General features: G+C 42.7%; 1 protein-coding gene across 1 annotated transcript; it reads left to right on the top strand.

Annotated features, from left to right (window-relative positions):
- Positions 1-6,219: 6,219 nt before the first annotated feature.
- Positions 6,220-58,315, top strand: LOC138681274 (mucin-like protein). Its single transcript, XM_069768642.1, has 20 exons — positions 6,220-6,243; positions 8,773-8,940; positions 12,864-13,043; positions 14,916-15,522; positions 17,338-17,448; positions 17,969-18,183; positions 19,915-19,990; positions 21,061-21,348; positions 24,504-24,749; positions 26,701-26,853; positions 30,724-30,899; positions 31,478-31,670; positions 32,483-32,602; positions 42,022-42,138; positions 47,867-47,887; positions 48,525-48,604; positions 50,665-50,848; positions 52,679-52,804; positions 56,087-56,243; positions 57,999-58,315. The coding sequence occupies exons 1-20, from the start codon at positions 6,232-6,234 to the stop codon at positions 58,132-58,134; spliced, it is 3,366 nt and encodes a 1,121-aa protein (XP_069624743.1). The 5' UTR covers positions 6,220-6,231; the 3' UTR covers positions 58,135-58,315.
- Positions 58,316-62,061: the final 3,746 nt, after the last annotated feature.

Here is a 62,061-nt window from a genome sequence, read left to right as displayed (position 1 = left end):
CAGATATTAACGAATGCATGTTGGCCAATGGTGGCTGCCATCTAAATGCTGTTTGCAAAAACACTGTTGGAAATTTTACTTGTAAATGCAAACCTGGATTTCGTGGTAAAGGACAAACTTGTGAAGATATTAATGAATGTGGTGTTTCTGATGTTTGCGGGGAAAAGCCATCATGTATCAACCTCCCAGGATCATATGAGTGCAAATGTCAAAGCAGCAGCTGTCTGAACAGTATAAACAACGGTGTGTACTTCAGATTTAACCTACGTAATAGGAACCTATGATGTGGCCCATGGCGTCCGACCTGCAGGCAGGACGAGCTGAGCTAAATTAAATATAGTTTGGGGGAAAAGAATCAAAATAACTCACAATTTTGGCTTATGGAATGCAGTGGGTAGTTCTCATCAGGGACTGATAGATATTGCTGTATGCACAGTGAGATAGACCACCCACAGGACTTCTAACCATAGAAAAAGCATGGATTTAAAGGGAACCAGACAGCAGTTATTTAAGGGAGGGACCAGTGGCAGTAATGTATAAGATTTAATATCGTCTCAATATATTGCTTCATTGCAGAAAAATTCATACTTTTAGCAATATGTAAATTAGACTGCAAGTGTATGGTATGTTGAAAGTGCACTTGCAGTCCAATCCTCCCCTCCTGGTGCTGATTGTTTGGCAGTGGAGACAGAGGCTGCTGTGTATGACAATGTCTACAGACAACAGTCTCTGTCTCTACTATCAAACAAGCATCATAAGGCAGAGAGAAATGAAGGGGAAGCTGTGGACTGCAAGTGCACTTGCAACACAATGCACTTGCAGTCTAAATTCAACTATACATAAAAGGACAGATTTATCCTCAATGAAGAAATGGATTGTAACAATCTAGCTATTATTTTAATTGTTAAACACTGACCTATACTTTACCACCCCTTGTTGCCACCCTAAAAGCTGCTGACAGGCTCTCTTTAAATGAATAAAAGGAAAAAATGAAACTGAAAATTTCTCAGCTCATCGTGCTTTATAATATAGTGAATATAAATTGTATAGCGTGTTTGCACTTTGAATCTATTGTAAGAAAAACGCAATATAAGATGACAAGTTTGCTTTAAAAAATTGGGATTAAGGTCTTAGGTATTCACAATTTTACATAATATCTGTACCTAAATATTCTTTACCGGAACAAACCTTATTCCAACAAATTCTAAATCATTGACCTTTTTAAAGAATTCTGCATTAACAGCTGTGGTCCCCTATTCAGCACTCTCAGGAGTGCTTCTCTCTCTGGAGGACTCAGCATATATATGCATTACACATGCAGCACAATGGATTACATGAGCACTGTGTAATACTTCTTTTCTCCTGTTGGAGTGCTGCAGGGAAGTTAAATATTTCCTGGCAGATTGCTGGGAGTTCCAACTGCAAAAAAAAAAACCAGTGAACAACTTATCTTAAGGAGAACATTGTAAGCAAAAGGATTATGTTCATTTGAGGGATAAGAAGTGGTTTGTATGGGGGGAAGGTAGCAAAAAAGTACAAATGTGAGGACGTTAGTAGATAACAATGATGGCCTAATAACTAGAGATGAGAAAATAAATTCGTAGGACCCTGATCCAATTGTCAGGTCAATATTTCATGGTGGCCCGATGGGAAACATGAAGTTCTCAAGACTCCCATCCTGCCGACGTGGAGTACTGACCTCTCCGGTAGACCGAGTCCCGCAAAAAAGAATAGCTCATCCCTACTAACAAAAACTCAGTTCTGTTATATAATGCCTTAAATATTTCGTACAATGTGTTCTTGAGAGATTTTTTATAAAGAATATTAGGGACGGGCCAATAATATTTCAAAGGAGCATTTCAAATCAGTAACGTTTAGAGAAGCTCTCCATCTATTTTCACATATTCTATCAGATATGTAGCAAAAGGGGTTGTCAAGTAAAAAAATGTTTACAAAAAAAGTAGAAGGAGTGTAATACCTTGCCATTCTCCTGCCACTGTCATGCCGATGCTTCCCTGGTCCTCCATTGGGCTTCAGAGATGATGTTGTGTGTTACTGTCAACGCATACCCAACGTAACCAGTCATTGGTTGTATCTGTTGCTTGATAGTGCCTTGTTCCAGCAGTCCGATATTGTGCTTTCATTTCATCACTACAGTCAGGCAACACAAGACTGGTGGGGGACAAGGAAAGTGATGGTACTGGAGCAGTAGGAGATGTGTGACTTTAGTACTTCCTAACCCCTAGGTAAGGTTCCAGCTGATAGACTGATTGGTTACTATGGACGTGCTGCCTGTCAACCATGTAAGAGGTTGTAGTTCTTAGGAAGTCTAGATTTAGAAACCAGACTTCTCAAATTCAAAAATAATATTTAGAAACCTTACAAAAGCCAGATGACATAGGTTCTATGGGTTTAGTGACAGTGGGTGTGCTTTCAGGAGGAACTTGTTACTTCTGACCCACAACATCAGTCCACACGTACACTCGGGAGTGTTTTGATTTCCCTGAAGAACATTTATTTTCCAGATAAAGAAAAAGTAGTTTAGCAAAGTTTTGAGATAAGACGCTTCATCAGTCATCAGCTACTTGCAGTTACGTAAAAGACCTACATTACAATAAGAATCAGAGGTGGTTTGCCGTCAAGACCCTCAACTACCCGAAGTGACGCATGTGGCCCTCATTGCACCTGACCCTACTGTGCTTTGACCTTTACTTTTTTATACATGAAAGCGTTTAGCTAAAGCCTGATGAAGGGTCTAAACCTGAAACATTGCTAAACTACTATACAAGCACCTGTGATGTTTTTGGAACTGGAAAATAAATTCACTTTAAAGGGAAGCTGTCATCACAATTTAGTTTGTTAAAATAAAGTTATGGCCATAATGGCACTGTTATACTGATTTAATAGATACCTGTAGGAAAGAAATCTGCATCCTGGTTCTTGTTTAATTCATGTAAGAAGTTTTGGTGCGATATCCTTTTCATGCATTGGGACGCGACTGTGGAGCGGGACTGTGGGTAGGTTTGACGACTCTACAGTGGCCTCTCTGCGTTTATACAAGCAAAGTGGTATTCAGCAAAATGGTGCCGATTGTCGTACATGCGCAGATTCAGACCTCAGCTTAATTATGAGCCAAGACCTCAATTTGCATTGCCATTTTGCTGAAGACCATCGGATGTCAATCTCCGCATGTACCGTCACCTTCTTGCTGAAGACCCACAGATGTCAATCTGCGCATGCGCTGCCACCGGCGCCATTTTGCTGAAGACCGCCTAGAGATGAATGTGCGCAAGCACCATCTGCGGCAAGGGCGGCACTAGCATAAACATTAAAAAATGAGGCTCATACAAATTCAGAGGGGCCATGGCAGAGCTGAAAACCCTACTTACAGTCCCACCTCAATGCACTAAAAGGATATTGCACCAAAACTTCTAATGTGAATTACACAAGAACAAGGAAACAGATTTCTTCCCTACGGGTATCTATTAAATCAGTATAACAGTACCATTATGGCCATACCTTTATACCATATTGTGATGACTGGTTGCTTTTATACCAGGAATGTCGGAGTGTTGATTATTGTGTTCTGGTCAGATGTGGCACAGTGCTGAAAGAAGAAAGGTAAAAGAAACACAGAAGCAAAAAAGCCACATAATTTTCCATTTCAGCTCTTGTGATTGAAAGGGTGGCCTAAACCAAATCAACCCTTTTTACATCAGAGCATCAGTTCTTCCTCCTAAGATACATCTAAAATATACAGCTGTACTACTAGATTTATTAGTAAAATCTTCAAAACAGGTTCTCTTTAAAGGACTCCCCTTGGGTTTTTATCCATGAAGAGCACCACTGTGGTCCACAGGCCATGCCAAGTACTGCAGTCTTCACTTAAAGGGAATCTGTCACCTCATTTTTTGCATGTAAGCTGCGGCCACCGCCATTAGGGGCTTATCTACAGCATTCTGAAATGCTGTAGATAAGCCCCAATGTAACCTGAAAGATAAGAAAAACAAGTTAGATTATACTCACCCAGGGGCGGTCCGGTCCAGGACCGATGGGCGTCACAGGTCCGGGTCCGGCACCTCCCATCTTTATGCGATGACGTCCTCTTCCTTGCTTCTGTTGCGGCTCATGTGCAGGCGTACTTTATTTGTCCTGTTGAGGGCAGATCAAAGTACTGCAGTGCGCAGGCACCGGAAAAGCTCAGAGAGGCCCAGCGCCTGCGCACTGCAGTACTTTACTCTGCCCTCAACAGGGCAAATCAGTACACCTGTGCAGGAGCCGAAACACGAAGCAAGGAGGATGACGACATCATATGAAGATGGGAGGCGCCGGACCCGGACCTGTGACTCCCATCGGTCCCGCACGGGGACCGCCCCTGGGTGGGTATAATCTAACTTGTTTTTCTCATCTTTCAGGATACATCGGGGGGCTTATCTACAGCATTACAGAATGCTGTAGATAAGCCCCTAATGGCGGTTGCCTTAGCTTATAGGCCAAAAATGAGGTGACAGATTCCCTTTAAATGGGACTGAGCTGCAATACAAATCACAACCTACGAACAAGAATGGAAAAACACTCATCTCAGACCGATTGAGCCCTTTATAAGCCATGTTTTACGTTTTATCTTTTTTTATTTTCATTTTTTTTCAACAGAAATGTTACTATATCCATTTGGAAGTGAAGTGGGTGACAAAAAGGTTGTTGCAATCGGCAAAGATGTGAATTCTCCATACATCACCCCATCTATGGGATTCCCCTTTCTTGGACAGACATATAACAAAATCTATGTAAGTACCATTAATTTATACTGGTATACAATGCTATAAATGCTCTCACTACAAGGCCACGTTCACACGTTCAGTATTTTACACCAGTATTTCTAAGTCAAAATCAGGAGAGGAAAAGTATAATAGAAACGCGTCAGCACTTCTGTATTTTTCACCCAGTTCTGGTTTTGGCTTACAAATACTGATGTGAAATACTGACCAAATACTGACCATGTGAACGTGGGCTAAGTTTTTAAATTGTTAAGCTGTGAAATGGAATAATTACTAAAAATGTTCTCGAATTTGTAATTACGGTATTTCCTTATCATTTCCAATTTCTTACCTAAGTAATGGTGCCTCCACGTGCTTTGACAAGTCGTACAATTCTTCTAATTTTGGTAGTCAATTTATAATTGTCTTAAAGAGCATGTCCAACTGTTTAATTAAGGTTTTTATATTACTTTTTTTTTTTTATACATTCTTTATTTAGAAAATGTAAATGATATAACAGGAAAGGAAAAAAAAGGGTAAATAAGGGTAAATATTTTGGTATTTTTTATTTTAATTGTTCATATCTGTATTAAAATGTATATGAAAATATTGCAATTTTCACATTGACAATTGAGACTAATCTTGACCTGTTCTTTCTGCAAATCCACATGTATATTAGCAATTATTAGAAATATATCTTGTCATCTAATGAGCATGAACGAAAATAATTGTGAAAAGAGCAGGAGCAGGGGCAACTGTGACATCAACTATTGTGATTGATGTATCTTGTGTTATTAGCTATGTACAGAAATATTGCCTGTCGTAATCCTGCCTGTGATGATAATGAGACTTCTGAAAAGTCTTTTGTGAAGAACAAAAAATGTGAGTCTTAAAAAAAAAAGCCTCAGTGGAAAATGTGAAGATTGCAAGATTTCAATTTTATTTCAAGATATCGTTACAGGAAAAAAATAAATTGCCAATTTTGCAAAAATAAAGAATGAAAAATAGATGCAAAAATTGAGCAATGTATGCAGTGAGCTCCCCCTAGTGGCAGCTGCAGATAAATAGAATTTTATTGTGAAGAGAAGCAGCAGGACCGATTCAGTGTTCATCATGGACCTACAATGTGCGGTCTATAATTTTCGGATCGTCCACTGTTCTTCACTCTATAAAAGCTGTAGGATTTGCTAGATATGGATATGGATATACCATGGGAACAAAATTGCGCCCTTTACCTTGCATATTTCTGATCTTAAAATAAACTGTAATATGAGGAAAAGGGAACGTAAGTAAGAAAATAATACAAAGTAATTCAACACTCATATGATACATATAAAAAAGCGACTGTTCCCTTAAGCCCTATATAACTAGTTGTACCACTTTTAGGAATTCCAGCCATAGACAGTCCCTGAGGCTCCGAGACCTAAGATACAACGATGAATTTAGTGGACAGAGGAGCTCTTATAAATCAACAATGAACAAAGAGGTATTCTCAAATTTGGAAGTTCCCGACTGCTGGGGGGCTGACCTCTGAGTCCCGCCCCCCCATCGATCCCAATAACCCAGGCTCCAAAAAGACCCCTGTGAATGGAGCTGCGGCCGATCATGCACACTGCACACATCGCACCATTCACAAAGGGACTCTAAAAGCCCCATGTTTTATGGATCGGTGGTGGTCCTAGTAGTCGGACCCCCAGCGATTGGGCAGTATGAAGAAGTGAAGATGCTTATGTTTATCAAAATATGCAGGACCAGTAGTCAGCTGATCAATGAATAAATCTTTGCACTGCAGTACCCAAGAATGGCCACTACACAGTGTGCGGCACTGTACTTTCTACAGCCATGGGAGCTAATCAATGGGGGTGATCGGTGCTGGACCCCACAAAGCTGATCCTTATCAATATCTTATTCCTAAAAAAAAAGCCTTTAAGTCATAAGTCCTGATCCCTTTAAGTGAATTAACATGGCAAAAAGTTCATGTTTGATAATAATTTGCCAGTCTAATTGGATTTTACCTCTTAATTCCATTACTGTTGTTTTCTAGTTCCATTTACTTCTTGGTTCTGTGCACTTAGCCTAATGGGGAAAAGATCTGCTCTTATGAATGCAGCTTTTATGTATTAAACTATTTAAATGATACAAAAACACCAAATTGGAGAAGATGAAATCTCTGGAAAGAGTTTTCATCATAGGAAAAATATCAATAGCAGATGATTAGAGGCGATTTAGTGAAGGTTGCAATATCAGAGTTAAGTAGCGTGTATTAGTGACATTATTGCCGTACTGCTAATGCGCTCTGTAATGGGTGGAAATGTGCTGAGAACTGCTCGCATTTCTTTCAGTATGTTTTATGGCTCAATAATGGACAGGATGGTGCATGTCCTGACAAGAGTAAGTGCAGAGCAACCTAAGAAAACTGCTCTTTACATGAGTGGAAATGTGCTGTATTGTGCAAATGGATAATTGTCAAAGATGAGCTAATCGATTCGATGCAAATCGAATTTGCGTAAAATTTTTAGGAATTTGATAATTCCTGCAAATTTATACGATTTACTGTTCTATTTCCAACCACCTGAAATGGTCACCACCATTTTGCATCAGTCAAAAAAGGCTCATATGACCTGGAACAGAAGCGTCAGAAACACTCGCTCCTGTGATAAAACAGGCAGGTATTTCTGTTCCCTGAGAAAGAAGCTGCTGTGAGCGCTGTATACTCACTAAGGCCACATTCGAATTATATTTTTGTAAGTCACAACTAGGAGAGGAACAATCAGAAGAAAAGAAACAAGTCACAACGTTTGCACTTTTTACCAACTCCTGGTTTTGGCTTAAAGATTCTGATGTAAAATACTGACCAAATACTGAATGTGTGAAAGTGTCTTTATCGTAAGTACCTTTTGCTTCTTTCCCCAATGGCCAGGAGATGTGGTATGTGCTGACCAAGAGCTGGAGCAGCTCTGCATGGTTGGACACAGCAAGTAACACAGTACACAGCAGGGAACATTTATAAGATTATTCAGCACAGGAACATTTTTTTTTTCTAACACATCCAATTGTGGAACTTATTATTACTGCAAGATCTGTTAATTATAATGTACTTTCTTTGTGGGGGAAACTCTATAAGGAGATCAAAACCATAGTATCCCATCTCCCATATGTGTTTTATCTTTCCTTGGTTTTGTCGACGTTGATGCTTTTATGCTGAGCATTTGGACATTATGTGAGAAATGATAACCACTGTTACATAGGTTGAAAAAATACACAGGTCCATCAAGTTCAACTTTTCACCACCAATTATACATTCTCTATTGATGGATTATTTATAGCCCACAATGCCATTTGTGCCATATTTGCCGTTATAGTGTCTGCCATTACCACTTCTTGTGGTCAGGCATTCCACAGTCTGACTGCTCTTACTGTAAAGAACCCTTTCCTATTTAGCCAAAAATTAGAGTGGCAGAAGGAAAAACACTGCATATAATATGGGCGTTTTTATTACGTTTTAATTGCATTTTCATGTGCGTTTTTGCAGCGTTTTACTTGTGAATTCATTTGAATGGGTGAAAAGGGCTGAAAAATTGCATCTTGGTAAAAATGCAGTAGGGTTCATAATACGCCTCGAAAAAAAAATGCAGAGCGTGCATGAGAATTCAGAAATCTCATTGATTGTGCTAGTGCTGTAAAATGCTACATGTTTTATGCCCCAAATTCGCTGTGAAAATATACACCAAAAATGCTGCCAAAATACCACGTCTATCCTTAAAGTTCCCTTTCCTTACCCTGAAGGACATTAGTAGGCTTTATACTCGGCTTACAGCAGCTTGTATTCTGTGAATGAAGTTTTTGGGTCACTGGCACTTTTGGGTAAATTCACCCTTAAAAATTCCATTGCTATCATTCTGTTATTTAGTAGAATGTTAGAAGAAAAAAACTATCATCAATAATTATTTTCATATAAATCAATAAAGTCAGAGAAAAGAAATTACTAAATAATTGTGAACCTGTTTTTCTCCAGTTTTCAGACAATGGATGGGTCCAGTTTCAGCCTGGGAACATCAATGAGAAATATTTGTTCCCCAATCCCTTTGAAAAGAGATTTCGAGGAGATGAGAAGGTGGCCATGCTCGCTGTCTTCTGGGATGATGCTGACCTCACACTGGGAAACGGGGCCCTGTGGTACCAGGTTTGGTACAACTTTTGTCTTTTAGCTTAGCTTACCCTGTTTAACTGTGGCTGCGTGGCAACTTTCGGCTATCAAATATCGCCAGAGGCTGCTGCTGAGACATCACAGCATACTGAAAAAGAACAGGGCAGCTTTGCGACCCACAAGGTACTGCGACAAAAAAATGATAAAAAGTTGCAAACAGTTGCAATTTTCTCATAGAAAAATGTATTCACACAGGCACAGTGCTATCCAAATCCAGGGCTGTGGAGTCGGTATGACAAACCAATGACTCCGACTCTGACTTCTCATTTTCTCCGTCTCACAAACTTCGACCCCACAGCACTGGTCACTACTGAGCATGTACATAAAGTGCAGCACAGATGCATCTCATCTACAACCCCACAGCACTGGTCACTACTGAGCATGTACATAAAGTGCAGCACAGATTCATTTCATCTACTACCCCACAGCACTGGTCACTACTGATCATGTGCATAAAGTGCAGCACAGATTCATCTCATCTACAACCCCGCAGCACTGGTCACTACTGAGCATGTACATAAAGTGCAGCACAGATTCATCTCATCTACGACCCCACAGCACTGGTCAGTACTGAGCATGTGCATAAAGTGCAGCTCAGATTCATCTCATCTACAACCCCGCAGCACTGGTCACTACTGAGCATGTACATAAAGTGCAGCACAGATTCATCTAATCTACAACCCCACAGCACTGGTCACTACTGATCATGTGCATAAAGTGCAGCACAGATTCATCTCATCTACAACCCCGCAGCACTGGTCACTACTGAGCATGTACATAAAGTGCAGCACAGATTCATCTCCTCTACAACCCCACAGCACTGGTCACTACTGATCATGTGCATAAAGTGCAGCACAGATTCATCTCATCTACAACCCCGCAGCACTGGTCACTACTGAGCATGTACATAAAGTGCAGCACAGATTCATCTCATCTACGACCCCACAGCACTGGTCAGTACTGAGCATGTGCATAAAGTGCAGCTCAGATTCATCTAATCTACAACCCCACAGCACTGGTCACTACTGAGCATGTACATAAAGTGCAGCACAGATTCATCTCATCTACGACCCCACAGCACTGGTCACTACTGAGCATGTACATAAAGTGCAGCACAGATTCATCTAATCTACAACCCCACAGCACTGGTCACTACTGAGCCTGTAAAGTGCAGCACAGATTCATCTCATCTACAACCCCACAGCACTGGTCACTACTGAGCATGTGCATAAAGTGCAGCACATTTTCATCTCATCTACGACCCCACAGCACTGGTCACTACTGAGCCTGTACATAAAGTGCAGCACAGATTCATCTAATCTACAACCCCACATCACTGGTCACTACTGAGCATGTACAAAAAGTGCAGCACAGATTCATCTCATCTACAACCCCACAGCACTGGTCACTACTGAGCCTGTACATAAAGTGCAGCACAGATTCATCTCAACTATGACCCCACAGCACTGGTCACTACTGAGCATGTACATAAAGTGCAGCACAGATTCATCTCATCTACAACGCCACAGCATTGGTCACTACTGATCATATACATAAAGTGCAGCACAGATTCATCTCATCTACAACCCCACAGCACTGGTCACTACTGAGCATGTCCATAAAGTGCAGCACAGATTCATCTCATCTACAGCCCCACAGCACTGGTCACTACTGAGCATGTACATAAAGAGCGGCACAGATTCATCTCATCTACGACTCCACAGCACTAGTCACTCACTACTGAGCATGTACATAAAGTGCAGCACAGATTCATCTCATCTACAACCCCACAGCACTGGTCACTACTGAGCATGTGCATAAAGTGCAGCACAGATTCATCTCAACTACAACCCCACAGCACTGGTCACTACTGATCATATACATAAAGTGCAGCACAGATTCATCTCATCTACAACCCCACAGCACTGGTCACTACTGAGCATGTCCATAAAGTGCAGCACAGATTCATCTCATCTACAGCCCCACAGCACTGGTCACTACTGAGCATGTACATAAAGAGCGGCACAGATTCATCTCATCTACGACTCCACAGCACTAGTCACTCACTACTGAGCATGTACATAAAGTGCAGCACAGATTCATCTCATCTACAACCCCACAGCACTGGTCACTACTGAGCATGTACATAATGTGCAGCACAGATTCATCTCATCTACAACCCCACAGCACTGGTCACTACTGAGCATGTACATAAAGAGCGGCACAGATTCATTTCATCTACGACTCCACAGCACTAGTCACTACTGAGCATGTACATAATGTGCAGCACAGATTCATCTCATCTACAACCCCACAGCACTGGTCACTACTGAGCATGTACATAATGTGCAGCACAGATTCATCTCATCTACAGCCCCACAGCACTGGTCACTACTGAGCATGTACATAAAGTGCAGCACAGATTCATCTCATCTACAACCCCACAGCACTGGTCACTACTGAGCATGTACATAAAGTGCAGCACAGATTCATCTTATCTACAACCCCACAGCACTGGTCACTACTGAGCATGTACATAATGTGCAGCACAGATTCATCTCATCTACATCCCCACAGCACTGGTCACTACTGAGCATGTACATAAAGTGCAGCACAGATTCATCTCATCTACAACCCCACAGCACTGGTCACTACTGAGCATGTACATAAAGTGCAGCACAGATTCATCTTATCTACAACCCCACAGCACTGGTCACTACTGAGCATGTACATAAAGTGCAGCACACATTCATCTCATCTACAGCCCCACAGCACTGGTCACTACTGAGCCTGTACATAAAGTGCAGCACAGATTCATCTTATCTACAACCCCACAGCACTGGTCACTACTGAGCATGTACATAAAGAGCGGCACAGATTCATCTCATCTACAACCCCACAGCACTGGTCACTACTGAGCATGTACATAAAGAGCGGCACAGATTCATATCATCTACGACTCCACAGCACTGGTCACTACTGAGCATGTACATAAAGTGCAGCACAGATTCATCTAATCTACAACCCCACAGCACTGGTCACTACTGAGCATGTGCATAAAGTGAAGCACAGATTCATCTCATCTCCTACTCCACAGCACTGGTCACTACTGAGCATGTACATAAAGTGCAGCACAGATTAATCTCAACTAAAAGCCCAGATCCTTAGATCAGGAACAGAACAGACATTTATAGGATATTTCATACCTTTCCCAAATTATTATGAAAACATTTACAGTACATCCTGCATTGTACTACTATACCCAATGTATCATATATGTTCATTTTATACTGACTCTAACTCTGACTCCACCAAAAATGGACACCATCTCCGACTCTATGACTCAGACTCCACAGCCCTGTCTCAATCAAGGCAGTTCTTTATTCTTATCTTGCAGCAAGTGGACAAGGCATTGGTCATAAGCGTTGTCTGACCTTTCATACACCTTCAGATCTTTTATACTCTTAGAATACAATCGAGTCACTCAGATATACTCATCTATTTCTTATTGGTCAATATCTACTTGCGGAATTAACTTGTTGGAATGTTAGTCATCATATACAAGATACTTGAAGAGACAACGCTGTCTTGAACTGTCTCCCCAAGTAGGCCAGGTTGTCTGTGGTGATGGGGGGGGGTGAGGGGGGGCATGTATGTCTTTATAGGATATAGAACTTTACGAGTGCCTATACATCTGACCAACTTGCAGGTTTGCTCCGGGGCCTATCATTCTCCAGTTATGCCACTGCAGTTCACCTTAACGTCTTAAATGTCCCATCCATCAGTGTGAAGAAAAAAGAGAAGAGGCTCATATCTACATGTTGTTATTTGGATAGGAGAGTGCTTAAATTATGCCATCAACAGCCCATTATATCACATTTAATTTCTTTTATACAAAGGTTTATTCTGAGGATAATCAGAAAGATTTCTACTCACAAATCGTATTTAACCGAACCAACGATGAAGTGAACAATTATTACAGGAAAAATCTTACTGCCAACTTTACATCAAAATGGATCCTGAAGATAACGTGGGATCAAGTGTTACCAGTGTCGTTCCAAAACATCGACTTTAACGAGGTAACGGTTTATAATTAGTTCAATGCACCTAAAATAATAAAAATGTAGCAACTCTGCAAATAGCCGTGATTAAAAATAGTTGTATAATTCTGTGTATGCAGCTCGTGTGCAGACTAATGTATCATGGCTACAATCTGCAAATACCCAGGCACTCTCGCTGCTGACGGATTTGTAACATTTTTGCAAATCACTCATCTAGATAAAGGACGCAGAACTCATTCGGAGCAGACGTCCGATGTTCTCGTACGAGTACTATCTGTTGTTTTCGCCGATAGCACTTGTGCCTGTGATAATTTATTAAGCCATTCACATATCCGTGACTTTCCGTGGACCGAGCAGTCAGTGGAAAATTGCGGAGACATACCGATTTTGATGCAAGTTTAGACCAAAATCGGCAATACAAGTCTCTAGGTCCGTGAAAAAATCAAACCGCACTCGGATGACATCTGACTACTGTCTGATTTTATAGAAAGGAGATGGAAGAGAAACTTTTTTTGTTCTCAGTTTACGAGTAAAACTGATGACACTTGGACCATACTCTGATCAAAGTCTGATAAAAATAATTGGTCAGTTTTTCTCGTAAAGGTACCGTCACATTTAGCGACGCTGCAGCGATCTAGACAACTATGCCGATCGCTGCAGCGTCGCTGTTTGGTCGCTGGAGGGCTGTCACACAGACAGCTCTCCAGGGACCAACGATCCCGAAGTCCCCGGGTAACCAGGGTAAACATCGGGTTACTAAGCGCAGGGCCGTGCTTAGTAACCCGATGTTTACCCTGGTTACCATTGTAAATGTAAAAAAAACAAACACTACATACTTACCTTCCGGTGTCTGGTCACGTCCCTCGCCTTCAGCTTCCCGCACTGACTGAGCGCCGGCCGTAAAGCACAGCAGTGACGTCACCGCTGTGCTCTTGCTTTACGGCCGGCCGGAGCTCAGTCAGTGTGGGAAGCTGACGGCGAGGGGACAGACACCGGAATGTAAGTATGTGGTGTTTTTTTTTTTTACATTTACAATGGTAACCAGGGTAAACATCGGGTTACTAAGCGCAGCCCTGCGCTTAGTAACCCGATGTTTACCCTGGTTACCAGTGAAGACATCGCTGGATCGGTGTCACACATGCCGATTCAGCGATGTCAGCGGGAGATCCAGCGACGAAATAAAGTCCTGGACTTTCCCCAGCGACCAACGATCTCCCAGCAGGGGCCTGATCGTTGGTCGCTGTCACACATAAAGATTTTGTTAACGATATCGTTGCTACGTCACAAAAAGTAACGATATCGTTAACGATATCGTTATGTGTGACGGTACCTTAAGAGAGAACAATATCTCTATGATATCTATCCTTTACAGACACTCTGCTACATCAACATTTTTAAAAAGCAAATGAACAGCAAAAAAAAATGTTGTGCAAAGGTGTGAGAAGCCTCTACTTCATTCATTGTCTATGGGACTGTTGGAGAAATCTGGGTACAGTCACATAGACAATGATTTGAGCACAGTTTGATCATGCACCAATCCGTTCCTTAACCTCATATTTGGCTTGCTGAAAGTGCCAGTGGTCAGAACTCCAACAATCTGTAATTCATTCCCTCTGCGTTTTTTGGGGAACAACCCTTTAAAAAAGTTTTCCATTACGGTAAGCCCTGTCCATATGCTCTATCACCAAGGTTTTCAGCTGCCTGCCTCACAGCAATTAGCTGATCGACAGTGGGTCCTAATTTACAACAGTTGTCCATATCTCTGAGATTTTCCTGTTACTGGTAAATTTGCAATTTAAAAAAATAGTGTTGCAAGTATATCCATATTTCTACTGTATTCTTGCTAATATTGCTAATTTGTGTCTTTTCTTAAACATATTGTCCTTGTAGACTAATACATTCCAGTGCGTGCTGACCACTGATGGGACATTGTCCTTCGCATTGATAAAATATTACAACATGTCCTGGGGTCCGGCACAAAGAGTGTATCACAGGGCATTGATCGGATACACCAATGGAGAAGGCATCTACTTCAATGATCCCCAGGCACTGAAGAACAATACTTACAGGTCAGGAGGGATATATCGTCCTCACAACGTTCTAGGAAACACAAATAAAACTGGCGTTTGGGCTTATTGGTTGGATACCCCGGCCAATGTCAGCACAACCAACTACCACAGCAAGTGCTGGAGTTGGTATTATTCAGAACCGGACAGTTCTTCCTGGGATGCCGGGATACCATCATGTCCATGCCTTAAATCCCAAGCTGCTAAAGATTACACATTTATTCCTGAGGTCCTTCCATCCAGCAGCAGTGACCTAGTCGTCACATTACGGAGATTGCAGAGTAACGGTACAGGATTTCAATCTACCCTACCCAATCAGTACGCCGCTGGCCGGAGGTGCGTGTACAGTGCAGATGGCTACCTGATAAGGGGCTTCACGGATCGTTACTTCATACATAACTCCTATGCTAATGGCATCCAAGAACACATAAGTAAGTTTGTGGTATATGAGCTCTTCAATTTATGTTATAGTATATCAGATAGCAAGATAGATCGATAGATCGATAGATATAGATAGATAGATAGATAGATAGATAGCAAGATAGATAGATAATAGATAGATAGATAATAGATAGATAATAGAGAGATAATAGATTGATAGATAGATATAGATAGATAGATAGATAGATAGATAGATAGATAGATAGATAGATAGCAAGATAGATAGATAATAGATAGATAGATAATAGATAGATAATAGAGAGATAATAGATAGATAGATAGATAGATAGATAGATAGATAGATAGATAGATAGATAGATAGCAAGATAGATAGATAATAGATAGATAGATAATAGATAGATAATAGAGAGATAATAGATATATTGATAGACAGATAGATAGATAGATAGATAGATAGATAGATAGATAGATAGATAGATAGATAGATAGATAGATAGAGTAAAAAAGCAGGTGATAAGTATTGTATGGGAGGCAGGTACAGACTGGGGCTGAAATTCAGCCCTGGCATGTGAAATCACACAGGCCCATGTTGTCCCCGTCCCCTTGAACCAGATGGGATATATTACTAATATTACCCTGGATGGAGGAAAGGAAGATTTTCTACAAGACCAATATGTCTAATGATACCCATGGGCTACTGGGGTAAGTGATGGAGTCATCAACTTTGTGCTCCATCACAACTCTTAACAGTATGGGTGTCTTGAGAACACCAATTCTGTTATCAATGTAACAGACAAGGCAGCCCATTACCAGACAGGCCCTTCTGGCATTTGCCAGAATTGCCAGATGGCCAGTCCGGCCCTGATGGGAGGTACGTGTCCCTGGGATGACTAGCCTTGGTCATGTAAGTCCTGAAAATGAGGTTTTAGCAACAGTAGGTCACTTAGAAGTTTTTAATGGGACTGGATTTTGGGTCCGGGTTTCAGGAATGACCAGAAGAGCCTGGGTGGGAATGGCCGCTCCCATATCTCCAGTCCTGGCTTTATAGGTGCTTTATAAGGCAGCTGAGCAGACTCAGAGCTGTTTGTGTGTGAGAGGAGAAAAGGACCTTGTTGTGTTAGTCAGTTTCTACCAATGGGGGAGAGAGTGGACTTTATTCTTAACGGATGAGCCCGTATCTACTATGTGAACTGTTTTGTTTATTTTGTCACACCTTTCTGCCGAGAAAAGGCTTTTTTAATTTGTAAGCTGTGATCGTTTATGGACTTTTAATAAACCGCTCACTGTTTGGACACAAGAACTGGATCCCTGTGTGTACTCTACCGGCTGCCAAAAAGCGTGAATCTCTGAATCTCTACAATAGATAGATAGATAGGTAGGTAGATAGATAGATAGATATAGAAAAAAAAAACAAAGAGCAGCACCAAAAGAAAACAAAGGGTGCAAAAAATCCTTCCAGGTATATACCAAACCTCATACTATAGTCCAAAAAATGAAGGCAGCACTCCAATAGGAAAAATGAAAGTGATTTATTGGCCCATGTGCGACGTTTCAGTCCAGGATGTGGACCTTTCTCAAGCCTGAAACGTCGCACATGGGCCAATAAATCACTTTCATTTTTCCTATTGGAGTGCTGCCTTCATTTTTTGGACTATAGATAGATAGATAGATAGATAGATAGATAGATAGATAGATAGATAGATAGATAGATAGATAGATAATACTGTAGATAGAGTAGATAGATAGATACATGAGTATAGTGGATAGCTAGACCGATATTACCCCATGTGTTTCTGTATTTTGTGCATCTTTGGTGTCTGATAAATGTCTTCCTGTCATTACAGATAGAGATCTGCGGCCTTTCTTCTGGTGTTGCAGTAAATCTCCTCTGTGCCATCTGTATTATAAGAGACGGCCTCTGGATACCTGCGCCGGGTATTCTTCTCCAGGACTTGGTGAGGCATTCCTCTGCTGACATTAAAGATAATCATCAGATTAACATGAGAGCTTTGGTGGCACCAGACCAGAATTCTGGGGTATTAGATTGTGGTCTCCTGGTCAAGATCCTCATCTCTTGGAGAGAATGAAGGGCAGGTTATAATGAGGATTCATCTTGTCTAGATTTACACACACAATTCTGACATGGGTTTTCAAAGGATGTACACCAGACTCGATAGGTCCACAGTGAAATAATGTACACAGTTTGAATTCTGACATTTAGGCCCAGATCCAATTTTGAGTGACCAAAAGCTTTGGCAGTAATCGTAGCGGCCAGTGCAGCGGAGACGGTGGAGGCACTTGTTTTTAGTATACAGAAGGGGGACAATTACTTCAGCATGAATCTGGTATGAGGACGATTGTCCGTCTACAACTTTCTTGGCTCTGCATTTGGCCATAAAATGGCTCTTTGCTCTACTTTCTGGATCACTTAATTTGCCATTTGTCATGTGTTTAATGTTCTTCATCCCACAACAGGCCTGGTGTATGGAACATTACATTTCTCCATGTTTGATGGACAAGAATATACATTTAAAGGTCTGGGAGAGTTTGTAATCGTCAGGCTGTCATCGATCATGGGAGCCAATGTTTTCACTCTTCAGGGTCAGACTGAGAGACTGCAAACAGAAAATGGAGCTGCTAATGGCACTGCCCTTGTCCGAGTGGCGGCATTCTACCAGGGCACCTTAAAGGTATACAGACAGAACAGATTGTATAAAGTTACTCGTGTCAGTAAATGGGGGGGTCCACTACTGTTTATTCATTTCAAAATGGACCCATGGTGGTCCTAACATGAAATAGACACAAACTAACTTACTGGACCCCACTGCTCCTTTCTACTGCTGCCAGCGTCCATCGCCAGTCTCCAAGATTCCTTTTTCTAGTAGTGGATTCAGGTGACCACTGCAGCCAATTAGTAGCCACTGATTAGTTGCAGTGGTCACGTTCTGCCTAAGCTGGAAGAACAGCCCCCTAGTTCTTTCTTTTGGCTCAAACGGAACGTGACCATGGCAGCTGTCAACAGGTAAGCAGATGTAACAGCACAGAAGATGAAGACTCAACGTTTTGTGTTATCTAATGTAGCAAACAATATTTCTACTGGTACCTTAGTCCATGGTATGTCAAAGTCCGTGTGGTGGTCATCACCGTCATCTCCTAAACACTAAGTCTGTCGTGGTAGTCACTGTAATGGGCCTCAACGGGAGTCAGCTCTATTTCTCCGTTAAGGCGCAAGTCTATTGCCATAGCGGACCTGTGAGTCACATCACCAACATGTCATTCCGGCTGCCTCCGTCTCCTAGAGAGCAGCCCAGGTCCTCTCCGTATTGTCACCTGGGTCTCCAGGCTTCAGCTCACCGGGTCGCCTGACTCTTCAACCGCTCACTGGATTGTCCATATCGCTTTAAGAAGGCTTCCTAAACATTTTGCTAACACAAACATCCCTTCAAAAAGGCTTCTGGCCCTTCTCACTAACACAATCGTCCTTTTAAGAAGGCTTCCTGCCGTTCACGCTAACACGACGTACCTATAAGAAGAACTCCTGCCGGTCACAAGATCATCCGTTCCTTTAAGTAGGCTTTCTGCCTTTACCCGGGTTTCTTCCAGTTCAGCTATCACTTCACGTCTGACCTGACACAGGTCCAGGCGATGACCCCTCCTCTGCCATGGCTTCAGAGACTTTTATATTTTCTAACTGCAACACAACTTGTCACATGACCTTGTCCCCCCTTGCTTCTTCGTCCTACCAGCAACACATATTCACTTCCCAGTTCCTGTCGCTTGCTTTTCCTTTCTCTTCTTATAGTTTCTGGCCACTACATGGTGGTGTTCCTTTACTTTAGGTTCACTTAGTTAGAAGTCTCCTACTTCCGTACACAGCCAATCAGAGGCCTCTGATTGGCTCTAGAAGTCACCTGTTATCTCCCTCTGGTAGAGAAAGCCAGAAGATCAGTGAAGGACATCACCAGCAGTATAAAGGAAAGGCAGTAATCCTGTAGATGAGTGTCTTTGTTTATTTTTTGTAAATGGTATAATGAATAAATTTATCCCACCAACTTGCTGATTGCTGATCTGACAATGAAGAACCCTAGTGATCCCAAGATCACGGCTCTAGAACCTCGAGAATGAGGTTCTGTAGCCTCATCTTGCAGATCAGAGCTGCGCATGCCTGACCTCCATTCATTGTCTACGAGACAGCCGAGCACTATAAACCGCTATCTACAGCCCGATTGACAACGAATGGAGCAAAGCCAAGCACTCCTCTCCATTTCATCCATGGCTTCAGAGCCTCGTTCTCAGGGATCCAGAGCCCCAATCTTGGGATCACTAGGGATGCCAGTCATCAGGCTCCCAGAAATCAGCAAATTATAATTTTTATTTTTGGGAGAATAACCCTTCAATACTTCTGTTTTATCTCCTTGTAGATACAATGGACAATATCGGACAATAGGAAAGATATAAATGTCCTTGTGGATGAAAAACTGGTTGAATTCCAGAAAGGTAAAATACAGAGTTGTGAAAAGTAAGAATATTCATGAGGTTATGACCTATAATCAGAAGTCAATTGCTGAGATTGCGACTCCCACACTGCGGCCACCCAACTTCTGCTTGAGCAGGAATGGATGTGTTCACCCTTAGCTTTTCTTCAATTTGGTTAAGCATTTCAATTTATCACAGTACAAATGTAATAAAATATTATCACATTATAGAAAAACCCCAGCAAATCCCACGATAGTCTGCAATTCACACCACAAGCACTGCATGACTCCAACCAAATATGTATAGAGGGCCTTACTCATCACAGCTCTTTCGTCCAGCTCTTACAAAGTGGGCGAAGCTGGGGCGGGACGGGGGTGCGGTGGCTGTCACTCATCAAATTCTTGACCGGCAGCATTCGCTATCCCCAAATCTTGTCTGGAGGGTCTAACTCCATTATGTCCCTCATCAAGATCGGCACGAATAACGCCATTCTAGATGAAACGGGCCCATACAGCGCATAGCAAAATCATATTTATTTTTTCAAAGTTGGTCATCTCGTGCCCCTTATCTTGGGTTATATTGAGTAACAGGGATTTCATCATCTTTCTTGCCGTTTTTTCAGGAGGGTTACACTCCTGATGATTGACAGTGTTGACTGGCGGCATAATGACAGCAGAGACAGCGCTTCTCTTGCAGCATTGGATGAGCACAGGGCCACAGTGACGTCATCTGGCCAGCTTTAGAGCAACGCTTACAAGTTTTATTGGATAGAACTTGTAAGCGCTGCGCCCCTCGCCTAGGAAGCTAACTGCTTTCAATAGACTGGAGTGGTGGCTGATAATTAAGGCAACGAGGTGCAATAGAATAAAAATCCTTTTGTCATTGAGAGCACAGAGGATTTTTCATAAGAGGCAAATTACAAAATGATTGTTTTTTTACAAGTACTTTGCAATGTGTGTGAATCCGCCATCAGACCGGTGAGTCCGCTCACACGGAGGGAAGAAATCCAGCCCGTATAATCTTGCTTGGCACATATGCCATGTATTATATTGATACAATGTGGTAAATAATCCTTCTCGCGTGTTTTGCAGACATAATGTACTTCGGCCAAAATAACTTTGCTGTACTGAAGCTGGAAGACAAGCGGATCTCCGCCGTGTACAGCTGTGGTCTGCAGGTGTCCGTGGCCATGGGTGAAGGTGCCATATTAGAAGTCCTGGTCAATGTACCGCAGACATTCCTGTACAAGACTCTGGGCCTTCTGGGACTATGGAGCACCAAGAAATCAGATGACTTTCCACAATCAAATGGCTATGCCTTGTATTACCAGGAGGGCAGCGAGCCAGCGGAAGAAATCCTGTACAATTTTGGCTTGTCTTGTAAGTTTTTGTGAATGATTTCTGGGTAACCAGTCTGCAGGGGGGCATTAGCGTAACTGTCAGCTGGTGGGATTCATCGGCCACTTCTTGTGTAAAAATATAATTATTAGGTAGGTGGGAAGATGCACCTAATTGTTTGGCCACTACAAGACAGCACAAAGTGCTTGTGCTAGGTTTGAGCAGTCACTTTCTGCCGTGGGGGTATGTGCACACAGACAGCGGCGTACCAGCATCGTTTTATAAGCAGAAGACGGTTCAGGAAATGCTGGCGGTGTTTCTTTGAAGTGTCATTTCTGAAATCTGGTTGGACACTTTTGCAGTGGTTTTGCTGCTGGCGTTTATTTTATTTTCCATATATAACATCGTGGTGGCTTGGAAGCAGAAGACTCCAGAAGAATGGACCGGACACTTCTTTTATTCTTTTGATGGCTTTCAAAGTCCGAAAAAGTTGAAAAAAACAGCAATAAAAGACAGAACATGTGCACAGCAATGCCGTTTTGACATTGCTGTGCAAATGTTTCTTCATTTTGGTGTTTTTTTTTCGCGTTTTGTCAAGCATGTTCCAGGCGGAATCTGTCTGTAAAAGGTGTGTGCACAAACCATAAAACTCCCTTAAATCAATTGGGCATGTGTCTGCACATTCTACGAGAACGATCCTTCGTAGAGGCCTCCTGTCGATCAAGAGTGAGGGGGTTTAGGAGGAAAACTGCCGATTACCTGCAAAAGTTTGCAGCTGTCACATATTGATATGAAAATCTTGCTAAACCGTAGTGGTGGGATGCTTGGGTACATCATGGACGCTATGTGAGGCCATGCCATAAAGCAGGGGTGTCAAACTGCCTTCCTCGAGGGCCTCAAACCATGCGTGTTTTCAAGATTTCCTTAGCATTGCACAAGGTGCTGGAATCATTCTCTGCAGGTGATTAAATTATCACCTGTGCAATGCAAGGAAATCCTGAAAACATGACCTGTTTGCGGCCCTCGAGGAATGCAGTTTGACACCCCTGCCATAAAGCGTTCTGCTCACACTGCAGCTCTCCGCAGCCAATAAATGCAGTAGACGATTTTAAAGGTAAGATCGTCATTTTCCTTCACAATTGTGCACCCAGAAGATACCCGGGTGAGCCTATTTTCAGACACAAACTGCATTGTGAAATCTTGGCCTCAAGGTTCTTGGAGTACTGGACTCGGCAAACTATGGACAGATCTTGGCGCAAGTGACGGATGGAATATGTGGTGTTAATCAAATATCTCCACAGACACAATGCGTTTCGGGTTTCAGAGGCCCCTTTACCAAGTGGCAGAGACAGATCTATAAAGCAGTTAGTTAGGATCGGTAGACTCGAAGTCAGGCTAAGATATGCAGCCAGGATTTAGATGGCAAAATGCACCAACATTATGGCCTCGGGGCGAGAATTACAGTGGCCAGGAGTCGGCCATTAAACAATAGTTTGATTTCACATGTTGATCATCTGTTCAACAAAACTGTATGGCTGATTGTCCAGTACCTGACCATTGGTCTTAATTGCCTTGTGCTGGTTGTTACTTATAGGGGGTGCGACCGAATTCTGCAGGAAATTGTATCCTCTCTGTCCTGCAAAGATTTGCTTCCCCAGCAGGTGATATATCAGGCGACTCTACCCCCCATTCCTCGCCTGAGCGTTGGTGCTTAGTCTGCTAATACCTGGTTCATTCGTACCTTTGTATTCTGTTTTCCGTTATCGACCCGGCCAGTTTACCCGCTTTGTTTGACATGTCCATTCCTGACTCCGGCTTTGTATAGTGAACCCGTGCTACCTGTCCCAACCTCAGACCGCCTGACCACGCTTCAATCTCGCCCTCCTGTACCTCATACTCACATTTCTGACCCTCCAATCAGCTGCTATAGTCCCAGGGACTGCCCTGGAGTGGTACCTGGTGTCTCCGTCAGCCCAGGCCATCCTTACCATCAGAGGCACTAGCGAAGACCCCGTAGACACTTAGTCACGCCACTCCAGGGTAAGCCCGGCATGTCCACACCCACCAGCATTACATACACTGTGCAGCCATTAAAGGGAATCTGTCACCAGATTTTTACTACCCCTTCTGAAAGAAACTTGATGTAGGGTAGATACCCTGTTTTCAGCAATGTGCCACTTACTGGGCAGTTTTATCTGCTGCAGATCTGTCAGTTCTCTGAATGTAGAGCTCTGTATAACCCCGCCCACAACCCCGATTGGCTGCTTTCTGTGAACACTATTCACTGGCAGAAAGCAGCCAATGAATGATGAGGGTGTGGTTGGACTACCTAGCAGAAAGTTTACTAGTCCTCTAGTGATAATCTCCTGCTGATAAAGCTGTGATTTTATTAAGATTAAAGCAAACAGCCCAGTAAGTGACACATCGCTGGAGTCAGGGTCTCTGTCTCTACATTATGCTGCTCTCAGATTAGGTGGCACAAACCTAGTGATAGATTCCCTTAAACAATTTGAAAACCATGTTAATTTTCAGTAAAACCACATGATGATCCCATGGCTGTATCATTGTCATTTCAAAAAACCTGATCTGCACATCCAAACATAGACACAGTGTGAACAGGTGCTGAACCCAGAGTCGCCAACTCGTATATATTTAAGTAAATAGGGCAGCACACTGCAGCGCCAAAACATGCAAACTTGAAAACACAAAATTTGAACTGCATTACTGCACTGAAAATATGAAAAATGAGAGCTTTTAGCGCATAAAAATGGCCAATTTTATGTGTACCTCGTAGCCACGATAAGGCATCTCTCTTATACGAGGCCCTACGCTTGACCTACCTCTCTGAGAATAAACGTCTCCATCTGAATGGGTACATGTGAAACCTCTCCTTGGACTCAAATTCTCTCTCACTGTGGAGGGGTATTGGACCTATTATAATTAAAACACCTGAAGCTAGGAGGCGGGGAGTGCACGATCAGAAGGCTAGAGAATACATTTCAAAAACCTGACCTGCACATCCAAACATTTTTATGCGCTAAAAGCTCTCATTTTTCATATTTTCAGTGCAGTAATGCAGTTCAAATTTTGTGTTTTCAAGTTTGCATGTTTTGGCGCTGCAGTGTATCATTGTCAGTTTATTTTGTCTGCAGTCTGAAAGTTGTAAAATGTTTGCATTTTTCTCGCTGTATTTGCAGGGATTGTACCGTCTCCAGAAAGTCTTTTTGGATCCAGACAAAGTGTGGATGTTTGGAGGGCATTTATACCGACCTTCACTTCAGCCTTAATGACCTCGGTGTCACAAACAATTCTACTTGCAGCTAACGAGACCTGTGCGGGGTTACTGCAGTGTGTGCACGACTACCTGCTGTCCAATAGCAGCGCTGTGGGACGCCAGACCCGAAAAGACTATAATGACTTTAAACAGTTAGTCACCCTGTATGGTAAGAAAAGTCACAGTTCACCTCCTCCCCCTCCTGTACAATAACCGGTTAACACTTCTATATACAGAGATAACACAGGATACAGGATTCACAATAGTTGATGTCACAGCTCACCTCCTTCCCCCTCCTGTTCAATGACACTGCTATATACAGTAGATAACACCAGATCCAAATTATAAAATAGGTAATGTCACAGATCACCTCCTCCCCCCCAGTACAATGATTGATAAAATATCTTTATAAATTAGATAACACTGGATCCACCTTTCACAATGGACAATTTCACAGCTCACCTCCTCCCCCTCTTCCTGTACAATAACCGGTTAACACTTCTATATACAGAGATAACACAGGATACAGGATTCACAATACTTGATGTCACAGCTCACCTCCTTCCCCCTCCTGTTCAATGACACTGCTATATACAGTAGAGAACATCAGATCCAAATTATAAAATAGGTAATGTCACAGATCACCTTCTCCCCCTCCAGTACAATGATTGATAAAACATCTTTATAAATTAGATAACACTGGATCCACCTTTCACAATGGACTATTTCACAGCTCACCTCCTCTTCCTTCTGTAAAATGACTGATACAACATCTATATACAGCAGATAACACAGGGTCCATCATAGGTGATGTCACACTGTGGCTCGCCTCCTCCTCTTCCTGTACAATGACTAATAACATATCTATATACAGTAGAGAACAGAGGATCCACCATTCACAATAGGCAATGTCACAGCTCACCTCCTCTTCCCCTTTTCTTCACAATGACCTTTGCTCGGATCAGAGCATGCTCAGAAAATCCTTCTATACAAGTCAATAGGGTCAGATACAGACTATTACTGCTTACGTCCATGTGGCTGCTCACAAGAACAGGAAGTTTGAGTGTATTAGAAGGAATAAGACTACTGGCCAGTGAGAAAATTGCAAGATTTAAATTGTTTTATTTGGTATTAAAGGGGTTGTTCAGTACCAGGATGACCCCTTCTCAATCTGAATATTTGTCTCCATTAAAATAAAAACTCCTATACTCACCTCCGCTGCTGATGAGGTTCTAGCGGTGTTAGCACTTGCGTTCCCAAGGCTCATGTAATGCTCCCAATCAGCTCTGCCATCACTGTCTGTGCCTTCAAACGTATAGAAAATCAACAGGAAGACAGAGGATGATAAAGTCCTTGATCCTAATTTTGCCTAAAAATGGGTGCTTTTTTGCTCTCACAGCTTTCCAAATGTGAGTGGAAAAGTGATCATGGTCAACTTTGCAAATAGGTCTAAGCAAGATGTATGAACTGTGAACTTTTAAAAAGATGGTAAAAAAAGGTGCAATTCTCTCTCCAATGGTGGAGCTCTAAAATAACATGTTTAAAGTTACACCAAATTTATCAAACCTTGTGCAATACTTTGATAAATTCGGGGCAAATATAATCATAACAGCCTCAAGAAAAACTGAAGATCTGTTACCAGATAAAAAGTCGCCAGTTTTGCTCTCATTTTATTCCCTCTGCTCCTCCGAGTGCTCCAGTTTTTTTTTTTTTTTTTAAATCCACCATATGGTTCCAGATATATGGGCCTTTTTATTTAGTTCTAATTTCCATGGTCTTTACCAATGGGGGCGTGGCTCTCAAGGTAATTATGCAGAGCAGCCTAAAGACACGCCCCCAAGGAATCCTTTGAGCCACACCTCCTTGATAAAGATTATACAATTTAACACTAAATAAAAAGACCCATAGCTCTGAAATTGTATGGCGGATTTTTAAAAAAAGAAAAACAACATGCACAGGGAAGCAGAGGGAATGAAGTAAGATTAAAAACTGACCATTTTTCACTTAGCGATAGTTAAAAAATTCCCCATCGTGATAAATCACTCCCCAACTCCAATATTTTTCTCTTGAACAGAACAATCTCTTTAGATATTTGTTTTTCTTTTTTTTTTTTCATGCAGGAAATGGTGCCCCACGATTGCTGGGACCGGTGGTTCTACAACTGAAAGTAAACACAACCTTCAAGGCTACATTTGAGGCAATTGATCCTAATAATGACACTATTTCTTTTTCCCTTGTGAAGCCGATTCCAGCAGGAGCCTTCATTACACTAAGTAAGTCGTCGATATACCGAGCACTGTCTAAAAAGAGAAAGGAAGATGCTGATTGAAATATAAAGAAGTTAATGTAGAGAAGCTGTAAAAAATGTGAAAAATATCATAATTCCGTCACTCTGAATTGATCATAGACTTCTGCTGCATACAGAAAGCAGCAAGATATTAATATCCCATTCTGATATTCATTTCTACATTTTTTTCATGTCAGTACATAAAGGTTGAACTTTTTGACAACAAAATCTCATCAGCACATTTACCCTACACTATTGCAATAATTGTTGATTTGTTTCCATTTTCACAATTTGACCGGTAATTTCCTTTTTTTAACTCCTAATTGTCTCTCTGAAGAGACAATTTGCATATTTCCCAGAGGAGCATTACGGCTTTAAGTCTCTTCATCTCGGCATGATTAGCATGTCAATCTCCGCAAGGAAACCCAATTTAAAGAGTAATTCTCACTGGGATCCCCTTGATCTGGAGAACAGGGCTCTGAAATGCCCTTTGGAGTGGAGCGTTGGCCACACTTGCTGGTCACCACCCTTTATGGGCCTGTTGGAGACAGAAGGGTAGAGCACTCGGCTAGCTTTGACAGTGCTATAGAAAATAAATGAAATGATGGCTCACAGACATGGCCAAAGCTTTATATCGACATGACATTTTAGAGCCACATTCTCGGGATCAGTCGATGATCTTGTGGTTGGACCACCACCAATTCAAAAGTTATTACCTAACCAGTGGTGAGAGAATAATATGTATTAATGGGAATAACCCTTTAGGCTACATTCCCATAAATATTTGGTGAGCTTTTGATGATGCAAATGTTGCAAATTTTCTGCACATAATTTGCCGACATCTCCTTAGGGTGCTGCAAGGTAATCACCGACCCACACAACAGCTGCCCAACAGTCCATGGGCATAGTCCAATCTCTTCAACCCAGTTTGGACATCGGATAGTCTATTTTTTCTCATGGATCCGCATGACCTTAGTCCCACTAATTTGGGCAACGACAAGGAGTGTCCGAGTACTTTTAATGAGAAGCCCATTGCCAAACACATCAACAGCTCCAGCAATACAGGAGCACAGTCCATAAAGTCTTGATCCGGCTGGATCATTGGGTCATCCGTTTCCTCCCCTCCCTGTTTTGGGAACAACAGTCTCTTTAATTGCACAATGTCCATGTGTCAGGCTCACAGTCCCTTAGTGGAAAGTTAATGGAAAACATGAGGCAGAGTCCATGAGGTAAGGTTCACAGTCCATAGGGACAGAAATAGTTTGGGGCCCTATAACAGTTCACAGTCCCTTAATGCAGCAGTGGGAAAGCAAAACAGGGTGGGGGAACACCAACATTCAGGGTCACTGCTGGGTCTTCCGCTCACAGGAACTCAAAATAGTCTTTCACTGACTACATTTTCTTCATGTTACAAGCACAACAGAGCTTCCAGGGCGGACCCTTCACTTCCGCCACCATGCTTTATACTGCAGCCACGCTTACACCCAGGTCTCTTTACTGTGAGTCTTCCCTTCAATGGCTACCGCCACCCACTTGGCCTTGATGGGGTCCGTAACTGGAGTCTCCTCCTCCATACATCTGCGGCTGAAGTATTGGGGCTGCTTCCTGGATCGGCACCTCCTTAGGGTGCTGCGAGGTATTCACTGGCCAGGATGCCATTAGAGCCTCCAACCGCTCCACCATGCCGCGGGGCCTCGGCCACACTGACACCACCACCTCCTCCTTGGACTCAGACTGGGACTTGGGCCCCCCAATGTCATCAGCCCACCAGGCCACTTTTCCTCCGACTGCCACGCAAGCTGCCACTTCCATTTGGACTCTCCTGGTCCCCCATGGAGTGCTACACCATACCGTTGGCCATCTCTCTTGATAGGGAAACCATAGCGCTCCATCACGACATGCTCACTGTTCACATTGTTCACCAACAATGGTGCCAGCCTGCTCTGCCATGAGTATATTCGTTGTCGCTCCGCTGCTTCCTGGGCAGAGCTACTTCCAGTTCACCTGGCCATTTTCTGCAAGTGCTCGTCCGTTCTCCCATGGATTGCTGCAATGGGCGTCATTTCTTTTCCTTCTGTTGCACCCAGCAAGGGTGGGCACTGCTCACCACCAACTTCTCGAGACAGGCCCTTTTCCAGACCACATGGATTTTTGAATCTTTCTGACCTGCCAACACCCAAGATGGGCAGGGTTTCCTAGGCCTCGTGCGCTACTGTCCACCATCTTGCATCTGGCTGCGGTCGACATTTTCACAATTATCTTTCCCGCGTTCGTGAAGTCTCCCTGATGCATGATTCGATCCTGCCAACTATGCCAAACGTAAAGTGACCGAGGATGGTAACCGTGGATGAGCTGCTGCTCCATAACACCTTGGCACTTTACAGGAAAATCGTGTCCCAGTCCCAATGTGCTGTCTAGTGTGGTGTGCATCACACTCACTTATAGGCCGCAGGCCTCCATCCTCAGGAGCCGCTGCACATAACTCAGGGGAAACCCAGTTCATTGTAACAAGCAAACGTTTACTGGACAGTTCAAGTTCATCAGATTGTGGCAAGCAGTATTGGGCACAACACTTCTTATTCCATGTTTCCTTAGTCCTGTATGTTTCCAGCTATACTATCTGCTCCTCCTGGGCTATCCCCGAGTTTACTGGTTCTTTCACTCCCAGGGATTTCCTGTCCAGTCCCACAGTGCACTCTGGATCCCTTACGATCTCTTAACGTGGTTCCACTTCCAACTTCCTCTGTACGCCAGAGGATAAGGCACTCTCTGTAGTCCAAAAGAGATTCTAGAAAGGCTTCCCACTGCATTGAATGATAGCTGCTCCCCCACTGCAACTTGAACTTGACCTTGGTTACTGTACTTCCGCATCTGACTATCAGGAAGTACAGGAAAGATATATATCTTGGTACCATGTTAGCCAGTAGATAGAAAAATATTTAGAATTGAGAGTCCTCAGTGGTTGATACCTTTTAATGGCTAACTGAAAAGATGGTAACAAATTGCAAGCTTTCGAGACTACACAGGTCTCTTCATCAGGCAAAGACTAAAACAAATTCTGAAGAATCACATATTTATGCACAACATAGCACAGAGAAAAAAAAAGGGGGAAGTATCAGGAAGTAGTCCTCTTTTACTACTAATGTTGCCTCCCACAATGGGCTCGTCCCAAACACGAACTGTATCTTGCCCTAATGTCTTACTTTACGCAGTCCTTGTATGTTAGTCCTAAGCACTTTACTAAGTCTAACCCTGTGATTACCATATACCCTGCTCACATTAATTCTTTACAATATGCATTACCCTAACAAATAATTCACATCATATCACATACTGCACATGCCACCACATATCCATATATAAAAACACATGTCACAGTTCACATTAGTGATTGTTGTTTTCAGGACCAAGAACACGACAGTACAGTCCACACCCTTACACCTATACTCTATATAGATAACTTGCTGATTGGTGGGAGTCCGTCAGATGAGACCCACACTAATCTGCAGAGCAGGGTATCTTAATCCCTGATGGGGCACTTTTACCTCCGTTACAAAAGGAAGTGGCAGGTTGGATGACTTATCGCTGCTCCATTCATTCTCTTTGGGGCTGCTGGAAAAAGTTGAGAACAGCGCTTGGCATCCCCATATAGAATGAATGGTACGGCAGTCGATCATGCGCACCTGCACTCTATTCTACCTGAGATAAAGATACCCTGTCCTGACAATCAGTGCAGATTCCAGCAGATGGACCCCAATCTTTTCCTTTTAACTTCTCCAGGTTATGGTTCTTCGCATTGTTCAAGTGAAGCATGTAGTAAAGTACATTAGGTAATACTCTAATGTTCTACCAACAGATGGTCAGTTTACATGGACTGTCCAGGATGGTGGTCCTATGCCGCTGATACTACAAGTGAATGATCAGCTCTCTGGTTCCATATTTATCCCAATGCTGCAAGTCTGCAAATGTGCTAATGGTGGAACATGTGATAATAGCGTCATCATTGAAAGCTATTCTGAAAGCAAATATCAGGTACAAATATCATCACTGGAATAAGTCTGCCTATAGTGAGCTGGTCATATGCTATTCAGGAGAAATGCCACTACATATAATATATATAGTGGCCTGATAGCATAAAGTACACATTATATAATATACCACAACTACTGTTAAAAATATTGAAGGTAGGTAGAAAAATATTCCTATTCCTATCAAAGAATATTGAAGCAACTACAATATCTCACCATAGTTGGAGTAGAAATAACTAACTAAGCTTCATATAAATATTTGTAATTGATATGCCATTGCCTTATTTCTTCTGGAACTTTCAGTGGGCGGCAGTTTCTCTGCTGCCTGTGACATGCATGCTGCTGCACAGTGACAGTGCACAGTTCTGTTGCCTTTCTCCAAGGTCTTCATTTCTCCAATATTCTACTCACAGTTTATAATGACCTATGTGACCATAGCTTCTGATGTGATTCTTCTCTGGTAGGTGGAATGATTTCTTATGACTACTAGAATTTTATAGCGAAAATAGAAAATCTCAAACATACACTAATTAAACATAGTTAATTCTCTGACAGAAAAGCTAAAATATATTCTCCGTTCAGGTCGTTGGTTGTATATGTCCTGACGGCTTCTCAGGACCATTTTGCTTGAATCGGTCAAAACCATGTCAAGGGCAACCGTGCTTTCCGAATGTGGCTTGCCTAAATCAAAACACAGGACCCCAATATGTGTGTAGTGCATGCCCAGCTGCAACCGTCGCCAATGGTATAGATGGAGAGAAGTGCTTCCTATATGGTATATGTTTTTATGCGTATATCTATCTATCTATCTATCTATTAATCTATCTATTTATCTATCATGTATCTATCTATCTATCTATCATCTATCTATTTATCTATTATATATTATCTATTATCTATCAATCTATTATCTATCTATCATCTATCTATTATCTACTGTACCTATCTATTATATATTATCTATCTATTATCTATCTATCATCTATCTATTATCTATTATCTATCTATCTATCATCTATCTATCTATTATCTAATTGCAAAAAGTGAGAGCAGCACAGAAAAAAAACTAATTCAGAGTGCAAAGCCCCTCAGGCATGTACCAAACCTTATAATAAGAGTCCAAGCTTGAGAAAGGCTCTCCATGAGCTGAAATGTCGCCATGATGGGCTATTAAAACCTGAACACTTTTTGAAACTTATTTGCAATGGTGTGCTGCCTCTGACTTTTTGGATTCTTATCTATTATCTATCTATTATCAATCTATCTATCTATCTATCTGTCTATTATATATAATCTATTATCTATCTATATCTATCTATCTATTATATATTATCTATCTATCTATCATCTATCTATTATCTATCTACCTATCTATTATATATTATCTATTATCTATCTATCGACTAGCTATTATCTATCTATTATATATTATCTATCTATCTATTTATCTATCATCTATCTATCAATTATCTATCTATCTATCTATCTATCATCTATAAATCACATATAACTGTATTCCTATCCATCCACTATTACTCAGAGGGTGCATGCATTTACAAGCATTGACCGGTCTTTTGTTGCTTGCAGATCTTTGTTTGCCTCCTTATCCTTTCCCTTGTCATGAAAGTGCTGACTGCGTCAGATCCAACAATTCATACTCGTGCCGTTGCAAGCTAGGATTTTCTGGAGATGGAAAAAATTGCTCAGGTACACAAAATGATCAACCACATATGCAATATTAGTGAAGCACAAATGTGAAAACCAGATCAAAATAGTCTCGCCATATTAACACCAGTGTTCTGGTGATCCCAGGAGGGATTGTCACTCTTTGGTGAGTCCATAAAAGCTGTTTGCATTTGGGAGACCTAAAGCAGGGGTCCCCAACTCCAGTCCTCAAGGCCCACCAACATGTCATGTTTTCAGGATTTCCTTAGTCTTGCCCAGGTAATAATTGCATCACCTGTGCAATGCAAAGGAAATCCTGAAAACATGACCTGTTGGTGGGCCTTGAGGACTGGAGTTGGGGACCCCTGACCTAAAGGATCAAAAGAACGTCAGCCCAATAGATAACAGATGGGTTCAAAACAGGTGACTCCAATTTATTATCTACCTTTATACTAAAAGGGATTGTCAAAAGGCAGTCACTCGCTTTATATGTATGTCAACTATGAATTCTCTTAAAGCGGATGGATCTGTCTCCAGATTTTGCAACACAAGCTGCATACACTATTACGTAGATCTCTTAGACCTAATAAGACTGGTGGACTTACTTGAAAATCCATGTTAGGATGTCTGTATAATTCTGAAATTAAAGGTCCGGATTTAGACTACTCTATGTGACTGCGGACTTGTGAATCTTTACATTGTGCGCACTACGGATTCTCTGAAGCAGTCGGTATGTAATTGCAAGTTTGCGATTTGCATACATGCGCTCATATGCCAACTAGACTTGCTCAATGCAAGTGTATTGAGCAACACCAGACACGTCTAGTCGGAATGTGGCTGAATGTATGAAAAAGCATACTTGCAGTCATATGACCGCCCACTGCCAGCGCTGTCATTGGAGAATCCTCACAGCATGCAGTGTGAAGATTCACAGAGCGACTGTAGACTTAGTAGCCTAAGGCCTGAGAACCTTTTAACCCCTTCCTGACATGTGCTGTATATGTACGGCACTGCTGGAGCTGCTTTCATGCAAACCGCCGTACATATACTTCTTCATGATCGAGCAGGCTCACGTTGAGCAATGTCGTGATCAAATGTGGGTGTCAGCTCTATATGACCGCTGACACCCTGCAACAACACCCATGATCGGTGCTGCTCAGAGCAGGAGCTGATGTCTCATCCTAGGACAATGTAAAAAAGTTTTTTAAAAAGTTATTAAAAATTGTAAAAATATTTTTTTAAAAATCACCAAATGAAGAACAACAAAAACTAATGTTAATCCAATAAATACATTTATTTATGTAAAAACAAACATAAACAGAAAAAGTACACATATTTGATATTGCTACATCCAGAAGGACCCAACATAAAAAACTGTCCTGCTAGATAACTCCTTAAGTGAACGCTGCAAAAAAATGAAAATTAAAAACTAGGCAAAAAGAAATGCTTTATCATCATGCCACACAACAAAAAGTGGAATAAATAGCGATAAAAAAAGACAAATAGAAATGAAATTGGTATCTATGAAAATGTCATCATGTTCCGCAAAAAATCAAGCAGCCATACAGCTCCGTCAGCGGAAAAAATAAAAAAGTTATAGCTTTCAAAATAAAGCGATGCAAAAATATATTTTTTCCATAAAATAGTTTTTATTGTGTAAAGGCGCTGAAACATAAAAAACTATATAAGTGTGGTATCACTGTAATCATACTTACCCAAGGGGTTGTCACGCACGCGCCCAGACTGGATGGCGCGGGCATACGGGGGTGTGGCCCCACTGGACCACAGACCAAACTTCCCTGGAAGGGGCGTAACTAAGTAGCTTCCTAGGTGTTCGCTGGAGCCTCTGATGGTGAGGTCAGACTTGTGCAATAGAAAGCTACCAGGTGCTACTCCAGGGTGGAGTCTGACTGTGGCTGCTAATCCCACTAAGGAATGGAGCGGGCACGGCTGGCACTCTGGCTGACAGGCGGGCACGGCTGGGACACAGGCAGGCAGACGGGTACAACAGAGACACTGGTGGGCAGGCGGACACGGCTGGCTCTCTGGTAGGCAGGCGGGTACGGCTGGAACATAGGAAGAACCGGTAGGGACCGGTCTGCAGGCAGGTATGTGAAACAGGTTGGAACCTGTTCAGACAGGAGGACTAAGTAACAAGTAGAAGGTGGAACTAAGAGAAGAGAAGGAGAAGGCAGAGCCAAGGGCGGAGACGCTGGAGGCGGAGCCAGGGGTGGAGATGCTGGAGGCGGAGCCAAGGGCGGAGACGCTGGAGGCGGAGCCAAGGGCGGAGATGCTGGAGGCGGAGCCAAGGGCGGAGATGCTGGAGGCGGAGACGATGGAGGCGGAGCCAAGAGCGGAGACGCTGGAGGCGGAGCCAAGAGCGGAGATGCTGGAGGCAGAGCCAAGAGCGGAGATGCTGGAGGTGGAGCCAAGAGCGGAGACGCTGGAGGCGGAGCCAAGAGCGGAGACGCTGGAGGCGGAGCCAAGAGCGGAGACGCTGGAGGCGGAGCCAAGAGCGGAGACGCTGGAGGCGGAGCCAAGAGCGGAGACGCTGGAGGCGGAGCCAAGAGCGGAGACTCTGGAGGTGGAACCAAAAGCGGAGATGCTGGAGGTAACGCCAAGAGCGGAGACGCTGGAGGCGGAGCCAAGAGCAGAGACGGAGCCAAGTGCAGAAACACAGGAGGCGGAGCCAGATAGAACCGCAAAGAGCGGAGCCAAATAGAACCGCAAAGAGCGGAGCCACAGAGCAAAGCCAGAGAGTGCGAAGCAAGGACTGAGTGCAGAGCCGCAAGAGTGCGGAGTGTAAGCAGACTGAGAACACAAGGAAAGAAAGCAGGGAAGGAAGCCACAGACAAGGAGACCGAGAAAAGACTAAGTACAGACAAGGCAATGGAACAAGACACAGGGACAAAGACACAGGGACCAGGATATTCTGCCTCCTGGAGGGCGGACTACAAGAACAAGGCAATAGCACAGAGAAAAGCCTCCAGAGAGGGAGAAACTCAGAGCAAGGCCAGGCAAACTCAGCAGCTAAACACTAACTGAGCTAACACATTGCACAGGCCCAGACCACAGGGTGGAGCTGCACTATATACAGGAGGCCTCTTGATAATTGGTCAGGAACTGATTAGACAGATGCACCTGATTCCTATAAGAACCAGAGAGTTCAGGCGCCGGCCCCCTATACACAAAGCCATGAAGCATGCACAGAGCAGAGACACAGAACATGGAGCTGGCATGAAACAGAAACCACATCATGGCCTGGAGCAGTGGGTAAGATTGTGTGAGAGATGTGAGGCCATGCTGTGATGCCAGCAGAGTTGTTACAGGGGTACAGATGCCTTATCAATTTTTACCATATATGGAATGGCTTAAAAAAAAAACAACCCAAAAACTATTGCTGAATTGCTGGTTTTTGTTAGTTCTTCCTCCCAAAAATCGGAATAGAAAGAGATCAAAAATGTAATTTGCCCAAAAATGGTAACAATGAAAAGGTCAACTCGTCCTGCAAAAAACAAGCCTTCATATGACTCTGTGCGCCAAAGTATGGAAAAATTATAGCCATCTAAGTATGTGGATGCAAAAACTTGGTTTTGCAATAAACTACATCTTTTAGTGTGTGACAGCAGCCAATCATAAAAAAGCAATATAAATCTGGTATCGTTGTAATCGCACCGACCCGAAGAATAAAGTAGTCTAATCACTTATACTGCATGAGGAACTGCGTAAAAAAATAAATAAAACCAATTCTTCACCTGCTGTTGATTTTTTTCATTCTGCCTTCCAAAGATCGTGGGGGAACACCAACATTCAGGGTCACTGCTGGGTCTTCCGCTCACAGGAACTCAAAATAGTCCTTCACTGACTACATTTTCTTCATGTTACAAGCACAACAGAGCTTCCAGGGCGGACCCTTCACTTCCGCCACCATGCTTTATACTGCAGCCACGCTTACACCCAGGTCTCTTTACTGTGAGTCTTCCCTTCAATGGCTACCGCCACCCACTTGGCCTTGATGGGGTCCGTAACTGGAGTCTCCTCCTCCATACATCTGCGGCTGAAGTATTGGGGCTGCTTCCTGGATCGGCACCTCCTTAGGGTGCTGCGAGGTATTCACTGGCCAGGATGCCATTAGAGCCTCCAACCGCTCCACCATGCCGCGGGGCCTCGGCCACACTGACACCACCACCTCCTCCTTGGACTCAGACTGGGACTTGGGCCCCCCAATGTCATCAGCCCACCAGGCCACTTTTCCTCCGACTGCCACGCAAGCTGCCACTTCCATTTGGACTCTCCTGGTCCCCCATGGAGTGCTACACCATACCGTTGGCCATCTCTCTTGATAGGGAAACCATAGCGCTCCATCACGACATGCTCACTGTTCACATTGTTCACCAACAATGGTGCCAGCCTGCTCTGCCATGAGTATATTCGTTGTTAGGATGTCTGTATAATTCTGAAATTAAAGGTCCGGATTTAGACTACTCTATGTGACTGCGGACTTGTGAATCTTTACATTGTGCGCACTACGGATTCTCTGAAGCAGTCGGTATGTAATTGCAAGTTTGCGATTTGCATACATGCGCTCATATGCCAACTAGACTTGCTCAATGCAAGTGTATTGAGCAACACCAGACACGTCTAGTCGGAATGTGGCTGAATGTATGAAAAAGCATACTTGCAGTCATATGACCGCCCACTGCCAGCGCTGTCATTGGAGAATCCTCACAGCATGCAGTGTGAAGATTCACAGAGCGACTGTAGACTTAGTAGCCTAAGGCCTGAGAACCTTTTAACCCCTTCCTGACATGTGCTGTATATGTACGGCACTGCTGGAGCTGCTTTCATGCAAACCGCCGTACATATACTTCTTCATGATCGAGCAGGCTCACGTTGAGCAATGTCGTGATCAAATGTGGGTGTCAGCTCTATATGACCGCTGACACCCTGCAACAACACCCATGATCGGTGCTGCTCAGAGCAGGAGCTGATGTCTCATCCTAGGACAATGTAAAAAAGTTTTTTAAAAAGTTATTAAAAATTGTAAAAATATTTTTTTAAAAATCACCAAATGAAGAACAACAAAAACTAATGTTAATCCAATAAATACATTTATTTATGTAAAAACAAACATAAACAGAAAAAGTACACATATTTGATATTGCTACATCCAGAAGGACCCAACATAAAAAACTGTCCTGCTAGATAACTCCTTAAGTGAACGCTGCAAAAAAATGAAAATTAAAAACTAGGCAAAAAGAAATGCTTTATCATCATGCCACACAACAAAAAGTGGAATAAATAGCGATAAAAAAAGACAAATAGAAATGAAATTGGTATCTATGAAAATGTCATCATGTTCCGCAAAAAATCAAGCAGCCATACAGCTCCGTCAGCGGAAAAAATAAAAAAGTTATAGCTTTCAAAATAAAGCGATGCAAAAATATATTTTTTCCATAAAATAGTTTTTATTGTGTAAAGGCGCTGAAACATAAAAAACTATATAAGTGTGGTATCACTGTAATCATACTTACCCAAGGGGTTGTCACGCACGCGCCCAGACTGGATGGCGCGGGCATACGGGGGTGTGGCCCCACTGGACCACAGACCAAACTTCCCTGGAAGGGGCGTAACTAAGTAGCTTCCTAGGTGTTCGCTGGAGCCTCTGATGGTGAGGTCAGACTTGTGCAATAGAAAGCTACCAGGTGCTACTCCAGGGTGGAGTCTGACTGTGGCTGCTAATCCCACTAAGGAATGGAGCGGGCACGGCTGGCACTCTGGCTGACAGGCGGGCACGGCTGGGACACAGGCAGGCAGACGGGTACAACAGAGACACTGGCGGGCAGGCGGACACGGCTGGCTCTCTGGTAGGCAGGCGGGTACGGCTGGAACATAGGAAGAACCGGTAGGGACCGGTCTGCAGGCAGGTATGTGAAACAGGTTGGAACCTGTTCAGACAGGAGGACTAAGTAACAAGTAGAAGGTGGAACTAAGAGAAGAGAAGGAGAAGGCAGAGCCAAGGGCGGAGACGCTGGAGGCGGAACCAGGGGTGGAGATGCTGGAGGCGAAGCCAAGGGCGGAGACGCTGGAGGCGGAGCCAAGGGCGGAGATGCTGGAGGCGGAGCCAAGGGCGGAGATGCTGGAGGCGGAGACGATGGAGGCGGAGCCAAGAGCGGAGATGCTGGAGGCGGAGCCAAGAGCGGAGATGCTGGAGGCAGAGCCAAGAGCGGAGATGCTGGAGGCGGAGCCAAGAGCGGAGACGCTGGAGGCGGAGCCAAGAGCGGAGACGCTGGAGGCGGAGCCAAGAGCGGAGACGCTGGAGGCGGAGCCAAGAGCGGAGACGCTGGAGGCGGAGCCAAGAGCGGAGACGCTGGAGGCGGAGCCAAGAGCGGAGACTCTGGAGGCGGAACCAAAAGCGGAGATGCTGGAGGTAACGCCAAGAGCGGAGACGCTGGAGGCGGAGCCAAGAGCAGAGACGGAGCCAAGTGCAGAAACACAGGAGGCGGAGCCAGATAGAACCGCAAAGAGCGGAGCCAAATAGAACCGCAAAGAGCGGAGCCACAGAGCAAAGCCAGAGAGTGCGAAGCAAGGACTGAGTGCAGAGCCGCAAGAGTGCGGAGTGTAAGCAGACTGAGAACACAAGGAAAGAAAGCAGGGAAGGAAGCCACAGACAAGGAGACCGAGAAAAGACTAAGTACAGACAAGGCAATGGAACAAGACACAGGGACAAAGACACAGGGACCAGGATATTCTGCCTCCTGGAGGGCGGACTACAAGAACAAGGCAATAGCACAGAGAAAAGCCTCCAGAGAGGGAGAAACTCAGAGCAAGGCCAGGCAAACTCAGCAGCTAAACACTAACTGAGCGAACACATTGCACAGGCGCAGACCACAGGGTGGAGCTGCACTATATACAGGAGGCCTCTTGATAATTGGTTAGGAACTGATTAGACAGATGCACCTGATTCCTATAAGAACCAGAGAGTTCAGGCGCCGGCCCCCTATACACATAGCCATGAAGCATGCACAGAGCAGAGACACAGAACATGGAGCTGGCATGAAACAGAAACCACATCCTGGCCTGGAGCAGTGGGTAAGATTGTGTGAGAGATGTGAGGCCATGCTGTGATGCCAGCAGAGTTGTTACAGGGGTACAGATGCCTTATCAATTTTTACCATATATGGAATGGCTTAAAAAAAAAACAACCCAAAAACTATTGCTGAATTGCTGGTTTTTGTTAGTTCTTCCTCCCAAAAATCGGAATAGAAAGAGATCAAAAATGTAATTTGCCCAAAAATGGTAACAATGAAAAGGTCAACTCGTCCTGCAAAAAACAAGCCTTCATATGACTCTGTGCGCCAAAGTATGGAAAAATTATAGCCATCTAAGTATGTGGATGCAAAAACTTGGTTTTGCAATAAACTACATCTTTTAGTGTGTGACAGCAGCCAATCATAAAAAAGCAATATAAATCTGGTATCGTTGTAATCGCACCGACCCGAAGAATAAAGTAGTCTAATCACTTATAGTGCATGAGGAACTGCGTAAAAAAATAAATAAAACCAATTCTTCACCTGCTGTTGATTTTTTTCATTCTGCCTTCCAAAGATCGCAGTAAGGCTCGGCTCACATTTATCTTGCGCTCTACGCTGAGCGCTTACACCGTGGTTTCCGTGTAAATCTCTGAAATATGTGATTCAAACAGACCCACTGGTTGAAGATTCCCTATAATGAGGCAAATATAGACAATGTGGATGATGTCTGACCTGCGATCCAGCAGTGTCTTTCTTTTTAGGCGTGCATAAAAGTGCGATGAAAAGGACAACGCAGAACAGTGGCCTAACGGAGTCCAGATTAACTGTGATTCCTCATTCTAATGAGTGGCTCCCTCTTGGGTTTCATCTGAATCACGTCATTTGGAGATTTATATTGAATTCCTTATATAAGTGCTCATCAATAAAATCTGCAACGCAATACTCAAAAAAATCAAGTCTCCACTGAGATCCATCATTTTTTAACTGAAATATAGGGGGCTTCCACTTTACTGGCAGTACAATTGCTCTAGAAAAGCTCTATAGCCCCTTGTTCACCAAAAGAAATTCAGCAAATTCTGCACTCCCAAATACAAATGCCCATCTCCCTTCTGAGCCTCAGTGTGCCTAAACCACAATTTGTGTCCACATGTTTGGCATTTCTATAGCAATGACAGCTCACCTAATTTGCAGGTGCATGTCTTCAGAAGCATGAGCGGGTCACTACAAAGTACTGGTCACTACAAAGTACTGGTCACTACAACGTCCTGGTCACTACAACAGCAGTTTGAAACTTTCACTCAGCAACACCCACTACTGCTTGTTTCTGGAAAACACCTATGGAGTCAAAATTGTCACAACACCTGTAGATAAATTCCCAAAGGGTTATAATTTCCAAAATGGGGTAACTTGAGGGGCTCTGTATATGGAGTCCACAAACCATTCTAGGAAAATCTGTGCTCCAGGAAGCAAATAGGTCAACATTTTAGTTCGTATGGTAGTGTTAAGTGCTTTGGGTGTGACAGAGAACTTCCCTAATCTTTCCCTCTCATGGTTGTTTTCTTGTCCAGCAGTCTCTCTAGCTTAATTGAGTTGCAACTTCATGAAATGACATAACCTGAAATGGTGGATGCTTAATAAATGTGGTGAGAAAACCCCATGTGAACATTTTAGGGATTGTCTGGGCAGTGTCATAGCTAGAGTCCCATGAGCCCAGCTGAAAAATTTGGACCTTGTCCCCCAACTTAATGTTGGTCAAATGTCAGGGCCTTTATAGCGTTTTAGATCCTATAACGACTTTCGTGTAGTGTCCATGGCACCTTCTTGTAATAATATCCTTGCTTCTTTCTGAAATAATGTCAACAGTCCTGGCTTCTTTCTGTAATAATGCCCCCCACCCTGTAATAATGTCTCTTATCCTAGTTCCTGTCCTGTTATAATATCTCCTTTCCTGGGCTTCTTCCTGTTTTAATGTTAACCATAGTGAGCCCCTTCCTGGTATAATGTCCACCTTCCTAGTATAATTTCCCTCCTCATGGGACCCTTCATGGTATAATGTCCTCTATCCTAAGCCCCTTCAAGTAATAATGTCCCCCATCCTGGGCCCCTTACTGTAGTAATGTCCTCCTTTCAGGCTCCTGCCTGTAACAATGTCCCCGTTCCTGGCATAATGTCTGGTTTAATGTCTCCCATCCTAAAATAATGTCCCTCCTTCCTGGTATGATGACATGCACAAGCATGATGTCACTGCCATGCGGTGCTTGTGACTGGCATGCCAACGTCAGCTGCTGGCCTCCAAGGACACACATCCAGCTCTGTCCCCAACATCCCTTGGCTATAATTTTGTATATCTAATAGGAGTTGTAATAACATGCATATTTATATATAGTTTTTCACTTTCTTGTATGTTTGTTTAACTCCTAACTCTAGATATTAATGAGTGCCAGAGTTTGTACGCATGTCCAAATGCCAAATTTGAATGCATCAATGCTCTCGGCTCGTACAGATGCTCATGCCTCTACAAAGGTGTTGAAGACTCACAATGTGGTAAGTTATGATGAGGGTTAAAAAACTTCTATACAGAGAATCCCAGCATGGTCATCTAAACCAGCCTATACAAAGTGGATGGAAATAGAAAAACTCTGGCTTGCACCTGCACATCCTTCCTCTTACATGGAATGTACCTTATGATCCCCCCTTCAAATGAACTACTAGGCCCAATGAACCTCACCATCTTGAGGACTTGCTCTAAAAAAAGTCAAATTGTCATCTCCAAGTTTTCCCTCTTACATCCTTCTTATTTCATCCAAACTTTCCTGATAACTTGACTTCATCTTGCATATGGGCCCAGACATAACTAATTGAGTAACAAGGAATCTGCTCACATATGATGGGATGAAATGTAAACTATTTTTACACAAACTCTCATTATTTCAATACATAAAGATTAGGCATTTTGGGTCATCCTTGTTTCACACCTCACAGGTTTCCAGTCCAACCCCCTTTGAACGTCGGTATAGAATTGGCCCCTCAACGAAGGGTCTAATCTTTGATTTATGTGGTATTTTACAACGGTCTGATGATATTCTGTTGATAAGGCATACATACATGCCTAAATGCGAAAATTACTTGGGTAGAATTTTTAGTGATGTTGATTGGAGACTTTTCTGGTCAAGAGCAGCTTATTATGGCATCATGTATCAGTAACAAAGAAAATCAATACAAAATCCTGCATTTCATACTCCAGAACTCCTATATTAGCTAGACTCATCTATTTCTCCCTTGTGTTGGAGCTGTGCTTTCACGAGGAGATCTGCCTTCCACCTATTTTGGGATTGTTGCCTTATAATTCCCTTTTGGACTAATGTTCAATCTATAATTAAACAAATTTTTGGTTTCGCCCTGCCACTAGACCCTCAGATCTTCTTCTTCCTTAATATTTTTTCCACTGAATAAATCCAGGAGGATTATTAGACTCCTATTGCATATATTTACAGCAGAAAGATGTTTAAAAACATCCCATTGGAAGCAAATCTCTCCCCCCGTCTGTACTAGGCCTATACACTAGGATCAAAGACATTAGAAATTGTTAATATGGAACTGCTATGAATGGAAATAGGGTTGGAAAATGTAATCTCATCTGGTCCCCTTGGGATATTTTCTGGATATCCCTGAATATTTGAAAATTATATACCTACATTTATCCGTCCCCTCTCTGTCTATTGTAAGTCTCATATGTATTCCCCCTTTCTCAGATTGTTAAAAATCAAAATTTCTGAATAGTGTCATAATCCAATGCATTTATACTACAGGGTGGGCCATTTATATGGATACACCTGGGTGGGCCATGTATAAGGATACACCTCAATAAAATGGGAATGGTTGGTGATATCACCTTCCTGTTTGTGGTACATTAGTATATGGGAGGGGGAAAACTTATCAAGATGGGTGGTGACCATGGCGGCCATTTTGAAGTCGGCCATTGTGGATCCAACTTTATAAATGGCCCACCCAGGTGTATCCATATAAATGGCCCATCCTGTAAACAACTTGCTTTGTCTGTTTTCATTGAAATCTGTTATGTTCATATACTTGCTTTTTTATTTTTCTTAAAATGTATATTTTGTAAAGCATGAAAATTTACAATTGAAAAAAAAAATTCTAAATGTCACAACTAGACTACAAAGTAGTCACCATATTATGATCAACGTCCCAAGGAACAGAAGTAAATTGTCCATCCCTGTTAGGGTATGCTCACACTGTGCAGATTCCTGGAGGAGTTGGCAAAATTTATGGATTTCTCAGAAATCTCAGGGAAACTCCAATAGCATAGCACTCCCTGATAGATTCCTGAGCATGACTCCGGGATGCTTCATTTCAAAGACCAGGGGCAAAGATGGGTCATGGGTGGGAAGAGGTGTAGGTGGAAAGGACGTGTATTGTACAAAGAGGGGTAGTTATGCAAAATAAATTACTATGTAAAACACTCTGCTATTGCTCCTATGACCATTTTAAAAGATTATATAGTGTGCACAATCATCCTGAGAATCTATAGGAAGAATCTTGGACTATTGCTTTCCAGAACACCTAGATCCAGAATTCTTACCGGGCCAATTGTCTGTGGTTTGCCAGGTCCTGTAAGTAAAGGTACTTTCTGGCTTCCTGATTATGTTGTCTTCTTTTCTACACTCCTTTCACCTTTTCTTTTTGACCTTTGGAGATTCAACTAACCATAGCTAGGCCATCTCAGCATGTGCTAGCCATCTCTCCAGTTAGCTTGTAGCCAAAAATTAAAATTAATAATTTTGCTATAATGCAGAATAAACCCACTAATAAGTCTGAAACCCTCCATTGCCACTATCCATGACCATCCATTATGACACACCAACCATTCCATTACCACCCATCATCCTCCTGTATCACTATCCATCATTTTCCATCACCAACTATCACTTTCCATCACCCACCCTACCTCCACCATTCTCAATCACCCTCCATAACTACCCATCACCCATCATCCTTAGACACTATTCATCCTCCATCATCACCTTCAAATCCTCCATCACCACCTACTATCCTCCTTCTCCACCATTCACTCTCCATCACCACCCACTATTGTCAATTGCCACCGTTCATCCTCTTTCACTGTTTATCACCACTGTCCACTCTCCATCTCCACTGATCAACCCTTAATTACCAGCCATCAACCTCCATCATCACCAATCAATCTTCATCACCACTGATCACTCTCCATCTCCATGGATCAACCTTCAATCAACATCCATCACCCTTCACCACCTATAACCCTCCATCTCCACTGTTCAACCTTCAATTACCACCCATCACCCTCCATCACCACCAATCACTCTCCATCTCCACAGATCAACCTTCAATAACAACCCATCATCCTCCATCGCCATCGATCATTCTTCATCACCAGCCGTTATTCTCTAGCACCTTGGCCGTAAGTGCTTTTTTCCCATCTTTGCAGTACATTATTTTGCTGCAGGACTTAGAAACACATAAGTAATGATCTCGGAGCTGAGTGAGCTCCCAATTGTCATTTACTCTTCACATTAAGGTCTATTTAACAAGCAAAGCGACAGGTAATGTATCCGGAGCTCAGGGCTGGGTGTACAACGCAAGGCTCATTAAATATTGCTAAATTGTTCCAACGTGTCACTCACAGAGATTGTTCCCGCAGTACGTGGCTTATGCTTGCTGTCATTGCTGGTTTTAATTTATGCCATGAGGGTTCCTGTATAGAGTGCCATATAGAAAGAGATTTTTCGGACGCATTGTCTTTATCACAGTGTGAATACACCAGCACTGAAAGTCGCTGTTCTGCTATTTAAAGCACAGTAATGGCAGTCTTTAGTGACATTTATGTAACTTTCTGTTTACGTACTGAGTAGGTGGGACCAGCTGAGGGTTAGGATGGGTACGACTCACAGACACGTGGGTTCTGCATGGAACGCGTCTAAAGGGATCATATACAATCTGTATCTAAAGAGTTTTCTGGTCATCATAGTCTATTATTCTTCTTTTCTTTGAAAACACAAACAGGCCCAGTGTTCATATCAAAGGGGAAAAACAGAAATTTGGCGAGCAGATCTCTGCGTATCTCTCAGATCAGTTTTCTTCCCCTTCCAATGAATGAGCCACTTCCCCACTTCTGCTCATGTATTGAGTTACTTGCACAACTAACATATAACCAACTTCTCCACCATTACAGAAGATCGACTCTCCACTCTACTCTCAAGATCACATCTCACCACCTGTGCACTTGACCCGATCCCATCCCACTTCATCCCAAACCTCACCACAGTCTTCATCCCAACCCTAACCCATCTCTTCAACCTATCACTAACAACTGGTGTTTTCCCCTCAAGCTTTAAACATGCCTCCATCACACCTATCCTCAAAAAGCCCTCTCTTGACCCATCCTCGGTATCTAGCTATCGCCCTATATCACTTCTCCCCTATGCCTCCAAGCTACTGGAACAACACGTCTACCTTGAACTGTCCTCCCATCTCTCTTCTTACTCCCTCTTCGACCGCTTACAATCTGGCTTCCGGTCACATCACTCCACTGAAACTGCCCTAACTAAGGTCACCAATGACCTCTTAACCGCCAAGAGCAAGCGACACTACTCTATCCTCCTCCTCCTGGACCTGTCGGCTGCCTTTGACACAGTGGACCATTCCCTCTTATTACAGACCCTCTCATCCCTTGGCATCACAGACTTGGCCCTATCCTGGATCTCGTCATACCTAACAGACCGGACATTCAGCGTCTCCCACTCACACACCACCTCCTCACCTCGCCCCCTATCTGTCGGAGTCCCACAAGGTTCAGTCCTAGGGCCCCTGCTCTTCTCCATTTACACCTTCGGCCTGGGACAGCTCATAGAGTCTCATGGCTTTCAGTATCACCTCTATGCTGATGACACACAGATCTACATCTCTGGACCAGATATCACCTCCCTACTAACCAGAATCCCTCAATGTCTGTCCGCTATTTCATCCTTCTTCTCCGCTAGATTTCTGAAACTTAACATGGACAAAACAGAATTGATCATCTTTCCCCCATCTCACGTGACCCTCCCCCCAACGAACCTATCCATTACAGTAAATGGCTGCCCACTCTCCCCAGTCCCACAAGCTCGCTGCCTCGGGGTAATCCTTGACGCTGATCTCTCCTTCAAACCACATATCCAAGCCCTTTCCACTTCCTGCCGACTTCAACTCAAAAATATTTCACGAATCCGTGCATTCCTCAACCAAGAATCTGCAAAAACCCTAGTCCATCTCTCACCTTGACTACTGCAACCTCCTGCTCTGTGGTCTCCCCTCTAACACTCTCGCACCCCTCCAATCTATTCTAAACTCTGCTGCCCGACTAATCCATCTGTCCCCCGGCTATTCCCCCAGCTTCTCCCCTCTGTCAATCCCTTCTCTGGCTCCCCATTACCTAGAGACTCCAGTACAAAACCCTAACCATGACGTACAGAGCCATCCACAACCTGTCTCCTCCATACATCTGTGACCTCGTTTCCCGGTACTTACCTACACGCAACCTCCAATCCTCACAAGATCTCCTCCTCTACTCCCCTCTTATCTCCTCTTCCCACAATCGTATACAAGATTTCTCTCGCGTATCACCCCTACTCTGGTACCCTCTACCACAACACATCAGACTCTCGCCTACCATCGAAACATTCAAAAAGAACCTGAAGACCTACCTCTTCAGACAAGCCTACAACCTGCAGTAACCACCGATCGACCAAACCGCTGCATGACCAGCTCTACCCTTGCCTACTGTATTCTCACCCATCCCTTGTAGATTGTGAGCCTTCGCGGGCAGGGTCCTCTCTCCTCCTGTACCAGTTATGACTTGTATTGTTTAAGATTATTGTACTTGTTTTTATTATGTATACCCCTCCTTACATGTAAAGCGCCATGGAATAAATGGCGCTATAACAGTAAATAATAATAATAACATATATATATATATATAACATATTATATATATATATATATATATATATATATATATATATATATATAACTCCAGTATATGCATATAAATATATGGAATTCCTCAAGAAATATATGGAATTTCTCAATGACAGGTGCCCACCAGTGGGTTACCCAAGTCTAGTACAACCCTCCACTTCGCCACCTCATAGGTCTCATAGTTACTTTGAACTCGTATATTAGGATTATATCCAGATATTAAGATTAACATTGACGTCTTTTTCTTTTTTTCTAGGTAACTCAGGGAATCCACCAGGTATGAATGGAAATTATTTTGTTTTTTCAAACTGATTTTACATATATGTTGGCATGAGATTTAGCAATATGAATGAGAGAAGAACAATCACTAAGGGTATGCTTAGATGTTGCATATTTGCTGTGAGTTTAGGTTCTGAAAGTTCTTCAGCTGTCCCATTTATCCCAAAAAAATCAGATGAATGGAGACTATTTTCAGCAACAGAAATTTCTGTAACAACTTCCACAGCAAAGACGCAATGTGTGAACACATCATAAAATATTGAAATGAGACAGATATGAGAAATAAAGAAAAAGGGAAGAATGAAAAGGTATATATGATAGATAGATAGATAGATAGATAGATAGAAAGATAGAGCAAGGAGTGGATGGATAGATGTGAGGTTATCTAGGTCTGAGGGCCATGGATATTAGATTGGTGGAGGTCCAGCTCTCGGCACCCCCGCCCCGCTGATCAGCTATTTGACGGGACCACGATGCTACGACTTCTTCGTTGTTTCCACCTTCCATACTGCACTATCCCATATTTATCATATTAGATGTGCTGATTGCAGATTTGCGCCATTCATGTGAACCTTTATTTGCTGGATGTGATAGTCCGTACAGTTTATAATCGTTGGGGAATTTTGTTTTAATAGGCTGGAATATATTTAATTGCACTGTGAATTGGCGAAACACAATTCCATTGAAAGAATTTTCCACACAACAAGAAAAAATGGTAAGTGTTTTTTTTATTATTATGATTTACTTTTATCTTTTTTAAGCATTTCAGACTTTTAAAAACACAAGAAAGAGTATGATCCACCTCACCCAAGTATAAAAAAACATTCCTGCTCAATGGTAGCAAACAAAATAGAATATAAAGAGTATCCAGCTTTTTTGGGAGGGCTAAAAAATGCGCAAAAATGTTATTGTAAATTCAGATAAAACAGGACATTTCCCCCAGAACTAGAAGAAATATATGTGAGCTTTTCCTACGTGCTTTGGACTAAAACATGCACACATCTGTGCAGCAGGTGATATAGATGACCTGGGTTCATTGCACAGAGAATCCATTGGGCAATTAGAGATTTAACGTAGTTCCTGGATCAAAATACAAAATCTATAAGAGTCACCCACGTACTACCTGTCATGTCTAATTGTGTCCCATTATATGAAGCGAAAGCTTTGGTCCCCACAAGGATGTGACTGCTACCTCCGCACCCTATAGTTACTGACATCATGAGGGTAGTCATGAGGTACTAAGATTTGGTGCAGAATCTTAGCTGTTATTTGTGTCCAATCTGTAGTGTATGAGAAGACGCTAAAGATGGCTATGATAACGCTGATACGTTAAAGTTGGCATAGTAGAAAAAATCCATCTAGTACAACCTACCAGTGCTCTTCTTGGTGAGGTCTAGAACCCAACCAAAAATTAGTTCTCCTGTACAGAACAGTTATGGCTCGGGTGGGTTACGTAACTCTCCAAATTCTGTTAATGAATACTATCGTCAATGTAATTTCCAGCAAGTAAATTCAAAATTTCATCAATATCTTTGAAGCAATCAGCTGCCCACGAGCAGCTGAGTTGATATTTCCAGGTAAAGAGATCAATTGCTTTCAAATTGGCAATAGCACAAGCTAATACTGAGCACGATGTGGAGAATTACTTGAACGCAAGAAGGGGATGTTTAGGAATTTTAAACTCTTGTGCGGGAAATGTCAATGAAGGGCATTCCCGGACAAATACTGAGCTAAGCTCCAGATATTTCACTCTATTACTTTATGTACAAGTTCAAGTTTGCAATAAACCATAATATGGAGGCCATAGAAATGTATTTACCTCTCAAATTTGAAAAAAGCAGAAGATGGACATACTGTATATTGTTAGCAAAAAGTTTTACGCTAAGCCTAACCACAAATTTTATGTACAAACACAGAAATAGTGCCCCTACTGAAGCCCTTTAGTGTTCCCACATAATTCAATAAGCCTTTCATGGCACCCACCCAATATGCTGCCTCCCCACGGTGTGATAGCTCCAAAAATGCCCCCCACAACACAGTGTGATGCCCCTACATACCGTAACTACACTGACAGTAGGATGCACCCGTAGAGCAACCTACAGATTCATGCCCTCACTGTGCCCCTTATGCAGTATGATGCTTTTACAGTACATTCCTGCATATTTATTCCCCCATGTACAGTATGATGCCCTAAGAGCCCCTAACACAATATGATGTCCTCACAGTATGATGCCCTCACAATGTCTTGTCAAATACACAGTATGATGCCCCATCGACCACCCACACACAGTAAGATGCTCAAAAACTTCCCAACCCCCTTCGATATGGTGTCTCACCTAGCCAGTGTGGCTGCGCACAGAAGGCACCATATAATGATGCCATTGCACCCGTTGGGCTGAGTATTAAACGGTGCATAAGCTCAATGGTGGAGCAAGGAGCTGAAGGCTCCCAACTCAATCATCGTATTCCATTGTATTTGCGTCCCCCAGAGCCAACAGTGCAGCTTCTTAATTGCATCTCTAACTGTTGGGAAGTATGTGTATGAGGAAATTCGGTTCCATAATATTAAAATGATCAAAGAAATATTCCAAGACCATCCCTACTTTTCTTTGTTTTCTTCCTGTATATGTCTCTCCCATTCCTTTCATGTTTCATCCGTTTCATTTATTGTCTCCCTGTATATCATGTACACATCGAAAAAAAGATGAGATTCAATTGCGTGAAAATGATATTCGATGACTCACACAATTCTTTTCTAATCTCTTCCTTAAAAAGCTGAAGGACCTTTTGTCTCTTGGGTTTGAGAACAAGTTCTACAATTTACAGTTCAAGAATTTAACGAAAGGGGGTTTATATGAACACAGGATCAATGTCTCCAGCGACACACCACATTGGTTTCTAAAGGATTACTTAACTCGGGTGCAGTCCTACTATCAGTTCAATTTGTCATCAGTAGAAGGTAAATTCTTATGATGTTTTGCTGATATTTGTGTGATAATATGTTTATATTATAGACATCCAGTATTTGAAAGCTGCATTAAAAAGTCATCTTGGTGATTATCTGATGTCCTGTTATTACTATATTTTTTATGCCTTAAAGGGAATCTGTCACCTACTTTTTCGTAATAAGCTGCGGCCACCGCCATTTGGGGCTTATCTACACCATTCTGTAATGCTGTAGATAAGCCCCCGATGTAACCTGAAAGATAAGAAAAACAGTCGGTCCTGGTGCACTCCGGTCCGACGGGCGTCGTGGTCCGGGTCTGGCACTTCCCATCTTCATGCGATGAGGTCCTCTTCCTTGCATCCTGTCGCGGCTCCTGTGCAGGCGTACTGATCTGCCCTGTTGAGGGCAGAACACAGTACTACAGTGCGCAGGCGCTGGGAAAGGTCCGAGAAGCCCAGCGCCTGCGCACTGCAGTACTTTTCTCTGCCCTCAACAGGGCAGACAAAGTACGCCTGCGCAGGAGCTAAGGTGATTGGTTAGAAGGCCACAACTGTTGGCACAAATATTAGAAAATGGAAGAAACACAAGATGACCTCCAATCTTCCTCTGTCTGGGGCTCCATGCAAGATCTCTCATGGTGTAAAGATGAATTAAAGAAAGGTCAGGAATCAGCCCAGAACTACGTGGGACAACCTGATCAATGACCCGAAGAGAGCTAAGACCACAGTGTCAAACATTACCTTTAGTAACACACTATACCATCATGGATTAAAATCCTGCAGGGCACACAAGGTTCCCCTGCTCACAACAGCACATGTTCAGGCCCGTATTAAGTTCTCCAGTGACCATCTGGACGATCCGGAGGAGGTATGGGAGAAGGTCCTTAGCTCAGATGAGACCAAAATAGATCTTTTTGATGTCAACACCACTTGCCATGTTTGGGAAAGAAAGATGAGTACAACCCCAAGAAGACCGTCCCAACCGTGAAGCATGGTGAGAGAAATATGATACTGTGGGGGTGCTTGTCTGCAAAAGGGACAGGATGACTGCTTCATAATGAACGTAGGATGGAAGGGGTCATGTATCACGAAATTTTGTCCAACAACCTCCTTCCCTCAGTAAGAGCATTGAAGATGGGTCATGGCTGGGTCTTTCAGCATGACAATGGCCCGAAACACACAGCTGGGGCAACTAAGGAGTGGCTCGGTAAGAAGCATTTCAAGGTTCTGGAGTCTCCAGACCTGAACCCAATAGAAAATCTTTGGAGGGAGCTGAAACTCAATGTTGCCCAGCGACAGCCCCGAAACCTGAAAGATCTGGAGAATATCTGTATGGGGAAGTGGGCCAAAATCCCTGCTGCAGTGTGTGCAAACTTGGTCAAGAACTAAAAGAAATTTATGACCTCTGTAATTGAAAACTAAGGTTTCTGTACCAAATATTAAGTTCTGTTTTTCTATTGTATCAAGTTCTTATTTCATGCAATAACGTGCAAATTAATTATGTAAAAATATTTAGATATAACAGTTTTGTGTAAAGCTGTTTTTTGCCACTGTTTTTCAACTTTTATTAAAAAAGTCTACATTTTTAGAATTATTTGCTGAGGTAACAACTCTTACTTTCCCACCTACATTTCAAAGGTAGAGAGAGCGGTGTAAAATTGCTAAAATCTGTATATTTGAGTGTAAAAACAAGAGACAAAAATGTATGAAAAACTCTTGATAAATTCCCAATGATTGCAAAAAAAATGACAAGAGAGTAACATCATCAAACTTTTGTATACAATATACAATAAGTCATAATAATATACCAATATTCATACTTTTCTATGCACTTTACTTTTAGATGTGGATGAATGTGCAGCCAATGAGCATCGATGCAGCAACACCTCAATGTGCGAAAATACATACGGAGGATACAAATGTTTCTGTAATTCCAGCATGGAGCTGGAGGGGAACGACTGTGCATCTGGTAAGAGATTATATTGCAAAAAAAATCTTATGTTTTTCTGTTTTGTGTCTTTTTTTTTGTATTCTCTATTTTGTGAAGATGACAAAACTGATTGCATTAACCTCTACCCAACTCCTGTGTTTATCTGCGTGGTGATTGTGATGTGAGAGGATGATGATGCTAAAGACTCATCTAGAGATTGAGGTCAGGAGCAGAACGATTACCATAGTCTGCTCTCCGATGGGTGTACCCTCCTCATTTTGCCAAATCACAAGGCTGACGAAGAGTCAGAGACTTGCGGCATTTTATCGAGGCAACACATGGAACACTTTGAGAACCATTGGCACAACTTGGCTTTATTTCCCGTTAAATTGGGGCTATGTTAACAAGGCATGACACTAATTAGCACTTATGTCTGATATTAGCTATGGTTTGGCATAATATAGCACTTGTTTGTACTTTTTTGGCACCATCGGATCACTATGAGGATATGGTGCAGCATTGTATGGGTTTGTTTGGATATTTATACTCTAGATGGGCAAATCATTATGTGGGCACAGTTTGGCGCAAAACGGAGTATTTATCAGAACATTTCTGGTGTTAAAAAGTGATATTTTTGCAATCAACACTTGTGCAAATATGTAACGCCTCCTTCTTCCGCTACCATTACGACTTTTCTGTAAAGAAGGCATACTTAGCGGAGAATGTAGTGTCAATTTTGATGGATTTACTAAAAGTAAATAAAAAATCTAATTGTATCCCAGTTCATAGCCAGTATAAATTTCAGTTTTGTAGCACTCTCCTCTATAGGGATTATTATTATTTATTTATATAGCACCATTGATTCCATGGTGCTGTACATGAGAAAGGGTTTCATACAAGTTACAGATATCACTTACAGTAAACAAACTAATAATGACGGACTGATACAGAGGGGCGAGGACCCTTGCAGGTTTTTTATTCTACAGGATTATGGTGAAGGAGACAATAGGTTGAGGGTTGCAGGAGCTCCGGTGTTGGTGAGGCAGTAGCTTCGGTAGTGGTGAGGAGGCATTGAGGTCAGTGCAGGCTGTAGGCTTTCCTGAAGAGATGGGTTTTCAGGTTCCGTCTGAAGGATCCAAATGTGGTTGATAGTCGGACATGTTGGGGCAGAGAATTTCAGAGGCTGGGAGATATTCGGGAGAAGTCTTGGAGGCGGTTGGATGAGGAGCGAATAAGTGTGGAGGAGAGAAGGAGGTCTTGGGAGGACCAGAGATTACATGAGGGAAGATATCGGGAAATTAGTTCAGAGATATATGGAGGAGACAGGTTGTGGATGGCTTTGTAGGTCAGTATTAGTAATTTGAACTGGATACGCTGAGGGAATGGGAGCCAGTGAAGAGACTTGCAGAGGGGGGAAGCGGAGGAGTAGCGAGGAGAGAGATGAATTAGTCGAGCAGCAGAGTTAAGTATGGACTGGAGAGCTGCAAAGGTGTTAGCAGGGAGGCCGCAGAAAAGGATGTTGCAGTAGTCAAGGCGGGAGATGATGAGGGCATGCACAAGCATTTTAGTAGATTGACAGTTGAGGAAAGGATGGATTCTGGAGATATTTTTGAGCTGGAGGTGACAGGAGGTGGACAGAGCTTGGATGTGAGGTTTGAAGAACAGGGCAGAGTCAAAGGTTACTCCGAGGCAGCGGACTTCCGGTACGGGGGAAAGCATGATGTCGTTGATTGCGATAGATAGGTCAGGTAAGAAAGATCTATGGGATGGAGGAAAGATGATGAGTTTAGATTTGTCCACATTGAGTTTGAGGATAACGGAGATTGCTGAGTACAGCACTCGTCTACCTTATTCCCATAGATTTGGAACAGTTCAGTGATATAGCAATGATCCAGCAGATATCGCCTGTCCTCTTTCCACCAATCTACTCTTTGTTGCTCATTTTCATGGAGCGATGACATGTCGTATATATAGGGTGGGCCATTTATATGGATACACCTAAATAAAATGGGAATGGTTGGTGATATCAACTTCCTGTTTGGGCACATTAGTATATGGGAGGGGAAACTTTTCAAGATGGGTGGTGACCAAGGTGGCCATTTTAAAGTCGGCCATTTTGGATTCAACTTTATTTTTTTCAATGGGAAAAGGGTCATGTGACACTTATTGAGAATTTCACAAGAAAAACAATGGTATGCTTGGTTTTATCGTAACTTTTTTCTTTAATAAACTATTTACAAGTTTCTCTTTGTTTACAGCCATTGACATGTCGCAGAAGTTAACATAGAGGAGTGGATAGAAATTGTGTTGATGTCTGGTGAACGCAGTACCCGGGTCCTTGCAGCAGATTTCAATGCAAGACACCCTGTGCAAGAAAACTGTCACCATTCCCATTTTATTTAGGTGTATCCATATAAATGGCCCACCCCCCAAAAATTGCCTCATCACTGAACATAATGTTCTGTGTAAACTGAGGGTCCTGTTCCAGTTTTTGTTTTGCCCATTCTGCAAATTCAGTGCGCCAATGTGGGTCACCAACCATTCCCATTTCATTTAGTTGTATCCATATAAATGGCCCACCCTGTATATGTGACCGCAAAAACCTAAGATAGAATCAAAATGAACATATACCCCACTGTAAGGAAATAAGTAAAAGCAATAGTGCATATAAATAACATAGGAGACTTAGTAAACACAAGTTTTGATATAAAAAGGCGTAAAAGTCATCCCACCAGTGTCATGCTGTACCCAATCAGGATGGTCCTAACCTCTAGTATTAAAAAAGGGCCGAGCATGACCGGGTCCCGAATATGGACACGCAGCTGTGCAAAGCTATATAAAAGTAATGTCCAGCTCAAAAAAAGGAGGCCACATCTTTACCTGCACTAAGTGCAGAAATCTAAAACTTAACGGAAAAATAAGAACTGGAGTATAAGTTAGTATGCATGCAAGGTATATGAGCATGATTGCACACAAAAACAGTGTAAAAGCCACCTTATCAACATCAAGGTGTACCCAAATCAGGACCGCTGCAGACAATCACTAGTCTCAGTGATGACACTGGCAGGCTGAAAATGTGACCACGATAATGAGATTAGCTAGAGCGGACTCGAGCATGAACGGCATATCATCGATCTAGGAAAGTAAACAAAGAATAATGGAGTCAACTCTGCTAAATCCACATGAGTATTTTGAATTGTTGCTAAAGCAAACTTTTTGCCTTTATTAAAGGATTAGTGTTCAGTGTTAACCTATATATATATATATATATATATATATATCAACAATAATGTAATACATTTTTGCTTTTACCTTGAAAAGTTTCCCGGATGGAAGAAGCATGGATTGACATAACAAACTCCAATGAAAGAAAAAACCTAATCTTGGGTTTAGTGCTGGGCTTCGGGATACCCCTTCTCCTGCTCTTACTACTTTTTATCTATTACCTCTGTTTCAAGAAGAAAACCAGAGAAGCCATGTACGTATTTTACATCTCTCTAACAAGTATGGCACAGATATTCTATGGAAATGCTCTGTTAAGCCTCCTTCACACGTACGTGTCTCCAGGAATGTGTGGTGACAGTTTCTATCCATGGCACGGGCCGCAAAACATCCCGCACAAGTGCACACTGATAACACACGGATGACATCTGTGTGTCATAAGAGTGACACGTACCGGTGCCTAGGAAAAAGTGGTACAGTTTGCGCTGTTCCCAGGCGCCGGGTGCTGAAGGCAGCTCTCATAATTGTCACCTGATCACCCTGAGATTAGCATGACCAGGCAGGGTTATGTGAGTTGAGCACCCATTGTGTACTCTGTGTGCAAATTGAATAAATGAAAAAATACTGGTGTGGGCTCCGTCGTAATTTTCATAACCAGCATGAGGGCTCATATTGTATGTAGAAGGCCAAGTGGGGGCTCATACTGTATACAGAGAGGCCATAGTAAATGAGGAGGAAAAGGGAAGTTCATGGTTGAAAAAGTTATAATTTGATTCATTACATATAATATAAATAATACAGAAATACAAAAGAATGACAATAAATAGGTTTACCCAACCGCTAACCATGAGTGAATAAAAAGTTTTGGTGTTATCATTCATAGTCTCTGAAAAAAGGCCAAGAAAGCAAAAATTCTGCCGGGGTGTGCAAACTTTTGAGCACAACTGTGTATGTGTGTGTGTATATATATATATATATATGTATATATATATATATATATATACATATATATATATATATATATATATTGCAAAAAAATGAGAGCAGCACAGAAAAGAAAAACAAAAATCAGGGTGCAAGGCCCCTCAGGCATGTACCAAACCTTGTCATAGAAGTCCAAAAATCAGAGGCAGCACACCATTGTGGATAAAGTTATGAAGGTATTCATATTTAATAGCCCATCATGGCAACGTTTCGGCCCGTGGAGAGCCTTTCTCTGATTTTTGGACTTCTATATAGATTTTGCGGCAAAAAAAGTATTGCTGTCTATGTAAACGCATGCGTTTTTAAGCACATGCGTTTGGTTGCGTTAAAAACGCATGCGTTTTTATAAAAAAAACAAGAAAAAACACTGATAAGCCACCCCACACCATAAAATTGATAAAGGGATCCTAACCCTAACCCTAACCCTACCCCTAACCCTAACCCTTGGGATCCTAACCCTAACCCTAACCGTAAGGGTTAGGGGTAGGGTTAGGGGTAGGGTTAGGGTTAAGATCCCTTAGGATTAGGGTTAGGGTAAGGGTTAGGGTTACTAGGGATCCAAACCCTAACCCTAGCTATTTCTGTTTATAGTGGGTTTTCTTGTTGATTTTGATGATTGGCAAGTTGTCACACACTTCTCATCATGCGTTTAAAAAACGCAAACGCATGAAAAAACGCATGTAAAGCGTCAAAACGCCACGTTTGCAATAAAACATGAAAAAACGCATGCGTCTAAAAAACGAGGCGTTTTACCGCGTTTACATGCGCTTTTTTCACCACATGCGTTTGCGTTTAAAATGCTGCGTTTTTAAACGCAAATTTGAAACCAGCCTTATTGGTCATCCAGACACAATGATTGGTCCATATGTGTGACTGTGCCTCGAACTGTCACTCAGAACCCCACCAATCACACATTAGTAGCCTTTAGATTAAGAATTATTGCAAATGTATCAACATATTGATATCTATGAAGAAGTAGATAAGAGGTGTAGACACATAAACAGCACCATGTCTTTTTGTTTTACAGCATTGCTTCAGCGCCAGATGAAAGCATAATCCCGAACCAGAACGTTTGCGCCTCTCAGATTATCTGCTCGGAGCCCATGTATTTCTACAAGGTGCACTTCTTACCTCCAGGGTCTCCACCGATGCATGACCAATAAAGACCAAGCTAATGAAAAGTTCTGAGCAGTTCTGCAGGTGACAGTGAAATAACTGTGCTCTAATATACATCTCCAGCAGTTTCTCTATCACCTATGGCGAAAGAGGAATCATTTTATGGGTTGACCATATTATTTAATAAAATCATACATTGTACAGTAAAGATACAAATTACCAGTTGAATGGGATATTTGTTCAAATTCTGTAATTAAGCTGCACACAAAAGTGATAGAATATTTTTGTTACATGCAATAATTCAGTCCTTAGAGGGGTTTACCCATGAGATACATTTATCACTAACCCGATGGCTTAATACAATCAAAATAACGGTGGAGAAGACCCTGGTGGACCTATCTAGGCTTGCACAAGATCGATCTCCCTGCAGAGCGTTCATCCATCAGTCATCATGGCTCAAGATTGAGCTGAAGGCCGTTAATAATAATACATAATAGAAGTTATGTAAGAAATGTATGATTTCTGGGGGTCCAACTGCCAGAAAAAGAGAGAAAAAGGGTTTCAAAGTCCCCTGTGTGAATAGTGAATGAAAATACATGCATGACCACCGCTCTATTGACTTGTATGGAATTGTTGGAGATTAGTTTCATAGCAGTGAATCGAGCAATGGTCCCGCATATGCGTGGTCATGTATGGCAGATTCGGTCCAGTCTGTGACCATATATTATAAACTTCCTCGACTCGGCCCCCTCCCAACTGAAACGAAAACACAGAAGACTTAGTTTTTTGGATTAAATTGGCCACATATTAACAAATCTAATAATAAAATGAACTATTTAAAATACAGAACTGGGAAGGTCCTTGACACTACCAAATCTGGCACTTTTTTTCAATTGAGACGTAAGCCCCAGGTTGATGGCGCCACACCACCACTGTATGTGGTAGATTAAGCAACCCCTGTCCAGAGCCCCAAACTCAGTGTCAGATCAGCGACTACTTAATTAATTTACCTGGAAGGGAACCATCCATATAATTTCCTCTACAACCAATTTAGCACCAACTACATGGACTCCCCATTGCCTTCACCACCATGACCCAAAATAAACTACAATTTAGAGCCTTCAGAATATCCTCCATTCCGATTCTGTAAACCAATGTTATACCAATTTATTTGTGTGGGCAAATGGGACTCTTTACTGGTTGTCCCCACATGTATTAATGGGACACCTAAGGCTACGTTCCCACCATGAGCTTTTGGTGAGTTTTTGATGTTGCAGATTTTCTGCACCCATTAAGTAAAATAGGTTTCTTGCATTTTTTCAAAAATACGCAGAGCAAAAAAAACCTCACAAAAAACTCATCCTGGGAACATAGCCTAAAGTGGCCACTTTTCTTGCCATATCCTAAACCTCCACTCCTCCTTTCATCCCCCTACACACCACCTATGCTCCCAATTTACTATATAATAGTCTAAGGGTCATTTCCGTCTTTCTGTCCTTCTGCCTGTCTGTCTGTCACGGATATTCATTGGTCGTGGCCTCTGTCTGTCATGGAAATCCAAGTCGCTGATTGGTCGCGGCAAAACAGCCACGACCAATCAGCGACGGGCACAGTCCGGAAGAAAATGGCCGCTCCTTACTCCCCGCAGTCTGTGCCCGACGCCTGCATACTCCCCTCCGGTCACCGCTCACACAGGGTTAATGCCAGCGGTAACGGACCGCGTTATGCCACGGGTAACGCACTCCGTTACCGCCGCTATTAACCCTGTGTGTCCCCAACTTTTTACTATTGATGCTGCCTATGCGGCATCAATAGTAAAAAAATGTAATGTTCAAAATAATAAAAAAAACCTGCTATACTCACCCTCCGATGTCCGCCGAGCCGCTCGGGCCTGCTGCCATCTTCTGTTCCCAGCGATGCATTGCGAAATTACCCAGAAGACTTAGCGGTCTCGCGAGACCGCTAAGTCATCTGGGTAATTTCGCAATGCATCCTGGGAACGGAAGATGGCGGCAGCCGTGCGCCTATCACCGGAGCTTCGGTGGATCCTAGGGGGTGAGTATATAACTATTTTTTATTTTAATTATTTTTTTAACAGGGATATGGTGCCCACACTGCTGTATACTACGTGGGCTGTGTTAGATACCGCGTAGCTGCTATATACTACATAGGCAGTGTGATATACTGCGGGGGCTTTGCTAGATATTACGTGGCCACTGTTATATACTACGTGACTGGACAATATACTACGTGACTGGGCAATATACTACGTGGCTCTGTGCTGTATACTACAAGGCTGGGCAATATACTACGTGACTGGGCAATATACTACGTGGCTCTGTGCTGTATACTACATCGCTGGGCAATATACTACGTGACTGGGCAATATACTACGTGACTGGGCAATATACTACGTGGCTCTGTGCTGTATACTACGTCGCTGGGCAATATACTACGTGACTGGGCAATATACTACGTGACTGGGCAATATACTATGTGACTGGGCAATATACTACGTGACTGGGCAATATACTATGTAGCTGGGCAATATACTATGTGTCTGTGCTGTATACTACGTGGCTCTGTGCTGTATACTATGTCGCTGTGCAATATACTATGTAGCTGGGCAATATACTACGTGACTGGGCAATATACTATGTGGCTGGGCAATATACTACGTGAATGGGCAATATACTACGTGGCTGGGCAATATACTACGTGGCTGGGCAATATACTACGTGACTGGGCAATATACTACGTGGCTGGGCAATATACTACGTGGCTGGGCAATATACTACGTATCTGGGCAATATTCTACGTGACTGGGCAATATACTACGTGGGCTGTGCAATATACTACGCGGGCTGTGCAGTATACTACGTGGACATGCATATTCTAGAATACCTGATGCGTTAGAATCGGGCCACCATCTAGTACTCAATATTCACCCCTCCAGCCAATCCCTGCATTGTGGGCCCATGCCTGATTGCATTCAACTGTTCTCCCCTTCCTTCTTCTACTGCTCCATACACACTGGGGACTTTACGACCACATTCTCGAGAACAGAAGTACCGTTGCACATGCACCCCCACAACACTCGATTTTCTGTAACGTGCTCAGGTGTGGAGGATGGGGCCCTCTCCCACGACTACCACCGTGGGCATTGTTACGTACGCATTGTTTTTATATAGCATTAATTGGCCCAAGTATTTGGATCCCCCAGTGATTGTACATTTATCTTCCATGCTATATTTAGTATAAAAAAAACATTTTAAAAGATTTTCCATTTTAAGCAAATTATTTGGTGTAAGATGAAAAATTATGCAATTTTCTAATATACATCATATATCAATTCATGATTGTCAAGAGCTCTATTTGCTGTCATTGAACATGAATGGACATTTTTACAACACATGGGTACATCCTAATCTTCGTACTGGATGAAGCAGTGCAACACATCTGTCATGTTACCGGAGTTCAGCACTTGGGGGTCAGGAGCACGTCAGCTTTTATGTTTGGAGGAGTGAAAGATGAAGGTTTGAACAAAAATGAATTTCATAAGATAGCAATTCCCTAATCTCTACTATAGGCTTTTAACTAGAATTTCTTATTTTATGAGCAGCAGTCACCAAACCATCACAATGGGGGTTTTACAACAGGAAGGAATATGTGATGGGTTTTTTTTCTTATGGTGTAACAAGGCCCCTCTGACACCAACATGTTCCTGCTACTACACAAAATATTGATCAACAACAAAACAAATATTAAAGAAAAATAGAAACAAAAAGACTAAATACCGAACATAAAACACTTCTAGGATGTTTTGTAAGTAAAATGCACCATTTCATGTCCATTTCTCAATCTGCACAAAGCACTAGGTGTAGAGCTTCTTTCACACGGTTAGCAAAACGTTGAGCCCTTTCCTGAGACAACGTCAAATTGTCCACCACATAAGTCCAAATCTGCTGCAGCCT

The sequence above is a fragment of the Ranitomeya imitator genome, chromosome 5, assembly GCF_032444005.1.
Source record: "Ranitomeya imitator isolate aRanImi1 chromosome 5, aRanImi1.pri, whole genome shotgun sequence".
In the NCBI taxonomy this organism is placed as follows: Eukaryota; Metazoa; Chordata; class Amphibia; order Anura; family Dendrobatidae; genus Ranitomeya; species Ranitomeya imitator.
This window is presented reverse-complemented; position numbering and strand designations above follow the sequence as displayed.

Excerpts from the sequence above, each read along its gene's own strand:
- LOC138681274 (XM_069768642.1), top strand. Across the intron at positions 17,449-17,968 it reads GTATTCTTCTCCAGGACTTG|GCCTGGTGTATGGAACATTA; the intron begins GTGAGGCATTCC and ends ATCCCACAACAG. Across the intron at positions 18,184-19,914 it reads TCTACCAGGGCACCTTAAAG|ATACAATGGACAATATCGGA; the intron begins GTATACAGACAG and ends ATCTCCTTGTAG.